At 52.3% G+C, this 68708-nt stretch overlaps 4 protein-coding genes and 1 pseudogene across 5 annotated transcripts; 3 read left to right on the top strand and 2 right to left on the bottom strand.

Annotated features, from left to right (window-relative positions):
• The first annotated feature begins 13150 nt into the window (after positions 1-13150).
• On the top strand, positions 13151-35594 carry Tmprss9 (transmembrane serine protease 9). Of its 2 annotated transcripts, XM_008837094.1 has the most exons (18): positions 13151-13307; positions 15264-15391; positions 16344-16411; positions 16588-16763; positions 18210-18251; positions 20529-20642; positions 21636-21804; positions 22972-23246; positions 24836-24972; positions 25887-26205; positions 27582-27753; positions 28737-29008; positions 30260-30396; positions 30581-30986; positions 33216-33387; positions 33887-34149; positions 34263-34399; positions 35304-35594. In XM_008837094.1, exons 1-18 carry the CDS (start codon positions 13160-13162, stop codon positions 35463-35465), a joined length of 3297 nt encoding a protein of 1098 aa, XP_008835316.1. In that variant the 5' UTR covers positions 13151-13159; the 3' UTR covers positions 35466-35594. The 2 variants fall into 2 exon arrangements, with proteins under 2 accessions (XP_008835316.1, XP_017654605.1); XM_017799116.1 differs by lacking the exon at positions 16344-16411 and having other exon boundaries at positions 13160-13307; positions 15264-15390; positions 16621-16763.
• Positions 35595-36278: 684 nt separating this feature from the next.
• On the bottom strand, positions 36279-37279 carry Timm13 (translocase of inner mitochondrial membrane 13). The gene is made up of 3 exons (XM_008837093.3): positions 37089-37279; positions 36943-37011; positions 36279-36719 (listed from the first exon to the last, which is right to left on the bottom strand). Exons 1-3 carry the CDS (start codon positions 37206-37208, stop codon positions 36621-36623), a joined length of 288 nt encoding a protein of 95 aa, XP_008835315.1. The 5' UTR covers positions 37209-37279; the 3' UTR covers positions 36279-36620.
• Positions 37280-37416: 137 nt separating this feature from the next.
• Positions 37417-54913, bottom strand: Lmnb2 (lamin B2). The gene is made up of 12 exons (XM_008837092.3): positions 54665-54913; positions 47606-47742; positions 45567-45723; positions 45302-45427; positions 42263-42433; positions 42055-42180; positions 41748-41968; positions 41189-41462; positions 40888-40995; positions 40359-40478; positions 40122-40235; positions 37417-39700 (listed from the first exon to the last, which is right to left on the bottom strand). The coding sequence occupies exons 1-12, from the start codon at positions 54911-54913 to the stop codon at positions 39659-39661; spliced, it is 1845 nt and encodes a 614-aa protein (XP_008835314.2). The 3' UTR covers positions 37417-39658.
• Positions 50936-51446, top strand: LOC103737286 (annotated as a pseudogene).
• Positions 54914-64309: 9396 nt separating the features above from the next.
• On the top strand, positions 64310-66591 carry Gadd45b (growth arrest and DNA damage inducible beta). The gene is made up of 4 exons (XM_008837090.3): positions 64310-64607; positions 64723-64824; positions 65299-65521; positions 65842-66591. Exons 1-4 carry the CDS (start codon positions 64564-64566, stop codon positions 65953-65955), a joined length of 483 nt encoding a protein of 160 aa, XP_008835312.1. The 5' UTR covers positions 64310-64563; the 3' UTR covers positions 65956-66591.
• Positions 66592-68708: the final 2117 nt, after the last annotated feature.

Genomic DNA, 68708 nt, shown 5'->3' with positions numbered 1-68708 from the left:
TTACACCCAAGAGCTGTGGGACCTGGGCACCCTGGATTGTGTGATGAGGTGACAGCTGCTGACCCAGGTCACTGTCCTAGTTACTCCCTATTGCTAAAGCACTGAAAACAACTTGGGGAGGAAAGGGTTTGTTTGGCTTACAGCACAGTCTGTCAAGAGACACCAAGGCAGGCACTCAGGACAGGAGCTGAAGTACAGACCATGGAGGAATCCTGCTTACTGTCGTTTCCCTTGGCCTGTGCTCAGTTTATTTTATTTTTTATTTTATGTGTATGAGTGTATTGCCTGCATGTATGTGAGTGCACCCATGTCGTGCAATGCTGTGGAGGTCAGAAGAGGGCTTCGGATTCCCCTGGAACTGGAGTTAAGGATGGTTTGTAGCTGCCTTGTAGGTGCTGGGAATCGAACCCGGGTCCTTTGCAAGAGCAGTCAGTGCTCTTAACCACAGAGCCATCTCTTCAGCCCCCTCAGTCTGCTTTCTTATACAACCCAGGACCACCTGCTCAGGGGTGGCACTGCTCAGTGGGCTGGGCCCTCCCACATCACTCATTAAGAAAATGCCCCACAGACATGGCCACAGGCCAACCCAATGGAGGAAATTCCTCAGTTGAGATTCTACGGGTTGTGTCAAGTTGATATCTAAAGCTATCCAGCATAGTCATTATGAGCCTAGCCCACAGTGCACAGCACACAGCACCTTATCCATCAGCTGGACCCCTCTGGAGGCTGCAGAGGAAGTGGACCCGGGGTAGGGCCAGAGCCAGGGCACGGGGCATGGCTGGGGGGGTCAGGTGGTGTGGATGGAATGCTTCTGCTCCAACACCCTGTGTGGCTCCTGCTTGCAGCACTTCTCTCAAATCAACCAGGAGAGAAGGCAAAGCTGTGACAGACCTGACCCAGTTGTTTTGGGGAAGATTATGGAAGCATTTGGAACTTTGGGTTGGAAAAGCCTTTGAGTTTAGTGAGAAGTTGCCATGGAATTTGAAATAGTTATGCTGAAAGAGGTATAGACGATGGAGGTCTGGCTTGTGAAACTTCAAATGAAAGTAAAGATTATCAGGGCTGGGGCTGGAGAGATGGCTCAGTGGTTAAGAACACTGGTTGTTCTTCCAGAAGACCCGGGTTCGAATCCCAGCACCCACATGGCAGCTAACAACTGTCTGTAACTCCAGTTCCAGGGGATCCGACAGCCTCTTCTGTCCTCCGCAGGCACTGCATGACACGGGTGCACTTACCTACATGCAGGCAATACACATGTACACAAAAAATAAAAATAATAAATAAAATTAAAAAAAAAGATTATCAGGGCTGTTTGCATGATATTTTGAATTGAGAGTCTGTGGTTTCTGGTCGGCTGGGACTAAAGAATGAGCTGTGATTTAGAAGAGACCAGCACCACTGAAGTGAAACCTTGGCTTTACTGGGACAATTGATGCTGCTTAGCTGGGGCTGAAAAAATCATCTCTCAGTAACAAGACCAGCATCATTGTGCCAAAAATTTCTGGGAAGTATTTCCTCAAGATCAGCACACAGAAGCTGGGTGGGTCTCTGTGAATTCAAGGCTGGCCTGGTCTACATAAAGAGTTCCAGGTCAGCTGGGTCTACAGAGACCCTGTCTCAAAAAATCAAAATCAGAGGCTGGAGAGATGGCTCAGCGGTTAAGAACACTGACTGTTCTTGCAGAGGACCTGAGTTCGATTCCCAGCACCCACATGGCAGCTACAAACTTTCCTTAACTCCAGGTCTAGGAGAATCTGAAGCCCTCTTCTGATCTCCATGGCACTGCATGACACGGGTGCACTCACATACATGCAGACAATGCACTCATACACACACGCGCGCGCACACACACACACACACACACAAAGACCAAAATCAAAACAAAATAAAACAAAAGCTGTGGCCCAGAGGGGGCCCAAACCTCCATCTCAAGCTGGAAGCCAGGACTTGGTACTGTGTAAGAGTCTCCTATGTGGTTCTGGTGTTGAAGGTATGAAGGGATCCTGGAGAGGAGCTGAGGCTTGGCATCATGTGCAGACAGAAAAGGCCCTGGGTGAAGGTGCAGCTTTGATTGCAATGGAGACCCCAATATATTTGAGATGCCAATACTGTGAGACGACCACCAAGGGCAGCGGCATGTGTAGAGTGGAGCTAGACAGCCTATGAGACAAGCTGTGTGTGCTGTGGATGGCAGAGCCAGAGAAGTGGAGCTGCCCAAGCCCTTTGGAGCCCAGAAGATCCTGAATGAATCCCAGATGTCCAGCCTTGAGCTACTTTGCTGGACTTTGGTTTTGCTTAAGTGTGCCCGATTCTTCCCTTTTGAAATAAGACAGCACTTGTTTTGGATTTTACAAGAGCCCACTGTTAAGAGATTTTTAAGAGACTGAACTTTTAAAGTGTTTGAATTAAAAAAAAAAAAGGCCTCGAACTCACAGAGATCTACCCACCTTTGCCTCCCAAGTGCTGGGACTTAAGGCATATGCCACCACGCCCAGCTGACTGTGGGACTTGTACTGTTTTATGTTGCAATATTAATATTAACATGAGATCTTAAGGATAAGAAATGGAAAGGCTGTGGTTTAATATTGATGTGTTTGCGTGTCAAGTTGACCAGGGGTCAATTGTCCTGGCAACTTGACACACCTGATTAGAGGGACTCTCTTCCTCCATTGGATTCACCTGTGTTCCTGTCTGTGGGGCATTTTTTGGTTGTTGAGTGATTTAGGAGGGCCCAGCTTACTGTGAGTGGTGCAGCCCCTGGACAGAGAGAGACCCTGCCTCAATGAATAAGGGGGAGAGCAATGCAGGATGATTCTTGACATCCACTTTGGACCTCCACGTGTGCCCACACACATGGACACACACACACACACACACACACACACACACACACGTGCACAGCTCAAAAATGGAAAAGAATAATTGGTTTCTCAAGTACGTTATGAAACATGAAAAGAAAAATTCACAGTACCTAGAGATGAGAAATTGGTTCTGAGGGTGCTCAAGGCCTCACCCCACAGCATAGTGCTGGAATCAATTCCTGGATGGGGGTGGGAGGTCAGATTGCAGGGGTCCAGAGGCAGCAGGCAACACAGAGGCCATCTCAGACTGACCATGAGAAAGATCCCAGGCAGCCCCTATACTGCCTTTCAAAGTGTCCAGGCCCCCGAAGGAAGGAGGAGCTGAGGGGCAGTGCCAGCCCAGATCGACCAAGAGGGGGTAACTGCTGCCCTGTGGGGTACTCATGGGGTCTTAGGGACAGGGGTCCTCTGAGGGAATCAGAGATGGAGTATTGACTATAAACAAACGCAAGTGTAAAAACTTAAGGTGGGCTAGAGTGGGGGGGTTCTATAACACTGCAAAGAAAGGGAAGGGAAAGGGAGGAAGCTGGGTGTGGGGGTGCACCCCTTTAATCCCAGGCGGCCTCACCTGCCCACAGTGCCACTCTCCCCTGGAGACCACTCAGCCTCACCAGCAAACCAGGGTTCCACCCTCCAAGTCAGGCTACCATTTGGTCCCTGGTCCCCTCCCTAAAGATGTGGACTGGGCAGTTTATGTCCTTGGATCTCAGAAAAGGGGCTCAGAAGGGGCAGGGGCGACAGAAGGTGGTGCCCCGCTCAGATAACGCCCACCTGTTGTAAGCCCCGCCCCTCTCTCCAAGCTCGCTGGGCTTTGGCTCTGCACCAGGAGCCAGGTGCAGGTGCAGCCTGGTCCCTCTTCTGCTGGAGTTTGGTGGTGAGTGAGTCGGATCCCCACTGGGCACAGCTTTCCTGGGGAAGATGGAATTTGAAAAGCTCCAGGATGAGAGGGTGCATGTGAGGGGTGCGCATGGCTGTGCCTGGGTTGGGTGAAGGACTAAAGGGCTGTGTGCCCTGTGTAGATGCCCCAGGGTGTGTAGACTGTCAAGCTTGGAGTTGTGGAGATCTAGAGTTGGGCAGATGGAGCTGAGGGTGGAGGGTGGGGTGTGTGTGTGTGTGTGTGTGTGATCTCAGAGAGCACACACATGGCTGACTGGATCTGAGACTCCCCCCGCCCCCGCCTCCCTCTCCCTGGTTTTGCAGTCTTTTCGTGTGAAGTTGGCTAGAATCAAGACATGCTGGGTAGCCTGGAGCCCTCCTGGTGGGTAGGGGCAGCGGGGAGAATATGGGCAAAGAGAAGGTGTCCTGTTCTCTCCACATTCACTTCTTCCCTGCCACCCAGTCCTGCCGATCATGATGAGGGTTCTAGGGTGATCATCTGAGCAGGGAACCTGGTTTGAGTGCCGCACACCTGTCATCTCAGCACTCTGGAGGCAGAGGCAGGCAGATCCTGGTGAGATCGAGACCAGCCTGGTCTACATAACAAGTTCCAGGCCAGCTAGTGCTACCATAGTGAGACCCTGTCTCGTAGTCACCATGTGGGTGCTGGGAATCGAACCCAGGTCCTCTGCAAGAGCAGTCAGTACTCTTAACCTCTGAGCCATCTCTCCAGCCCCTGACTATTCTTCTTAAAAATTTTATTTTTGCTGGCCGTGTGGTGCACACCTGTAGTCCCAGCACTTGGGAGGCAGAGGCAGGCGGATCTCTGTGAGTTCAAGGCCAGCCTGGTTTACATAGTGAGTTCCAGGACAGCTGGGGCTACAGGGAGACCTTGTCTCAAAAAAGACAAAAAAGTCTATTTTTATTTAATATGTATGAGTCTTTGCATATATGTATGTAAGTGTTCTAAGTATGTGTAATGCCTGCCAAGGTCAGAAGAGGGCATCAGATCCCCTGGAACTGGAGATATAGATGGTCCTTAGCCGCCATGTAGGTTCTGGGAATTGAACCCAGGTCCTCTGCAAGAGCAGCCAGTGCTCTTAACTGCTGAACATCTCTCCAGTCCTGTGTTTATGACTTTGAGCAATTGTTTAACTGCACAGTCTCATGAACTCCAATGTACCAGATCCACTTGCATGATGGGGCCAATGTGTGTGACTGTATACTCCATTGTGGCTTTGTGCATGGCTCCATGTGGAGATGTGTCTCCATGAGGACAGTATCTCTGACTGAATGGTAGGGTGCAACCATGTGGGGCTTCTGTGAGGTCACATGTGATTCTGCCTCGGGTGGCTATGGACACATCTCTTCCTGGTCTCACATCAGGCCCTTACCCCTCAGGCTGGGCTGAGGCCAGCACGGAGAGGTAGATGTCACATACAGTGCCCCAAGGATGGTACACTTGTCCCTCCAGCCCTAGTTGGACTCTGAGTGTGTCGGCTTGAGGAGCCCATGGTGTGTGAAGTTCCTGGGTTTGACTCCCAGGACTGGACGCAGGGTTAGCCTGACCCCTTCTGTTGCTTCTTTCCCTGAGAGGACTTGAGAGTTACCTTGCTGTGGTTCTGAGTGGGGGTGATGTTTCTGTAATGGGGGCCCTGTCTGGAATTAGCATGGATGGAGGTGGGAAGGAAGGAGGGGGAGAGAGAGAGGAGAAACCCAGACACAGAAACAGAGACAGAGACAGAACTAGACAGACAAGGATACAAGGCAGGTGTCATGGGGTCTGCCTTTAATCCCTGAACTCGGGAGACAGAAATAAGTGGTTCTCTGTGAGGTCAAGGCCAGCCTGGGTTATAGGCCAGCAGGGGCTACAGCAAGACCTGGTCTCAAAAAGACCAAAAAATGTGGGCTGGAGAGATGGCTCAGCTATTAAGAACAGTAGCTGCTCTTGCGGAGGACCTGTGTTCAGTTCCCAGCACCCACATCGAAGCTTACAACTGTCCTTAGCTCAAATTCCATCTGATGCTCTCTTCTGGCCTCTGTGGGCATTGCACACTGGTGGTACACTTACATACATTAAGGTGAAATACACATAAAATAAATTTTAAAATAATAAATTTTTTTGTCTTTTTTTTGAAGCAGGGTCTCCCTGTAGCCCCAACTGTCCTGGAACTCACTATGTGGACCAGGCTGGCCTTGAACTCACAGAGATCCACCTGCCTCTGCCTCCCAAGTGCTGTGACTACAGGTGTGCGCCACTATGCCAAGCTAAAATATTTTTAAAAACAAATAGACATAGACAAACACAGAGACAAAGGGAGACAAAGACTGATGGAGAGAGACAGACAGAAAGGCCCAAAGCCTGTGAATCTCTCTTTGTCCTTCTCCATCAGCGGTCCCATATTCTGACACAAAGCCCCTTGGTACGTTTAGGACCCATGTTAACTTCCGTTTCTATGGGCCATGGGTGACATAAATCCATTTTCTGCATCTGAGGTTTTCACCTCTCTCTCTGCCCTGCCCTGTGTTTCTGGGCTGCCTCTGCCTCCCACACCATCTGCCATTTCTTTATCTCCCAGGCACATTATAATATTGACAGAACTGGAAAGATGGCATCAATAGTTTTCTTACAACACCTTTTGCCTTGCGAACCTAACAAAAAGTCCAGAAACAAAGCGAAAGACAGAGAAAGAGCAGTTTATTCAGTTTCCTTTGCTCTTGCTGAGTGATTGATTTCATGATGGGGCCAGGAGGGAGGGGGGCTGAGGAGAGAGGACAGGAAGGAATTACGGACAGTGGCTGCCCAGTCTGTCAACACAACCACTCAAGAATATGAGGCAGGAGAATCGGGCATTCAGAGCTCACTTGGGTTCCAGAGACACCTATCTCAGAAAGAAAAAGAGGGCTGGGGGTATGGTTCAGCAGTAGACAGCCTAGGATCCCCAGTGAGGGACTGGGGGTATGAATTAGGCCGGTGCTCTGAGCCTGGCAGGCAGACTACAACATTGGAGCACTGGATGCTGGGATGCCTGCCTTTGGCCCCCATCAGTATCTCCTATCTTAATGACTAAGCTGCTTCCAGATTGTCCCAGGCTGCTGCCTGGCTGGCCTCCCCCGGCTCTTGGCCCCACTCCTGCCTGCAGACTTGGAGCCTCCCCTTCATTGTACTGTGCCCCGCATTGCTGACACTGCCAAGCTTTAGGGTGGTGTTAAGGACAAGCTGGCCGAAAACTGAACCCCTCTTGGCATAACCAGGAGGTTGGAAACAGACTTCATCCCCACCCCATTCATGGTCACAGCTCTATCCACACTCAACCCCTGGCTATACACCCTCCAGGAACTCCCGATTCATTCCTGACCCACAGTCACCAGTAAAGACAGGTGAAGATAGGGTCAACCAGATGTCCTGGCTTAGAGGTTCCAACTGGGACACTGGATAGCTTGTTTCCCCCAAAGGCAATGAATACTCAATGTTTCCCCATTTCTGCCAGTGAGAATTACAGTCTGATCTTTTGTTTTTCTTTTCTTTTTTTCAAAAATATTTAATTATTTATTTATTTATTTTTATTTATTTATTGATTGGTATTTTTGAGACAGGGTCTCCCTGTAGCCCCAGCTGGCCTGGAACTTACTTTGCACATTTGTTTATTTTTATTTTATATGTATGACTTTTTGCCTGCATGTATGTAAGTGCACCTGTGTCATGCAATGCCTTCAAAGGTCAGAAGAGGGCGTTGGATTCCCTAGAACTGAAGTTACGGATGGTTGTTAGCCATTATGTGGGTGCTGGGAACTGAACCTGGGTCCTATGCAGGAGCAGCCAGTGCTCTTCACTGCTGAGCGTCTCTCCAGTCTCTTTGATTTTCCTTTAGTCTCAGTCTCATGTAGCCCAGGCTGACTTTGAGCTCACTGTGTAGCTGAGGGTGACCTTGAACTCCCCAGTGCTGGGATGGCAAGTGCATGCCACCATTTTGGGATTCATCTTTTCTTTTGATACAAGGTCTCCCTGTAGCCCCAGCTGGCCTGGAACTCACTATGTAGACCAGGCTGGCCTTGAACTCACAGAGATCCACCTGCCTCTGCCTCCCGAGTGCTGGGATTAAAGTCGTGCGCCACCACACCTGGCTCATCTTTTCTTTTCGTTTTCACTTTTTTTTTTTTTTTTAATTTAGACAGGGTCTCTGTAGCACTGACTGACCTGGAATTCACTATGTAGCTCAGGCTGGCCTTTGTCTCCTGAGTACTGGGGTTAAAGGCACCAGCCATTGTACCTGACTTACTTTTGCCATCACTGTGTCTAGGTGCAAAGTCCAGATAGAGCATCAAGGAACCTCCTGGAAGCTTTTAGTGGCCATTCTTGTACTGTGGGAGAACAGGTTCTCTTCTTCCTGTTTCTCTACCCACTTGTTTATCAGCCAGTCTCAAATAACTCTGAGCTGGGTCATAACTTAGCCTTTTCTGAAGAGATGAAGAAAAAGAAAAATCACGCCATGTCTGTCCTTGTCAGGGACAGTGTCTTGAGCTCACCTCTGGACAGTCACAGCCCCACCCCCACTGCTCAGAATCACATCTTCCCGTGTCTACTGAACTCTCTTTTCTTCCACTCCAATCTATGCAAAAAATAACAATAAACCAATTCTAGAAGATAAGTTTGTAGTCTGTGATTATCTCCACAGAGGATCTTCCAGAACCTTCCACCTTGTGCCTCTTTCTGAAGTAAAACACCAGACTGTTAAGAGCAACTGTCCCCATGCAACCTGAGCAACCAGGTTGCTATCTGGTCGTAGGTGGGGTGGTGTTTGCCGTTCCCACAGCTCTGCGTTTAGCTGTAGGTGACCTTTAAAGATTTACATTTATTTTACTTGTATGTGCATCCCATGACACACATGTGCAGGTGAGAGGACAACTTGCTAGAATCAGTTCTCACCTTCTGTCATGTGGGTCCTAGGAATCAAGTTCAAGTCATCAGGATTGGTGACAAGCTCCTTTATCTACTGAGCCATCTAGCCAGCCCCCAGCATTTTTTTTTAATTTTTATTTATTTATGCCAGGTGTGGTAGTACACGCCTTTAATCCCAGAACTTGGGAGGCAGAGGCAGGTGGATCTCTGTGAGTTCGAGGCCAGCCTGGTCTACATAGTGAGTTCCAGGCCAGCTGGGGCTGCAGGGAGACTCTGTCTCAAAAAGACCAAAAAAATTTTTTTAATTTATTTTTATTTTATGTATATGAGTGTATTGCCTGCGTGTAGGTAAGTGCACCCGTGTCGTGCAATGCCCACGGAGGACAGAAGAGGTTGTCGGATCCCCTGGGACTGGAGTTACGGACAGTTGTTAGCTGCCATGTGGGTGCTGGGATTCGAACCTGGGTCTTCTGCAAGAACAGCCAGTGTTCTTAACCGCTGAGCCATCTCTCCAGCCCAGCATTGATTTTTTTTGAGACAGGGGCTCCCACTGAACATGGAGGGTACTGATTTGGCTAGACTGGTTGGTCAGTGAGCTCCAGGTGTCCTCCTGTCTCTGCCTCCCTAGCGTTAGGAGTACAGGCATGGGCCAACACACTTGGCTTTGTGTATGGGTGCTGGGGATCCAAACTCAGGTCCTCACATTTGCACAGTAGGCACCTTGCTGACGGATCTATGCCTCCAGCCCCTCAGCATGGTAAATATGCATAGCATAAAACTATTTTAAGCCAGGCATAGTAACCTATACTTGTGATCAGAGTGCTCAGAAGGCTGACTCAGGAAGATCATCAGCTCCAGGCTGTTTAGGTTTCAACACAGACTGTCTCAAAACAAAACAAAAACAAAAATAAACCCACAAGAAAACAAAACAAAATTAACATCTAGTGTTGGGATGCTGGCTCAGTGGGTAGAGTGCTTGAAGCTCAGTGGACAAAGTACTTGTGACTCAGTGGGTAGAGTGCTTATAGCTCAGTGGTAGAGTGCTTATAGCTCAGTAGGTAGAGGGCTTGTAACTCAGTGGATAGAGCGCTTATTGGTCAGTGGATAGAGTGCTTGTAGCTCAGCAGGTAGAGTGCTTGTAGCTCAGCAGGTAGAGTGCTTGTAACTCAGTAGGTAGAGTGCTTGTAGCTCAGCAGGTAGAGTGCTTGTAGCTCAGCAGGTAGAGTGCTTGTAACTCAGTAGGTAGAGTGCTTGTAGTTCAGTGGGTAGCACTCACCTAGCATGCAGGAGGCCTTGGGCTCATAAACCAGGCATGGTGGTACACACCTGTCATCCCAGCACTTGGGAGGTAAGGCAGGAGGATCAGGAGTTCAAGGGCAGCCTGGGCTATATGAGATCCTGTCTCAAAGGAAATAGAAGAGAAGAAGAGACAGAGACAGAGCTGATTATCAACCTACTGAAGCCGAGGCCTGGGAGGTTCGGCTGCCATGCCTGGCACATTGTGGTGAAACGAAGCTCTCATGTCATGTCGAGGTCCTCTTCCTACCAAGACCCTCATGCCCCAGTTCCTCTCTCTCTCCCTCCCTCTCTCTGTCTCAGAACCATGCAGTTCTGTCCACAAAGTGAACCAGGGCGCACTGTGCTCCACTCCAGGTGTGGCAGGCTGTATAGTTTTCAGCATCCCTTCTGTTGTGGCTCCTTCCTCCTTCTTCATGGTCCACAGCCCAGCATCACCCAGTCCCTCTGCCTGCCTCTGAGGACCCATGGTGATGCTGGGTGCTGGATGGTCCAGGATGGTCTACAGCTCAGGGTCCTCAGTTTGAGCCCCTCTGTAGCGTTCTTTTTTGCCAGGTGAGGTGAGGTAATTCTAGACTCTGGGGACCTGGATGTGGATATTTTTGGAGACAGTTGTTCAGCAGGTCACAGGCCCCCTTCTAGCCCCTTCTAGCTGATAGAGGCGTCCAGCTTCTCTAGTCACTGGCTTTGAAGGAAGACAGGGCCGTCTGATCTCAGTCTTCTGTCTGCCAGGTGTCCCAGTTGCTGGGGCCCAGGTTGGGTCTCCCCAGGACTGCCACACACTGGCATGCGCCTGGGACTTCCTGAGAACCTGAGGCTCAGGGTCAGCTCAGGTGGGTGGCTGCTCCAGACCTGCCTTGCTCGGCCATTGATACCCACTCCTGGCAGGACACATTTTGAATTTTTCTGGGTGGAAATAAGCCAGGTGTGTCTCAAGGTCAGGTGGTTATCAACTGCAGTGCTCCTGGGTCTTAGCGTCACCTCCTGTCACCGCTGCCACACACCTTAGTCCATCCTACCTGAGTTCCTTTTTCTTTTTCTTTTTGTTCTTTGCTTTGTGTTTGTGGACAGGGTCTCGTGTAGCCCAAGCTGCCTAAAAGGCACCATGAGGGCTGGAGAGCAGCTCAGCAGTTAAGAGCACTGGCTGCTCTTGCAGAGGACCCAGGTTCAGTTCCCAGCACCCACATGGTGGCTAACAACCATCTGTAACAACAGTTCCAGGGGATCCGATGTCCTCTTTCTGGCCTCTTCAGGCATTGCACACATGTGGTATACTTATATACATGCAGGCAAACACTCATACAGAGAAAATAATTAATTTTTTGGTCTTTTTGGGACAGGGTCTCCCTGTAGCCCAGGCTAGCCTTGAATTTACAAAGATCTGCCTGCCTCTGCCTCTGGAGTGCTGGGATTAAAGGCATGTGTCACCACGCCCAGTTAAAAATAAATAATTAAAAAAAATTAAGGCACACGCCTTTAATCCCAGCACTTGGGAGGCCGCAGCTCCAAGCTGAGATATTGGGACCTATGTGACTCTAGGCAGATCAGTGGAAGGGGCCTGTTGGTAAAAAATAAGGCCTTGAAGCCAGGTGTGGTGGCTAGGCCTTTGATCCCAGCACTTGGGAGGCAGAGGCAGGCGGATCTCTGTGAGTTCAAGGCCAGCCTGGTCTACATAGTGAGTTCCAGGACAGCTGGGGCTATAGGGAAACTCTGTTTCAAAAAGACCAAAAAAAAATAAAAATAAAAATAAATAAGGCCTTGTGCTGGGTCGAATACACAGGAAGGGTGTCATCTTCAATGTTCCTCAGAGGCTTTGTTGGCTTATTACAGGTTTAGTCCTTTACATATGTGCACCCACGTAAGCAATGCCCACAGAGGCCAAAAGAGGTTGTCGGAGCCCCTGGAACAGGACACACACACATACACTGACTCAACCTTGCACCGCGCCCCCATGGTTTCCTACAGGTGCCTGTGTTGTCCCAAGGGTCTGTTCTCAGGGAACCCTGCAGCTACTGAGCTGTGCACAAAGCAAGGCCATTCTGGAACTTCTTTTCATGTGATGATCACTCTGGGTGGATCCAGCCCAGCTTCGAGACACTGAGCCCAGAGAGCTGACACCTGAACTAGAGGAACCCACTTCACAAAAAGTTGCCCTACGTATACCATGCATGGTGCACACTTGTTATCCCAGCACTTGGGAAGCTGACGCAGGGGATGGCTGTGAGTTCAAGGACAGCCTTGGCTATATATAGTGAGGTCCAGGCTAGCCTGGGCTACATGAGGAAACTGCCTCAAAACAAAACAACCTAGACATGGTGGTGCTCTCCTATCACCCCAGTACTTGGGAGTTGGAGGCAGGAGGATCAAGGGTTCAGTCATTCTGAAATGTATAGGGCTGGAGAGCTGGCACAGTGGTTAAGAGCACTGGCTGCTCTTGCAGAGGACGTGGATTTGGTTCCAAGCACCCACATGGCAGCTAACACCCATCTATAACTCCAATTCCAGTGGATCCAATGCCCTCTTCTAGCCGAGGACTCTACACAATATGAGTGTAGTTATATATATGCAGGCAACACACACATACAACAGCCGAGCATGGAGGTGCACGCCTTTAGTTCCAGTACTCAGGAGGCAGAGACAGGTGGAGCTCTGTGAGTTCAAGGTCAGCCTGGTCAACATAGCAAGTTCAGGCCAGCTGAGACTACAGGACAGAGACCTGTCTCAAAAAGACCAAAAAAAAACTAAAACAAAAAAAGCCCCCAAAACAAAATCCCCCCCCATATAAAATAAAAATAAATATTTTAAAAAGAAAGGCAAGAGTGTTGTCACAGCTGGGCACCTGCCACCCTGTGTGCCTCCCCGCCTATGTGGTAGGGGCAAGGTGCAGAGTGGCCATTCCCAAGGAGGGAATTTCCTCCTATGGGTGGGACACTCAATTGCTCTGCAAATGTGCAAATGGAGATGTTAGAATTATCTATCCACAGCTGGGCGTGGTGGCACACTGTAGTCCCAGCACTTGGGAGGCAGAGGTAGGTGGATCTCTGTGAGTTCAAGGCCAGCCTGATCTACATGGTGAGTTCCAGGATAGCTGGGGCTATAGGGAGACCCTGTCTCAAAAAGAGGAAAAAAAAAAAAAGTAAAATCAGGGCTGTTGGCGTGGCTAAATGATGGACAATCCTTTGCCCATTTTTGAAGGAGTCTTGAGTCTGTTGCATACCTCTGAGCCATGGAGCCCACGGCACCCGACTTACAGCTCGTGCCAGAGGTAACAAAGGAAGTCCCTGTCGCTGCTCCTGATTCTGGCTGCTGTCGAGTGGCTGTCGCCGCAGCTGTGGTCACCAGCATGGTCATCCTCACTCTGGGAGTCCTTTTGGGTAAGTGTCTGGTTCTCTGAATGAGGCAACAGTGCTCGAAGACATCCTAAAGCGGCCCCGTTTGCTAAGCACCAAGCAGAATCCAAGAGCTGAGCCTGCAACCAACGAGGTTGGGGTGCGTGGAAGTGGGGTGAGTGGAAGTGGGGTAGAAATAACTCTGCTTCTCCAGTTGAAAGGGATCTGGGAGGAAGTTATCACTTACGAAAGGAGATGAGGAGAGAATGAGCTTGTTTTAAGTTTTGACAATATGTTTATTCATATTTCTTCTCCCACCATTCCAGAGACTGAGGCAGGAGGATGGTGGGTGCCAGCACAGCCTGGGCTACCCTGAGACCCTGTCACAAAAGATCAAAGGAAGGAGGCGTGGCTCAGGGTAGAGTGACAGTCTAGAATCCTCAGTGAGGGGCTGGGGGCGTGGCTCAGGGTAGAGTGACAGCCTAGAATCCCCAGTGAGGGGCTGGGGGCGTGGCTCAGGGGAGAGTGACAGCCTAGAGTCCCCAGTGAGGGATGGTGGGGAGACGTTCAGGGGTAGTGAGCTTGCTGGAGACATTCAATTGCATGGCAAAAGAATACATTGAAGGGCTGGGGAGATGGTTCAGTGGTTAAGAGCAGTGGCTGCTCTTGCAGAGGACCTGAGTTTGAATCCCAGCACCCACATTGTGGCTAACAACCATCCTTAAATCCAGTTCCAGGGTGTCTGACACCCTCCACAGACACTGCACGATATGGTGTACTTACATACATGTAGGCATAACACTTATACACTTAAAATACAAATTCAAAATAATACATTGATAATTACTGAGTTTCTACCTGTCATAATTTGTATTAAGCATTTTTTTTTTTTTTTTTTTTTTTTTTTGGTCCGCCTCGAGCCGGGAGCCCGCCCCAGTATTAAAGTATTACACTTTTTGAACTTTGATTATCTGGTCTGATATGGCTGACTGCTGCCCCCTTGTGGCTATGGTTGTGCAGTGCAATAAAATTCACATGCATTGTTCACATGTACCTGTGTGGGTGCATGTGGGTCTCCTGACAGTCTGCAGTGATTTAAAAAATGTGAGACCCAGAGCAGGCCCAGTGTGTGCAGCAACCCTCATACCATTACTTTTAGTTGTTCTTATAAGATGATTTATTAATGTGTATGAGTGTTGTTTGCACGTTATGTAAGGGGACCTGTGTTGTACAATGCCCACAGAGGCCAGAAGAGGGCGTCGGATCCCCTGGAATTGGAGTTACAGATGGTAGCTCTCATGTAGGTGCTGGGAACTGAACTCAGGTCCTCTGCAAGAGCAGCCAGTGCTCTTGACTTCTGAACATCTCTCCAGCTATTGATCTTTATTTTTTCCTACAGCCTCAAATAGCTGGGGTCCAGCCATGCTCCTCAACCTCCTTAGTAGCTGGGACCAAAGGCTTGCTACTCTTCCTTTATTTAAATTCATCTTTTTTTTTTTTGTCTTTTTTGAGACAGGGTCTTCTTGTAGCCCCAGCTGTCCTGGAACTCACTATGTAGACCAGGCTGGCCTCGAACTCACAAAGATCCTCCTGCCTCTGCTTCCCAAGTGCTGGGATTAAAGGTGTGCACCACCATGCCTGCTAAACTCATCTTTAATTTGGTTACAATGTATCTCACAGTTAGAAAGTCCGTTTTCAGTCCCCATAACCCTTGATTCCAGAATTCTGAAGGCAGGGGCAGGTGAGATTGAGGCCAGCCTGGTCTATACAGTGAGTTCTAGGCCAGCTGGGGCTACAGGGAGACCCTGTCTCAAAGAAAGAAAAGAACCCTCAAGCCATATCTGGGGGTCCCTTAGAGATGCCCCAAGAATCCATCACGGAGGGCAGACTGGCAATTGCTCTTGGGGTGTTGTGGGGGGGGCGGGTCTTGGCAGGTGTGGAGTGGGCCTGGCCCTGACCCCTCAGTACAGGTCTCTCATTCGGTGGGGTCTCGCCCCGCAGCCTTCCTCTCTGCACAGGGCGTCCACGTGGAGCACACTGCGCAACTGCAGGGCATCAGTTTCTCCAGCGCACTGCACTGGGAGAACTCAGATTACTACCGTACACTCACACCCGTGCTGCAGATGCTGGTGAGCAAAGCCGGGGCCTGGAAACCAGAGGCCCGGGGTGGAGGCTGCTGCAGGGGAGGCTGGCCTTTGGGGTGGATGATACCAGGCAGAGTAGAGTTGATTCTGAGACTCCATCTAATAAACATGTATGATCATATATTGCATGTGTGCACTTTGCTTGCTCTAGAAGTTTCCTATCCCTGGAGTCGCAAGCTGTATGACCTTTGGTGTCTGGGTCTCTCGCTGGGCAAGGTGCTTTCAAAGTTCCTCCATACTGTGGTGCGTGTCGGAGCCTTGTGGAATGTTCCAGTGTGGGAATGGACCTTGTTGTGTGTGTGTGTGTGTGTGTGTCTGTCATCCATCCACCCATCCATCCACCTATCCGCCTATCCACCCATCCATTCACCCACCCAACCATCCACCTATCCACTTATCCACCCATCCATCCACCCATCCATCCTCCCACCCATCCATTCATCCACTTATCCATCCGTCCATCCACCCATCCATCCTCCCACCCATCCATTCATCCACTTATCCATCCGTCCATCCACCCATCCATCCTCCCACCCATCCATTCATCCACTTATCCATCCGTCCATCCACCCATCCATCCTCCCACCCATCCAATCCATCCACTTAACCATCCATCCATGCATCCATCCATCCACCCATCTCTCCAGCTATGAACATTCAGGTTGCTCCTACATCTTGGCTGTTGTGAATTTTGCTGCTGTATATCTATAACTGTTTGACACTTTGCTTTCAGTTCTTTGGCAGCATAACCCAGAAGTGACATTTAATCCTTTTTATGGCTGAGTAATATTCAATTCCACATAGGAACTATATTGTTTGTTCTTTATTGACACAGCAGTATTTTCACATGAATAATTTCAAAAAGCCCCTTTCCCACCCTATTTACAACTCTGTGATCACCGTGTACTGACATCTGCTGCTGTCATTTCTTTTGCAGTTTGTAAATAGTTTCCAGAAGACAGAGTTAGAAGCCAGCTGTGTGGGCTGCACGGTGCTGGGTTACAGGTGAGTTGGGACCTCTTTAGGAGTTAAGCTATCTTGGCCTGTATGCCAAGAGGATGGAAGATTTTGGAAGATTCTAGAAGGTTCTAGAATTGTCCTGATGAACATTCTAGAAAATTCTGGAAGATTCTAGCAGATACAACCGCCCCTGACCCAAGACATCCTCCTCCTACTCTTAGGGATGGGAACACCAGTGTTCTTGTGCATTTCCGGCTACATTTTCTGCTTCGAGCCCTCCATCCACTGAGCCTGGCCCTGGAGGAGGCCATTTTGCAGGAGGGCATCCGGACAAGGCTGAGGAAACATGGTCTCCCCCTGGCTACCTATGGCACACTTGTATCAGCTGAGCTCACAGGTGAGGGGGTGTGGGCACCTATCCCTGGAGGGCTGCTGGGGAGGGGAGCATCTCCAAATGGCCATAGAAAGATTTTTAAAAGAAATCTCAGAGCTGGAGAGATGTCTCAATGGTTAAGAACACTGGTTGTTCTTGCAGAAGATCCAGGTTTGAACCCCAGCACCCACACGGCAGCTAACAACTGTTCATATCGCCAGTTCCAGGGGATCCGACAGCCTCTTCTGTGTTCACGGGCATTGCACGACACCAGTGCACTTACCTACACCCAGGCAATACATGCATACACATAAAATAAAAATAAGCTTGGTGTTGTGGCACATGCCTTTAATCCCAGCACTCAGGAGGCAGAGGCAGACAGATCTCTGTGAGTTCAAGGCCAGCCTGGTCTACCTAATGAGTTCCAGAACAGCTGTCTCAAAAAGACCAAAAAAATAAATACATAAATAAATAAAACATTTTTTTTTAAAAAAAGAAATCTCCCCCAGTCATGTAGGGAAACCACACCCACACTGCTCACGCTGAGGCCTGGCCAGCTGTATGGATGGGGCCAGGTTGTAAACACTTTCTTTGAGGCCCACAGGGTTCTGTAGCAAGTGCACTGGTCCCTTTCTAGCAGACCTATTTCCCACTACTTTCAGTCATCTTTGGTTCAGTGTGGTCCTAAAAGAAGAGGTGGAAAATTCCAGAAATAAACAGTTCATACATTTTAAATCAAATCCACTGGGAGGCCTGTGATAAAAATCTCAACCCCTCTGTCTGACTGGGATTTGAACCATTTTTGTGACCAGTTTTTCTACCCCGTATATGATACCCTCTTGTTAGTCACTTAGTAGGTGCCTGAGGTATGAGATCCACCATCCAGGTGGCGATGACTTATCTTTCCAGCTGTGCCAGGAGTTTGGCACAAGACCCTGTCTCAAAGAGTTAAAAACAAAACAAACAAACAAAAAACCCCAAAAAAACCCAGAATAAACAAAATCAGGCAAAATGCAGAATCGCATACTCCAAAACTCCAGAGCAGGATGACAGAGAACTGGAGACCAGTTCAGACCATTGTCAGTTAAACACTTGACACCTACAGATTGCAGTCTGCTGATGCCCACACGTTGGCTGTGACTGCCACTTGACATCATGTTCTAGAACTTCCCTTGGTGACAGGAGCATTCCTCATCAAACTCTGAACTTGTAGAATTTCAGTGGCCCTGCTTTGCTCCTTCAACATCTGAAGTAAGAGCTTGATGAAAGGCCAGACCTCACTCAGCTGACCTTCCTGGGAGTCCAGGACTGAGAAGGGTCTCACTGTGTAGCCCAGGCTGACCTCGAACTCGAAACCCTCCTGCCTCAGCCTCCCCAAGTGCTGAGATGATGGGACAGGGTGATGGGCATGTGCCACTGCATCTGGTTCCTGTTTGGTTTTGAGACTGTGTCTCTTCTGTTTCGCTTCAGGAATTCATAAAGGACCAATGACAGAGAAAGACTTAAAGTCAGGTAGGACCCAAGCTTCGACAGACACAACTTCCCTGGGTGCAATGGAAATTTTCTAGTTTCTTTGCAGAAAATACAAGGGATGCTGGGAATGTGGAGCTCCCTGGCCTTGTGCTCCAGACTCCTGGGCAGATAAATCTAGAATCCTGGAGAAGGGGAGAATTACAGAGGTCCCAAGCCTTGTCTACAGCCTGGCCTGGCAACAGGAAATGTTAATTGATTGATTAATTGATTGTGATAGGATATCCCTGTAAGCCCCAGCTGGCCTGGAACTTGCTACGTAGCCCAGGTTGGCCTCAATTTCGCAGAGATCTGTCTGTCTCTGCCTTCCACAGTGCTAGGGTTAAAAGTGTGCCCAGGCAGAAACTAAAATGGTAGGATCCAGGGAATTGGGAGGGGGCAGATTTAGTGTTGAATAAAGACAACTTCAGTGTGGGGAAATGGAAAGTTCTAGAGACTGATGGTAGGGCCGGTTGCACAGCCTTGTGAAGGAGCTTCATGCTGCTGAGCTGTGCACTGAAAAAGGAGCAAGGTGGTTGATTTTAGGATTTTTTTTTTTTTTTTGGTCTTTTTGAGACAGGGTCTCCCTGTAGCCCCAGCTGTCCTGGAACTCACTAGGTAGACCAGGCCGCCCTTGAACTCACAGAGATCCACTTGCCTCTGCCACCTGAGTGCTGGGATTAAAGGCATGTGCCACCACGCCCAGCTATTTTTAACTTTTAAAAGAAACTTTATTGAGAATTTAATGCATGCATATAAGGTGTTTTGACCAAATACACACCAGTCTCTCCCCTCTCAACACCTCCCATATTTTCCCATCACTTTTTCCTGACAATTTTTGTTTTTTCCTTCCTTCCTTCCTTCCTTCCTTCCTCCCTCCCTCCCTCCCTCCCTCCCCCCTGCTTTCTTTCTTCTTTCTTTTTTTCTTTTTTTCTTTCTTTCTTTCTTTCTTTCTTTCTTTCTTTCTTTCTTTCTTTCTTTCTTAATGGGGCTTTTTGCTATTCTAACCACCCCTCTGAAGAGATAACCCTAAAATCTTTTAGGGATTACATAAGAGCTCCCAAATACTTTGGTCATTTTTGGTATTTGGAACAGAGTATGTTGCTAAGAGGCCCAAGGACATTTTAATTTTTAGCCAAGAAACTGGCTACTTTTCTTTGGGGTCTTTTTACCCTAACTGCCTAGCCAATTCCTACCTCCTATTCTTATCACACCATCCTCTGAAGAGGTTACCCAAATTGCTGATAGGGAATCAGGACGCAGACTGCTCTTGCTTCTTCCATACTGAACAGGGATGCAGGATGAGGCAATTGGGGTATCCCTTCAGTCTATCTGGGGGTCTATTTGAAAGACTCCCAAATTGCATAACTCATCTGTAGGCTGAAAAGAAAGTCCTTAACTGGTGAATAGGGGGTGTGAAGGAGAAGTAAAGGCAAGTACAGTTAGCATTACAAGTTCTAGACGGAGGAAGTCAGAACAGGGCAGATTTCAAATGTTCATATCAGAGTCCATCAGGACTTCTTGACGAGCGCTTCCAAAAGCATCCCTCTGTTGGATTCTTCTGCATTTTTCTTTTGTCTGCCAAGGCTGGACACAAGAGTGATGGATTCAGGATTTGCTTTCAGGTATTTTGATAGCACCACATGGAGGCAGGATCCAGGCGCTCTCAGGCAGTCCCCTGGGTTCTCAGCCCCTGTGCCAGAGGGAGGCCAGAACCTGGCACTCCCTGGTGGTGTGCTGAGATTAGTGCTATACTAATGGAGGCTGTCTCAGGCTGGCTGCTAGGATCTCCTTTATTATTTCTGTGTTTTTGAGACAGGGTCTCCCTGTAGCCCCAGCTGGCCTGGATAATTATTTTATTTTATTTTTATTTTATTTTGTGTATGAGCTGGCTATCCAGCCCCTAATTTCACTAATTTCCTAATTTTTTATGGATTTTTCTTTTTTTAAGACAGGGTCTCCCTGTAGCTCCAGCTGGCCTGGAACTTATTATGTAGACACCAGGCTGGCCTTGAACTCACAAAGATCTGCTTATCTCTGATTCCCATGTGCTAGGATTAAATGCATGCGCCCACCTAATCCGGCTAATTTCCTACTTTTTAAAAACATGTGATGGCTATTTTTTAAAAACACATCTGTGCTGCCTGGCCCCGGCCCTGCACCCAGAGATGTGCAGATGGCTGAGAGGGCTCCCAGGCTTCAGGGTTCTGGGTGGACCCCTGCATCTCTGTTGCATCTGGGGGAAGTGGGGAGGCCTGGAACTCAGTTCTCTGTCCTCAGGTCACTGTCCAGGGAATTCTTTCTTCTGTCAGAACGGCCAGTGTGTGCGCAAAGAGAACCCGGAGTGTGACAACACGGTGGACTGTGCCGACGGCTCTGACGAGGCACTCTGTGGTCAGTCTGCCTGCCTGGCAGGGCCCAGGCTATGCCAGCTGCCGCTCTGCTCTCTGGCTGAGAGCAGAAAAGGGGGGGGGACTGTGGTGTAGACAGAGTCAGTGCAATAGCTCAGGGAACCTGGGGTCGGGGGCAAGCCTCATAGGTCAAAGTTGACAGCCAACCCGAGCTGAGCCTGGAGCTGCTGAGGACAGTAGGAAGAGGAACCAGTAAAACGCCATATGAGCTGGGCAAGGTGGTGGACCTGGAGCAGAGGCAGGCAGATCTCTGTGAGGCTGAGGCCAGCCTGGGCTACAGGGAGACCCTGTCTCAAAACAAATGCTACATGATAATATTTCTCTAGTGATCTCAGCCCAGACAGTAAGATCAGCAATCAAGGCCCTGCAGAGCACTCAGTGGGTAATAGCACTGGCTACTCTTGCAGAGGACCCAAGTTCAGTTCCCAGCACCCACGTAGTGGCTAACAGCCATCTGTAACTCCAGTTCCAGAGGATCTGATGCCCTCTTCTGGCCTCCATGGGCATTGCATGACACAGATGCAGGTACATACATGCAGGCAATACACTCATACACATAATTATAAAATAAAGCTGCCCCGTGTCGTGGTGCACATTTAATTCTAGCAATCAGGAGGCAGAGGCAGGTGGATCTCTGTGAGTTTGAGACCAGCCTGGGGTACATAGTGAAACTCTGTCTCAAAAAAAAAACAAAACAAAACATACAAATGGATACTAGGCTTTCAAGGATCATGTGACTTTCATGTCTGTGTGATACAGACTTTTCTCTGATACTGTAAGAGCTGTGTGTGACTTGGGTATCTGACTGCTGGGGCTGGGTGGGGGATGCTCGGAGATGGTCCAGGAGAAATGGGAGTCCCTGAAGAGCGAGTAGGGGGGCACCTTGAACTTGGAGTCCATTGATGAGTGATAGGACGCTGTAGCAGGACAGTCAGGCTTCCTGGGATCCTGGTTGGTGTGACATTGTGTCTTACAGACTGTGGTTTGCAGCCGGCCATCCAGGCCGACAGGATCGTGGGCGGCATGGAGGCCGCCCTGGGGGAGTTCCCCTGGCAGGTCAGCCTCCGCGAGAATGGCGAGCACTTCTGTGGGGCCACCATCATTGGGGCCAGGTGGCTGGTGTCTGCCGCCCACTGCTTCAACGAGTGAGTCCTACCCCGACCATGGTGTGTTGGTAGGCCCTGGGGCTCAGACCAAAGCCGCCTCTGCCTTTCTCCCACCTGCCCTTCCCACCCAGCCTTGCCATCTGCCTCGGAACCCCAAAAGTCTGATTCCCCGCCCCATTTTGTTCTTCTGTTTAGTTTTTTTGACACAGGGTCTCACCATGTATCCCCAGCTGGCCTAGAACTCACTATGTAGACCAGGCTGGCCTTGATCTCACAGAGATCCACTTGCCTTTGCCTCCTGAGTGCTGGGATTAAAGGCATGCCCAGCCACCCTTTATTTATTTACTTTATTATTTTATTTATGTGTAAATGTATTGCCTGCATGTAGGTAAGTACACCTGTGTCGTGCAATGCCCATGGAGGACAGAAGAGGCCATCGGATCCCCTGGAACTGGAGTTATGGACAGTTGTTAGCTGCCACGTGGATGCTGGGATTCGAACCTGGGTCTTCTGCAAGAATAACCAGTATTCTTAACCACTGAACCAGCTCTCCAGCCCCTATTTACTTGTTTTTTATTAAGTTATTTATTTTTCTTTTAAGAGTTATGAATGTTTTGCCTGCATGTAAGTGTACCATGCATGTGCAATTCCCTCAGAGGCCAGAAGAGGGCATAGGACACCCCCCCCACACCCGAACTGGAGTTAAGATGGTGGTCGTTAGCTGGGTGGTTAGATGGTAGGTGTTGGAAACTGAACCTGGGTCCTTTGCAAGAGCAGCCAATGGTCTTAACTACTGAGCCAGCTCTCCAGCCCAATATTTGCTCATTTCTTGAAACAGGGTCTCAGTATGTAGCCCAGGTTGACCTCTGCCTCCAGAGTGCTGGGGTTAAAGGAGTGCAACACCAGGCCTGGCTTTTCATTACAATTTTATGTCTGTGTGTTGACTCCTGTGCCACACCGTGTGTGTGTGTATTAGAGAACATGTAGGAGTCAGTTCTCTCCTCCCATCTGTGCAACCCGCCTTGGCGGCAAGCTCCTTAAATGAGCTGAGCCCTCTCACCAGCCCTTGAATCCTGACTTTTGTATGATCACTGCGACAGCTCCCCGTGCTACTTATCTCGCTGACCACGTTCCTGGCGCCCCTCAAACTGTACCCCCCGCCCCGCCCGCCCTGGCCGGCCCTCTGAGCTGGCTTCCTCTCAGCAGATTCCAGGACCCCGCGGACTGGACGGCCTACGCGGGCACCGTGCAACTCAGCGGCTCGGAGGCCAGCATGGTGCGCACGCGCGTGCTCCGCATCTCCAAACACCCTGCCTACGACGCGGACACTGCGGACTTCGACGTGGCGGTGCTGGAGCTGCTGCGGCCGCTGCGCTTCGGCCGCTACGTGCAGCCCGCCTGCCTCCCGGCCGCCACGCACGTCTTCCCGGCCCGTAGGAAGTGCCTCATCTCCGGGTGGGGCTACCTGAAGGAGGACTTCCGTAAGCGCTCACCTGCTGCTTTGTTTAAACCTTAATCTTAGTGCCTGCGTTGAGCACGCCTGTAGCCCCAGCACTCAGGAGGCAGAGGCAGGAGGATCTCTGTGAGGTCGAGGCCAGCCTGGGCTACATAGCGAATTCCAGGCCAGCCAGAGGTGGAATGACAGCCCAGAATCCAACGTGAGGGGCTGGGGGGCGTGGCCCCGGGTAGAGTGACAGCCCAGAATCCCCAGTGAGGAGCTGGGGGCGTGGCTCAGGGTAGAGTGACAGCCTAGAATCCCCACTGAGGGGATGGGGGCGTGGCTCAGGGTAGAGTGACAGCCTAGAATCCCCAGTGAGGGGCTGGGGGCGTGGCTCAGGGGAGAGTGACAGCCTGGAGTCCCCAGTAAGGGGCTGGGAGTGTGGCTCAATGGAGAGACAGCCTAGGTAGAGGAGCTCTTACCTAACATGTGAGGCCCTGGGTTCAATCCCCAAAACAAACAAGAAAGAAAAGAAAAAGAAAAAAAGAAATTTCTGACCACTGGTGTGGTGGTGTAACCTGCATCCTGGTACTTGAGATGTTGGGGCAGGAGGCTCAGGATTCCAAGGTCGCTGGACTACATTGTGAGTTCAGGATCAATCTTGCACTACTTGACACCCTGTCTCAGAACAAGGGGTTGAGCGGGTGTGGTAGCACATTTTAATGGGAGGCAGAAGTAGCCAGATCTCTGTGAGATGGAGGCCAGCGTCTACATAGTAAGTTCCAGGGTAGCTGGGGCTACCGGGAGCCCCTGTACATACATACATACATACATACACACATACATACATACATACATACATACAAACTTAAAAATAAATTAATTAATTAATTAATAAATAAAGGGACTGGAGAGTTGGCTCAGGGATTAAGAGCCCTGGCTGCGCTTTCAGAGGACCTGGATTTGATTCCCAGCACTCACATGGCAGCTAAAAACCATCAGTAACTCCAGTTCCAGGAGATCTGATGCCCTGTCTGGCCTCCGTGGGTACTGCACATGGTGTGTATTTACATACACATAGGCAAAACACACACTTATTAAAAAATAAGGCCAGGCGTGTGGCACATGCCTTAATCCCAGCACTTGGGAGGCAGAGGCAGGCAGATCTGTGTGAGTTCGAGCCTGGCCAAATCTACATAGCGAGTTCCAGAGCAGCTGGGGCTACAGGGAGACCCTGTCTCAAAGAGACCAAAAATAAATAAATAAATAAATAATAAATAAATAAATAATAAAACAACGCTGGGAATGCTGTTAGAAGAAGAAGCTCATACAGCACCACCTGGTGGTGGAAGGTGGTGGTGTGTGCATCTATCTGGGGCTGAGCTCTGCCTTCAAACATAGGGAGATGGGTAGAGATACCATTGGAGTCCACAGAAGCTGTGGGGAGGGAGGCACCTGTCTTGCGGTGTTACATGTGCTGTCTCTTAGTGTCCAGGTAGAGAGTGATGGGCAGAGGTGGCAGGTGTCCCCGCAGCTTGGGTCCTGAAGAGGAAATGGTTTTCAGCCTCCAGGCCCAGAGTGGCTGCTGGTCCCAGTCTCTCATCCTGCTCTTCTCTGTTTTCATCGGGACAGTGGTTAAACCAGAGGTCCTCCAGAAAGCCACCGTGGAGCTGCTGGACCAGAGCCTGTGCTCCAGCCTATATGGCCACTCGCTCACTGACAGGATGGTGTGTGCTGGCTACCTAGATGGGAAGGTGGACTCCTGCCAGGTGAGCCCCCCAGGCCTTCCCCATGTCCTCCATCGGCAGAGAAAAGCAAATACAAGGTTTTGTAGACAATGAACAACCTGCTGATGGATAGGCTCCTGTTCAAGAATGACTCTAAAATGACTTCACTGGACATGGCACACATAGTGACCCCCATCTATAATCCCAGCACTTTGGAGGCAGAGACAGGATTGTAGTCATGAGTTCAAGGGCAAGATCTTGTCTCAAAGAGCCAAAAATAAAAAGGGAGGAAAGGCGTGCTCTAGCTCAATCGGTGGAGTACTTATAGCTCAGTGTGTAGCGTGCCTGTAGCTCAGTGGGCAGAGTGCTTATATGTAAGCTCAGTAGGTAAAGTGCTTGTAGCTCAGTGGGTAGAGAGCTTTCCTAGCACACATGAAGCTCTGGGTTCATCACCAGCACCACATAAACCAGGTGTGATGGTGCACACCTGTCATCCCAGCACTCAGGAGGTGGAGGCAGGAGGATCAGGAGATTAGGGTCAGCCTTAGCTACATAGGGAGCTTGAGGTCAGCCTGGGCTACATGGGATCATGTCTCAAAAAGAAAAAAGAAAACAAAAGCCCTGACTTAACTGTGTTTATAATTGATCTTATTCTATGAACAATAAGTCATTGGTTTGACAGGACAGGCGGAATCTGTTAAGTCGTGATGTACCTCTGGCCGCCATATTGACAATTGGTGATAACAACTAACCTCTACTGGGTTAAGGAGGGGAGGGGATGTTGGTTATTTGTGTTGAGGTTCAGATTGTCAGTGGTCGAATTATTAGGAGGGTGTACTAGGGAATTATCATCCAACACATGGTCTGTGAGCTGCCATGGATAGAGCTTTCTTCTTTTGGGGTGACTACTGTCAGGGAACCGCAGTCCATGCTGAGGATATGCCTTTGCTTTCTAGGGTGACTCAGGAGGACCCCTGGTGTGTCAGGAGCTTTCTGGAAGATTCTTTTTGGCAGGCATTGTGAGCTGGGGAATTGGTTGTGCAGAAGCACGGCGGCCAGGGGTATACACACGAGTCACCAGGCTACGAGACTGGATCTTGGAGGTGACCAGCAAGGCCAGCAAGCCCATGGTGCCCACGGTGACTCCCATCCCTGCCATCCCCAGCACTTCCTGGATTACCAGCCCTGAGAGCTGGGCAGCCAGCAGCTCTGCCCAAACCACAACAGATTCCAGCACCACAGCCCTGGACTCTGTCACCACTTCCAAGCCACAAGGTATTTGCCAGGCAGATAGGTAAGGTTAGGCATCCCTCTCAGTGTGGGGTTGTTTAGACTGGTGCTGGCTAGAAATTAGTGATTCGTTACCGATGTCTGTCATGAAGCACTCAGTGGAAAAGAGATTGCCAATTGATTATCAATGTCTGTCATGAAACAAGTCAGTGAGATTTGGTGATTGATTATGAATGAAGTACTCTGAAACATTTGGTGATTGATTATTGATGTCTGCCGGAAAGCACTCAGTGGGAATTTGGTGGTTAATTATGGGTGGCTGCCAGGAACCACTCACTAGAAGACTGGCAATTGTGTGTTGATGGCTGTCTTGAAGCACTTAGTGGGAGATTGGTAACTGATTTTAAGTGTGACTCAGTGAGGATGCAGTGAGAAATTGGTGATTGACATCTGCCTTGACACTTGCAAGATTGGTAATTGGTTACTGATACTGTTTATTTACTTATTTATTTATTTATTTATTATTTTGTGTGGATGTGTATGCCAAGATACATGTATGGGGTCAGAGGACAACTTGAGGTATTTGGTTGTCTCCTTCCACTAGGAAATCAAACTCAAGCCATGAGCCCCTGACATCTGTTTGGAAGCACTTAGTGGGGCAGGGTGTAATTGAAATAGGTGATTATTGATATCTGCCTTGATGCGTGATTGGAAATCTATGATTGATTATTGATGTCTGCCATGAAAATATTCTGTGGGATATTGGTGGTTGATTATTGATGTCTGCCAGAAAGCAGACAGTAAAAAGGAGATGGACGATCAATTTTTGATGTCTGCCATAAGCACAGGTATAGGTTACAGATTGCTCATTTTTCAGACACACATTTATTAAAGGTGTAATATAGGTGCATGGGAAAGTAACAGAGCCCAGTGATCCACTCAAAGTGTCCCACATGATCAGTAAGGAACTGGTTGTAAGGATGGATGTGAGACCAAGTCTCTGGAAGGTAATTGTGTGGTCACTTAACACCCTGGAGATGGGTGCCAGATGACTGGATGTGTCTTTTTTTTTTTTTTTTTTTTTTTTTTTTTTTTTTTTTTGAGACAGAGCACTGTGTAGCTCTGGCTGACCTGGAACTTGCTACATAGACCAGGCTGGCCTCGATATCAGAGAGATCTGCCTGCCTCTGTCTCCCAAGTACTGGGACTAAAGGTGTGTGCCACCACACCTGGCTGATCTCATAACCTGAAGTTCCTATTTTACTCTTACATCCCCAGCCCTGTCACCCCCACACCCCCAGTGCCCACGTCTATTTGGCAAAGTCTTGATTGGCTGTATATAGACAGGTTCTTGGGGACCAGGACTCTGGAGTCCCCAGCACATTGAGATCCCCCGGCCCCTCTCTCTTGTCCCCTCACAGATTGCGGGGCCAGGCCCGCAATGGAGAAGCCCAATCGAATTGTGGGTGGACTTAGTGCTGTCTCTGGGGAGGTACCCTGGCAGGTCAGCCTGAAAGAAGGTTCCAGGCACTTCTGTGGAGCTACTGTGGTGGATGATCGCTGGCTGCTGTCTGCTGCTCACTGCTTCAACCAGTAAGGCCTCTGGAGAGGGCTTCGGGGACCCCCTCCTCACAAGCCCTGCCTCTCAGATCCTCAGTGTGTCCAGAAATTGCCAACTAGCTAGGCATGGTAGTGCATACCCATCATCCCAGCATTGGAGAGGCAGGAGGATTGTCAGGAGTTTGAGGACTACCTGGACTACATAATGAGTTCCAGGCTAGCCTGGGCTACAGAGCCAAGGCTGTCTCAAAAATACAAAAACAGGCCGGTGTGGTGGCGCATGCCTTTAATCCCAGCCCTTGGGAGGCAGAGGTAGGTGGATTTTTGTGAGTTCGAGGCCAGCCTGGACCACATAGTGAGTTCCAGGACAGCTGCAGCTACAGAGAGACCCTGTCTCAAAACAAACAAACAAACAAACAAACAAACAAATACAAAAACAGGAACTGGACAGCTGGCTCAGCACTGAAGAGCACTGGCTGTTCTTGCTGAGGACCTGGGTTCAGTTCCCAACACCCACATGGCAGCTAACAACCACCTGTAACTCCAGTTCCAGGGGATCCAATACCCTGTCTGGGCTCTGCAGGCATTGTACATATGTAGTACACTTACATACATGCAGGCAACACACACACATAAAATAATAAGGAAATTTTAATAGTTATTACAATGTAAATGTATAACAGCCAAGTAAGGTGGCTCACAACCACTTGTAACTACAGCTGCAGGAAATCTACTGCCCTCTTCTGGCCTCCATGGGTATGTGTACACACACACACACACACACACACACACACACACACACACACAGAGTAAAGATAAAAATACAAAAACAATTACAAATAAAAAGACCAGAAAACACCTGTTATTGAGTGCGTGTCCATATATGGGGTCAGCCAGAGCCTGCATCATCCCAAGGAGGATGGGTTTTCCTAACTTCCTGGGGAGGCAGCAGGCGGGCTCTTCTGGGATGTGGGCCCATGTGGGCAACAGCCATGCCTAAGGTCCTGTCTCGGCAGCACCAAGGTGGAGCAGGTGTATGCGCACCTGGGCACAGCGTCCCTGCTGGGTGTCGGTGGCAGTCCTGTGAAGCTGGGGCTCCGAAGGGTGGCCCTGCACCCCCGCTACAACCCAGGCATTCTGGACTTTGATGTGGCTTTGCTGGAGTTGGCCCAGCCACTGAAGTTCAACAAGTTCATCCAGCCTGTCTGCCTCCCCCTGGCCATCCACAAGTTCCCCGTGGGCCGGAAGTGCATGATCTCAGGCTGGGGCAACATGCAGGAAGGGAATGGTGAGCCTGGCTATGGTGGGGATGATGTGTTACCCCTGGGCCCAGGAGACAGCAGGGGAAGGAGGGGTTGGCTTCCCTCATCTGGACCCCAAATCACCCCTCTGTGCTGATCCCCACATCCTGTGAACCAGTCATACCTCCTTACACTAGGTGGCCACATGTGGCCCCTCACTTGTGTGCATAAAGTTTTATTGGTCCATGGCCCCCACACCTTGACAAGATGTTTATGGCTGCAACAGACTTCTTTCTGTGCTGACTCAATGGTCTTTAGCCTCACAGCTGTGAGCCACTAGTCTCTTATAGCAGAAACATGTATCCCCTTGACTATGTATAAAGTTTTTTTAAGTCTTTTTGAGATAGGCTCTCCCTGTAGCCCCAGCTGGCCTGGAACTCACGTGTAGACCAGGCTGACCTTTAACTCCTAGAGATTCCCCTGTCTTTGTGCTGGGACTAAAGGCATGCACCACCACACCCGGCTTGAATAAAGTTTTATTGGTACAAGGCCCTCATGGATCAGATGTCCATGGTTGCAAAGGATATCTGTGGTTGTTAAACCCAGGTGAGAGAATTTCAGACCACACACATAAGCCAGCTAAGGGGGGAAAGGAGTCCTTTATTGATTAGCTTGAGACTGAGATGGACAAGATGGAGGTCAGAGGGACCTTGCTGCCATAATTATTTTGGCTATACTTTAGCAGTTGTTTTAGTTAGACTTCTAGGCCATAGTCAGGGTCCTGGAAAACCCTGGATGTTTAGCTGGGGGAGGCTAGTGACTGGGAACAAATGCCCAAGGAGGCACAGACTGGAGTCAGGATGCCTAGGACAAAATGGAAGTTTTTCTACTTCATGCTGACTCATTGGCCTTTAGTCCTACAGCTGTGAGCTAGCCTCTTATTCCAGAATCCATATGTGGCCACTTGACTACGTGTCTATGAAGTTTTATTGGCATATGGCCCCACACATTCACTGACAGGATGTTCATGACTGCTTTTTTGCCACATGACTGAATAGATTGGCCTATTCCCGTCTTCCCCACACTCAGGAAGCTGAGGCAGGAGAATCATAGGTTTGAGGCCAAACTGGGTCTCATAGGCCCTCAACAACAACAACAAAAACAAACCCAAGAGATAGGGGTGTGTTCAGTGCTTGGCTGCCCTGTGCAAAGGCCTGTGGATTGGTCAGATTCTGTGCCTGGCAGCCCTGGCTGGGTGAACGGTGATGGCTAGGTGACCAATCTCTCTTTCCCAGCAGGCACCAAGCCAGATGTGCTACAGAAGGCGTCCGTGGGTATCCTAGAACAGCAGATGTGCAGTGCCTTGTACAACTTCTCCCTCACGGACAGCATGCTCTGCGCCGGCTTCCTCGAGGGCAGAGTGGACTCCTGCCAGGTGGGTGTCATTTGGGCACCCGCCTGAGGCCCTGGATTCCAAACCCAGTACTGAGTGAAGAAAAGGGGCTCAGGGAAGGGCAAGTGGTCTGCTTCAGGTCACTCAGCTCAGCCTGAGTGTGAATCTTGAGTGTGTCTGTTCCTTGGATGGGTATCCCAGAGGACCTGATGTCCTTCTCTTACAGAGTGACTCGGGTGGCCCTCTGGCTTGTGAGGAGACACCTGGTGTCTTCTATCTGGCTGGCATCGTGAGCTGGGGCATTGGCTGTGCCCAGGCCAAGAAGCCTGGCGTGTATGCGCGAATCACCTGCTTCAAGGAGTGGATCCTCCAGACCATGTCCTCTGGGCCTGGCCCCATGCCTCACCCCTCCATCTCCTCCATCCTGCCTCTCTCTAGCCATCCCTCCCAGATCACAGCCCACCCCCAAATCCCAGAGGTCACCAGCAGACCCAGACCCATCACTCTGGGGGCTACCAGCTGGGTGACCCCCAGACAGCCTAACACAACACTGTCCACTAGAGGCCCTGGCACCAGGGGACAGACGCCATCTGCTGATGCCCGAGGTACCACCACGAGTGCCCAGCTGCCAGGTACCAGTGTTGCCTGGGGTGATGTGTGCTGGTGGGGGGACCCTGCTGCATCTGGGAGGGGCAGGAGTGGCAGCAGAGTCCCTACAAGGCTGGGTGTTCTGTGTTCCATCTCCAAAAATGAAAAAAAAAAAAATTAGAGGCCTGGCATGGTGGTGCAGGCCTTTAACCCCAACATTCAGGAGGCAGAGCCTGGTCTACCTAGTAAGCTACAGGCCAGTCAGCTGAGAGCCTGTTTCAAAAAGACCAAAAAAGACCCCAAAATAAAACAAACAAAAAAACGCTATGGAAGGGACTGTGGAATAATGGCTCTCGTTAACCCCTTGCAGGGTTGGGTGTAATCCCAGCACTCCAGAGTCTGAGGCAGGATTGCTTTGAGTTTGAGGCCATACTGTTTCACATATAGCCAGCTTTTGCTTCAACACACCTCCCTCCCCATCTAGAAAAAACAAAAGCAGAGTCTGCGGAGCCAGGGGCCTCGGGAAAAGGGGCCGACTTCCACTTCGTGTGACAGTATGCCTGTTTAAGGGACCCTGTGCACCTAGGGAAACGGTGTCCCCTTCCTTGGGTCCTCCGGGCTCTCTGCAGGAGGGTGCATAAGGGGTATTTATTTTAAATAAACTTTTTTTCTATTTTTTGAGACAGGGTCTCCCTGTAGCCCCAGCTGTCCTGGAACTCACTATGTAGACCAGGCTGGCCTTGAACTCACAGAGATCTGCCTGTCTCTGGCCCCAAGTGCTGGGGTTAAAGGCATAAACCAAAGGGTTTGCTTTCTTCCTACCCCCCCCCCCCGCTTCCCAGCACCCCAGTGGTGACTCCCTGGTTCAGGGTGGTTTCTGGGAGGCCTCTTTTTTTCTGTCCTCTTTTCCCTTATCAATCCTATCCATGTCCTAGCTCCTTCTAATCTTGGGGTGCTCACAAGTTAGGGGTTGCTCATCATCCCACTGTGACAATAAGGTCTTTGGCTCTGGGCCAACAAGGATGTCCAGACTTGGGGCTGAGTGACATTGAACTGCAACTTGAATCCGGACCACATGCACGGGGTTCCCCTGGACTGCACAACAGAATGAGCCTTGCTTGACTCTTGGGGAGTTGCAGACAGGGTGTGGGTGGGTCGTTGGGGTCACAACAGAGCCTTTCTCAAAAGCCCCTAGTGAAGGTGACACTTTGGGATGGTCACCTCCCAGGGACTTGGTGAGCAGCCATGGCTCAGAGTCAGGTAGCTTGTTTGTTTGGGGTTTGTTTTTTTTTTCCCCCATCTTTTTGAGACAGGGTCTCCCTATAGCCCAAGCTGGCCTGGAACTTACTATGTAGACCACCCTGGCCTCAGAGTCAAAGATCCCCTGCTTCTGCCTCCCGAGTGTTGGGATTAAAGGTGTGCACCACCATGCCTGGGTTCGTTTTTTTGTTGTTTTTGAACAGGGTCTCCCTGTGGTCCCAGCTGGCCTGGATCTCACTATGTAGACCAGGGTGGCCTTGAACTAAGAGAGATAGGCCTGCCTCTGCCTCCCAAGTGCTTGAACTACTGGCATGCATCACCACGCCCAGCCCTGGGGTTATTTTTAACTTTTTTTTTGGTCTTTTTGAGACAGGGTCTCCCTGTAGCTCCAGCTGTCCTGGAACTCACTATGTAGACCAGGCTGGCCTTGAACTCACAGAGATCCACCTGCCTCTGCCTCCCGAGTGCTGGGATTAAAGGCGTGCACCACCACGCCTGGTTTTAACTTATTTTTTATGTGAGTTTTGCTTGCATGTATGTGTGCAATGCCCACAGAGGCCAGAAGAGGGTGTTGGATCCCCTGGAACCGGAGTTACAGATGGTTGATAGTTGCCATGTGGGTGCTGGGAAAGGAACCCAGGTCCTCTCCAAGAGCAGCTGTGCTCTTAACTGCTGAGCCAGCTCTCCACCTGTACCCGAGTTGGCTGTCTTGATACTTTCTGGGGAGTCCCAGGCAGATGAATGCTGGCCCCAAATTGGGACTTGAATCTTGGGGTGAGGTGCAGGTCCCTGGCCTGTGGACAAGAATGCACTCTTGCCCTCCCACAGGGTTTTGGGGCCAGCTTAGTGCTGGGTGTATTGAGAGGCCAGGCCTGTGGATGTGGGAAGGGTGTCAGCCCTGCAGAGAGCCAGGCTGCATCACCCAGAGCCACAGGGTCCCTGCTGGGGCCCTAGCCTGTGGGTGTGTAGAGACAGGGGACCCCCTGCCCAGCCCACCAGGCTGATCTCTGCAGACTGTGGCCTGGCGTCTCCTGGGGCACTGACCCGGATCGTGGGTGGCAGTGCGGCTGGGCGAGGTGAGTGGCCGTGGCAGGTGAGCCTGTGGCTGCGACACCGGGAGCATCGCTGTGGGGCTGTGCTGGTGGCTGAGAGGTGGCTCCTGTCGGCTGCCCACTGCTTCGATATGTGAGTCCTGCCCTAGACATTCCAGGGTCCACCTGTCAAGTCCCACACCCCAGACCGTCCTTCCTCTAGCCCATTCCTCCAATCTGGCTCCAGTGCCCAAGGTCACTGAGCAGAAAGCAGTACCCCTACATGGTGGGGCACTGGACAGGGTGGTGGTTGAGGGTGAAGGTTGCCATAGATGCCCCCCCAACACATGGTTATGTGAGGGGGCCTGTGGAGCTTAGGTTGAGGGGACTGAGGGTCCCCATGTATGCAAAGGGCCTAGGGCAGGAGGGAGGCCCTGCTCTGGGGAGGTGGGTGCTGAGCACCTGTGGCCTCAAAGCTCCAGTAGAAATGGCAATGTCTAGGTGCATTCAAGCAGGGCAGGGCCAGGCCACCCCCATTCCCAGAGTGGATGCAAACAGCACCTAGACTGGTCAAGAACCTTACTGAGGCCCCAGCTCGTGTGTGGGGCAGGAGTGGGGTGGTGACACGATGTCCATGCATGCACACCCCACAGCTATGGAGACCCCATGCAGTGGGTGGCCTTCCTGGGCACCCCATTCCTGAGTGGAGTGGAGGGCCAGCTGGAGCGGGTCTCTCGTATCTATCTCCATCCATTCTACAACCTCTACACGCTGGACTATGACGTGGCACTGCTGAAGCTGGCGGTGCCTGTGGGAAGTAGCCGCCTGGTGCGCCCCATCTGCCTGCCTGGCCCTGCCCGGCCCCCGGACGGCGCGCGCTGCGTCATCACCGGCTGGGGATCCCTTCGTGAGGGAGGTAGTGGTGCTGGGGGTGCATGGGGACCGTGGTGGTGAACTTCGGGAGCATGCTGCAAGTGTCTAGCCTGGTGCATCCTGGACCATGGTATGAGGAGTGTTTGTCTCCCACAGGATCCATGGCCCAGCAGCTACAGAAGGCAGCCGTGCACGTCCTGAGTGAACACACATGTCGTCACTTCTACCCGGTGCAGATCAGCAGCCGCATGTTGTGCGCAGGCTTCCCGCAGGGCGGTGTGGACAGCTGCTCGGTGAGGCCACTAGGCCACCAGACACCGAGGCCAAGGGCAACCACATGTGTGCATGTGCAATGGAAACTTAAAAGAGTTCAGCCTGGGGTGACCTCAACTGCTCTCCACCTTATTTTTGTTTTTTTTCAGACAGGGTCTCCCTGTGGCTCAGGTTGGCCTCAATTTCACAAAGATCCGCCTGCCTCTGCCCCAGACTGCCTGAGACTGAATTAAAGGCTTGAGCCTCCATGCCCAGCTCCTCCACCTAGGTTTTGAGCAGTGTCTCTCACTCAACTATTAAGCTAGCCTGGCCAACCGCCACAGGACCCTCCTGATCTCGGTTGACTATTTGCCACATCTGGCTCTTACCTGGGCTCTGGAATGGAACTCACCCTTATGCAGGGAGCTGGCACATCTGGCTCTTACCTGTGCTCTGGGATGGAACTCATCCTTATGCAGGGACCATCTCTCCAGCCCATGCCATTTTTGGCTTTGGTGAATCTCACATCTTGGCTGTTTATTAGGTGACCCACCACAAGGCAGTTTTCCATCCCAACCTCCTATCACGAGGTCCAGGCAGGCTGGGGCTCTTGCTTTTAACCCCAGCAGAGGCAGGAGGATCTCTCTAAGATGGAGGTCAGCCAGGGCTACCAGAAGACCCTGATGGCTCAGTGTGTAAACATGAGGATGAGTTCAAATCCCCACAGCTCACATAGAAAGCCAGGCTGCTTTGCCTAAAGGGAACAAATGAAGGGTGCCAGAGCAGGTTAGAGACACACAGACACACACAGACATATGGTCTTGGGGATAAGGTCCAGGCAGAGGCCATAGCGTCATTAACACCATAAACTTGGGGCCATTCACTTTGTGCCCAGTAGAGGGGTATAGTAACCCAGGACTGAGAACCTTTCTTCTCCCCGCTCAGGGCGATGCTGGGGGACCCCTGGCCTGCAGGGAGCCATCTGGCCGGTGGGTGCTTACCGGGGTCACCAGCTGGGGCTACGGCTGTGGCCGGCCCCACTTCCCGGGTGTCTATACTCGTGTGGCGGCTGTTCGAGGATGGATAAACCAGAACATCCAAGAGTGACTTGGGGTCATGTGGGCCCTGGCCTACAGACAGTAGCATGGCCAGGGAGGGAAGTCCGGCTGGAAGGCTCCAGGCCTGGTGCAACATGCTGTGGGTGACTGTCCATGTATTTTGTTCCAATAAACAGTCCCTTCCCCCAGCTTGCTGGCTCCTGGTTTATTTGGTGCTGGAGATGAACCCAGGGCATCCTGCATGCTAGGTGAGCTCTACCCACGGAGCAATAGCTACAGCCAATCCTTTTTCTTGTAGCTCCAGGTGCCAGGAACTTGTTATACATAGCCTCCACCTCAGAGATCCACCTGCCTCTGCCTCCCCAGGGCCAGGATTAAAAGCATGCATCACTGTGTCTGGTTAGGTATGTAAGATGCCCAGAGAGGGATAGTGGTTTTGAGACACCATGTGGATACTGGGAACTGAACCCAGGTTCTTCAAGGGCTCAGGCATCTTTCCAGCCCCCTCCCCAGCCTCTTTAAAGGCAGATTCATAAGCCAGACTGGTGCACTCACCTTTAATCCCAACACTGGGAAGGCAAAAGCAGGTGGATCTCTGTGAGATCCAGGCCAGCTTGGTCTACATGGCAAGTTCCAGGCATGCTGTGGCTATAGGGAGACCCTGTCTCAAAAACAAGAGTCTTGCACATAGCCCAGGCTGGCCTCCAACTGCCGATGCTGGAGTCCAGGCACCTTTGTCCTGTGACGGACAAACGCAGCCCAGCAGCCCGAGATCAACAAAGGAAAAAGATACTGTCCCGGAGGCTTAGGCCCACTCAGGCTAGGGGGACCCAGGACCCACGAGACTCAGAAAACATACCAGTTTCTCTGCCCTCATCAGTGATTTATTGGCCTGCTGCCATGAGGTCATATTTTGGGTGGGCGAAGCCAGGTTCCCGCATCCCAACAGGCCCATACTCTTTTGAGGCTGAGCCGGGCCCAGCAACCCAGGGGAAGACACCCCGAACTCCCAAGCTTCGGGGCTCCGGGGGCCTCAGTCCCCCCAGTCCCCTGCTGCCTTTGCAGGCGTGTGTGAGGTGCACATCCCGACTGTCCCCCACATGCGGAAGGGCACCCCCACGAAGTCCCAGATCCCGGGTGGACAGTTCAGCGTGCTGGCCCGTCCCGGGGCTCAGTCACGCAGCTGCCCCGCATCGCATCGCGGTCACATGTTGGCTCGTTCCCGCTGCAGTCGCGAGTTGTAGGCGCGGGACACGGTATTCCAGGCGTCCATGTAGCGATCCATGCACATGGCGATGCATTTCTGCAGAGCGTAGAGGAACCCGGGTCTCAGTTTGAGTTCCTGTGACCCCAGGAGCGCTCTCTAGAGCGCCGCTTAGCGCTCGTAGCGACTGCGCAAGCGCACAACCCATCATTGGCCCACCAGAATGGCGGGGCAACGCTCCAAAACTGCGTAAGCGCAGGAGCTACGGCGACTGTCCCGGACCCCAGCAGAACCTCCAGCAGCTTCCCCAGCGGAGTCTCACCTGCTCCGAGTTGTCCAAGGAGCCCCCCGGCTTCCCGATGCACTTTCGGAAACACTTGTCGGTCATCCTCTGTGGATACACGCGAAGTCTCAGCCGCGGCTCCCAGGTTGGAGCGGCCCCGCCGCCGCCCGCCGCGCGCGCCTCACCTGCAGCAGTTCCTGCGCGTTGGCCACGGCGATCTGCACCTTCACCTGCTCCATGATGAGCCCCGGGTCCAGCTTCCCGCCGCCCGAACCCCCGAAATCCGAGCCGAAACTGCTCTCCATAGCTACGCAGGGTCAACCCGGCTGCGGCCGCCGGAAGCCAGGCCGCCCGGAGCAGCACGGGAAACGGAGTTTGGTACCTAAGTAACTCCAACTCCCACAAGGCCGCGCGCCTCCCAAACGTGAGCGGGAGGGTACGCCTGGAGCATCACGGGAAACGGATTTCGCGTCCAACTCCCACAAAGCTTTGTGCGCCGTCCCAGCGCCGCAGGGGGCGGGGACGCCCGGGGTACCACGGGAAACGGATTGCTTTGTCCAACGCCCATAAAGATTCGCGCGCTGTCTCAAGCCTCAGGGGGAGGGGACGCCCGGGGCACCACGGGAAATGGTATGCCGCTTCAAACGCCCACAAAGCTGCGCTGTGTGGTTGTAAATCAGGCACGGAGCTTCATAGCCAGGTCCTTAGGGAAACAACGCAGCCTGCATCTGCCACAAGGTGGCATAGGGCATCTCAACTCTTGACAGGAAGCTGAGCTACTAGGCCGAACCAGAACCGAAAGTAAAATTCCCAGAAAGACAAGCGCACTGTCCTCCGTCTGTGTGAAGGCCAGATCACCATTATCCAGACTAATGCCCAGAGTGCTAGTCCCAACCTGAGGCGTTAGCGACCCATCGGCAATTCGATGGGCAATATTCAGACTACAACTCCCATAAGACTGCGCGACTTGTACGTATGCACATGATTCACTCGCGCTCTGGATCTCTGCCTTGGAGCGTGCGCAATGGCCTAAGGCACGCCTACAGCTGTACTAAACTCAAAGTAGGCGGGTGTTGGCTGCTGCCCCGGCTGGAGAATCAACCTGGAAGCGCCTGTTTAAATCAAAGTGTTTATTGGAGTGTTGTACAAAAATTTCCAGTCGTAAAATGTATTTTACAAATCACAGGAGAAAAAAAAAAGGCGGAACACACGTTTGGCATGCATCTTAAAAAAAAAAAAAATCAGCAAAGCCGAGTAGTACACGCAGTGCAGGCTGCTCCTCGGCCGCAGCGACACTCGCCTACGTGCCCCCTCAGCCTGGACCCCCAAAAGCAGCTCGGACGAAGCCGGTCTGGCAGGTGCACCCAAAGAAAGGGGAAGGCGATAGGGCTAAGTGGTAGCCCACCTGGACACCCCAGCTACCACTGGAGACACGACCCAAGACCCACCCCATCGCTTCGGAATCCAGAGGCGTCTGGAAGCAAAGGGGTGGCTAGTGTGTCCCGGGCGATGTTGGTGGCATCCTGTGGCTGTGTATGAGCCCTTGCCTTTTAGGGGCTGGGCTTGAAACCCTCCTGCTCCCCCAACTCTAAGTGGGTAGGGCAGTGCGCCATCCCCAATGGCTCAGTAGTGACGTGAGACTCAAGCTGCACTTTCTGAAGGAAGCTACCAGTCACCGGTGTCCCCCACCTTTGAGTCACCCCTCTGGGGACAGTTGCCCTGTCTCAGTTGGTGGTCGTGGGTCTTAAACCCCTAGAGCAGGGTCTTAGTGACCTGCGTTACTAACCGATGTAGAAAAATAAATATCCGTTAAAAAAATAACGTGTGTCTGTGCGGGTGAGGTAACTGTGACAGGCCAAGGGCCGGCTGGCACCTGCAGGCCTGAGAGACAGTTCCAGCGCAGGCCACAGCGGTGGTGGACACAGGTGGGGCGACATAGCAGTGTGTGCATGGCCTCCCCACCCTGAGCAGTCACCAGTAGGAAACTCACAACCCCCATCTGTTCCCTCCTGTCTCCAGGGGTGACGTTCTTAAAGATGTCTCATGTGTGACATCTTCCTTCCTGCCTTCTTGGTCCTCCGCAATAGAAGGGACTAGAAGGTTCTAGAATCTAGGCTCAGTAAAGCCTCCTACTGCCCTCATGTTGAGGACTGTCACAGACCCCCTGGAGTCGGGACACTGCTGGGGTGGCCCTAGGCCCAGGTCCATCCCTGTCTGCAGAGCCACCAAACTATGACTGGTGATTCCTGAACCCTGCTATAACCTGATTCTGTTTGCCTGAATTTGTTTTGTTTGAGACAGGGTCTCCCTGTAGCCCTGGAACTCACTGTGTAACTCAGGCTGGCCTGGATCTCATAGAGGTCCATTAAAGGCGTGCCCCACCACACCCCAGTGAATTTGGTTTTTAAAAAGCATTAAAGAAAAAAACTCTCAACTAGTGACTCACTAGGTAGTGTGCACTTATCCACCCAGGCTCTGCAGCCACCCTGACCCCCAGGTCCACCTTTGAATGGAGGGAGGCAAATACCTGCCGTCCTCCACCCTTAGGCTGGAGACCCTCAGCCTGCAGGGTCCCAGCCCAGGATGACAGGAGGTGACCAGGGTAGGCGAAAGACATCCACCCAGAGAGCCACCTGGGTTCTCAAAGTTGCTTAAGAATCACCTAGAAATATACCAAAGGCTAGGGGGGAGCCAACCATAGAAAAATTATTTCAGTGACTCTGGTGGCCGCAGAGTAGGGGTTTTCACTGCAGGTTCACATCAGCTGGCAGCCCCTTGAAGTGGTCCTGGGGTCTCCCTGAAAGGAGCAAAGGGGACGGGGAATCAGACAGCAGGCTAGAGCCCAGCTTCTCCTAGGGGTGACCTGAGCTTCCTGGGATGCCAAATCCCACCCAGGGTAGCAGTGTCCCCTAGTCCCTGTCCCCCCCTTGCTTTGAGAGGGGCAGGACACACAGACCCAGTATTCGGGGTGGGGGGCAACTCTGCAGATATGGCTTGAGGCCATGGAGCTGGGTGGCATCATGGAACCCACAAAAAGAGTGACCAGGGATCTCCAGTGTGTAGGGGCCCTAGGGTTTAGCATACTATAAGGAACTAGGGTTTAGCATACTGTAAGGGACTAGCCAGCACTGCTGAGCACCCCGAAATCCTTCAAGGGACCAGCTAGCGCTGCTGAGCACCCTGATACCATGCTGCATGGGGTTGTCACAGCCCCTCACCTGCTGGTGGAAGAGATCCTCTTCGCCGAATTCAGCCTCCTCCTCATCCTCCTCCCCATTCTCGCTCCTCTGCACTGCGGGTGAGGACTGCCTTATATCCTGCACGGCCACTTCCTGTGAGACATCATCAATACCAGTGGGCTAAGCTCCCCAGTGTGGGCCCCAGACCTATGCTGGAGGCTCCACACTCTGCTACTGATTTACCCAAGAGTTCAGCTCAGACCCTCCAGTACCCACCTCTCCATCCGAGTTGACCAGCACAGTTCGGAAACTCTCGCCTGAACCCCAGGTGCTCTGGTTCCTCCACACGAGAGTTGATGGAGGGCTGTGGGCCACCCCTGCACCAGCTGCCCACACCTAAGAATCCAAGATGGTCCCCCATCAGTCACCTCAGGGCCCTGGAGATGTCCACCCACTACATGGTTCTTCACTGGGCTTGTCACCAGGATGTAGATGAAGAGACAGAGGGTACAGAGGCTCACACTGGCCCCAGGCCTCAGCTATCCAGACAGGCTGGGACCAGAAGCCTCGACGGAGTCCAGGCTCCACATCCAGAGCTCTGACCCTCCACTAGGTCTCAAATAGGTAGAGGGCTGGGCAAGTTACTTTGGCAACAGGGACCCCGCCCCCCAAGGGTAGTCATCCTAAAAAATGCTGGATCCCTGAAGTGCCTTATGGGCACCTGGCTACTTTCCCCAGACAACCTCCCAGCAGCCACCTCTTTTTCGCTGAGCCCTGTTCACCAGTCTGTCCTGCTACCACCTACCGTGACTGTCTGGCCAGCTCGCAGGACATACTTGGGCGTAAACTTGTATGAGATCTCCTCACCCTCCAGGACCTGCCTCCTGATCCTCCAGTTCCCCAGGGACTGGTCCTGAAATGAGGGCACATATGACCCCACTGTGGGTGCAGGAGGTGCAGCACTTCCCCCCATCATTTCCCTTCCGACATCCCCCCACCCCCCACTGTCCCCATCCTGCCTACTCAATGTCGCCAAACCTGTCTGTGACCCTGTCCTCCATATCCCCCACATCACTCCCTTCCCCCGACATCCTGCCCCATCTCACCTTGTCGGAGCTGTTCTTGAGCCGCACGAACCTGCCGTCCACATCCACCTCCTCGATGTTCACCCCACTGGAGGCAGTGACCTGCTGGGTCAGGCGGAAGCTGCTGCTGCTTCCCGAGGCGAAGCCGCTGGAGCTGCTGCCTGGGGAGTCCTGGGCTTCCAGGCGCCGACGCTTGCCCCGGCCCCGGCCTGGGGTGGATGCGCTGCTGCCGCTGCTGCTGGATGTAGTCCGTGACACAGTGAGCCGGGAGGACGGGCTGGGAGACAGCTTCAGCCTGCAGGGGGACGGGTCAGATGGATGGTCAGATGGATGGATGTCCCAGAGCACGCCAGTCCCCAGGTCCCACCCACCTGCCAGGCGCAGAAACACCTCAGAACTCCATCCTCTTACCACACCCCCTCTTTCCTTCTGGAGCACTCCACCTGTCCTGCCAGGCTCCACCTGTTTCCTCCTGTGACCCAACTCCTGCCTCCCCAACTGTCCTCCCCAGGCTTTCCTCCCACACCCCCTCCCCTCCCCCTGCCTTGCCCTGTCCCTCAGGCCCGCAGGCCCTGCCCACCTGTCCTCTTCTCCCTCCAGCAGCTTTCGGTAGGCCGCGATCTCCACGTCCAGCCCCAGCTTCACGTCCAGCAGCTCCTGGTACTCAGCCAGCTGCCGTTGCATGGCGTCACGCGCTTGAATCATCTCCTGCTCCCTCGCGTCCAGCGTCTGGCGGAACCTGTCACGCTCAGCCTGGAGGGCCTCCTCCAGCTCGCGGGCACGGTCCTCAGCTGCGCTGGCCTGGGTGGTCACGCGTGGGTGTGTCAGGCGTGGGCTCGGGTCAGGGGGAACTGCGGGGGTCCCGGGTGGAGAACAGGGGTCCTCACCTGCTTCTGGAGGCCCGAGAGCTGGTAGCTCATTGACTCCATGCGCATGCGCGCCTCCTTGAGCTCCTCGCGAGCTGCACTGGCTGCCTTGTCGTTCTGGTCAGAACTGAGCTTGGCATTGTCCAGCTGGGGGGGTCAGGATGATGAGCACCAGAAGACCGTGTGGCCCCTCCCAGCCTCTCTCCCCTCCTTGTCCTTCCCCGCCCACCTTGGCCTGGTAGGTCTGCTCCAGCTCCAGCCGGTACAGCTGCACTTGCTCATCGTGTTGGCTGCGTAGCTCCTCCAGGGCCTGCGCCATTTTGAGGTCATATTCCTGCTGCCGGCTGCTGTCCGCCTCCACCAGATGCCGCTCGTGCTGCCGCCGCGTCTCTCGCACCTCCTGCAAGGGGACAGTGCAGTGACCCCACTGCGTGGGGGCTGAACCTCTACGCACCTTGTATCCAGGATGGACACAGTATGGGCCATAAACACATTGGAGCACTACTCCGGGCAGGTCAGACACACACCACAGTGGGGACTTGGCTCTCACGAAGAGACCAGACACCAAAGGCCAACACGTGTCAGACTCCACTAATACAAAATACCCAGGCCAAGATGAGCCCAGCACTCGGGAGGCAGAGGCAGGAAGATGGCTGTTAGCTCAAGGCCAGCCTGGTCTACACAGTGAGACCTTGTCTCAAAAAAACAACAAAAAAAGATCAGCACAGGAATCTAAGCTGTGGCTGCTTTGTCTGGACAGAGCCACATCTGTGCACACCTTCCTGATGCCCCACATGGCTACTTGGGGCGTTCCCCGTTGTGCATCCCGCACCAGTTCCTTCCGAGAGCTCCTAGGTCCAAGGCGGCTCTTCTGGGAGCCTGTCCCCAGCACCCTTGTGGGTCCCATGGCAGGAGACTTCCTGGTCGTCTTTCTGGGTCCCTTCAGGGGTCTCCCCATGGCTGCTGGCTGGGGTCTCTTGCAGAGTCGTCCCACGGATCCCTTCGGGGATCCCGTCCCAGATGCCTGCACAGACGCCCCCAGGAGACTCTTCATGGACTCCCTTGTGGGTGGCTTCGTGGGAGACCCCACTGCACCCTTCACGAGGGTCTTCCTAAGTCCACTGAGGCATCGCCTCACACATTCCCTCAGGGGTCTCTTGGTGGATGCTCCAACCTCTCCCTCCACATGCTCCTCCAGGGGGGTGTCCTCCATCGGGAACAATCTTGTCCCCTCCACGATGTCATGCTCCATTGTAAATTCTGTCTGAGGACCCTCCACATGTTCCCTCACAAGTTTTGATTTCTTTGGGGGTTCCCCGAGGACTTGGGGTCCTCCCTGAGGCATGACCAGAGCCTTCATGGGTTCATGTTGGCACATAGGTCTGTTCATGGGCTCCTCTGCCAGGTCTGGTTCACTCACATAATTGGGGCCCTTCATAGGTTTAGGGTTCCCTGCAGAGGCCCACACCAAAGCCCTAGTGGTGTCCTGGGCTCCCTGGGTGTCATCCCCTGTGGCCGGGCTTGGCTGCATCAGGATGCTGGTGCTGGGCTGCACACTCATCCTGCCCGCTGCTCTTTCCCTGCAGTGACTGGGCCTGGCTGCTGAGGGGTGCAGTGCCCTGGCTGTGACAGCACAATGAGCTCTGTGACTGCTGAGGTCACCAAGGGGCGGAGCTGCACATGACCCCGTCATTCCCATGGTGCCTGGCACCCTAAGGGGCCAGAGGGGTGCAGGAGCAGGTGGCTGAGGTAGGAAGGCAGCAGAAGCCAGCCAGGCTGACCCTGTCTTCCCTTTGAGGGGAGACCCTATGGTTGGCTGAACAGAGACCCCCCCCAAAAGACAGGGCTACATCCTGATCCCCAGAACCTCCTGTGCAAACAGGATCTCTTAGGATGAGATAAGGCTGTGGGTTCTTTGGGAAAAATATTTTTCTAGCCAGGGCGTGGTCGTTCACACCTTTAATCCTAGTACTTGGGAGGCAGAGGCAGGCCACTCTCTGTGAGATTAAGGCCAGCATGGGCTACACAGTGAGTTCCAGGCCAGCTAGGGATACAGGGAGACCCTGCCTCAAAAATAAATAAAATAGCTGGGCACAGTGGCGCTCACCTGTAGTCCCAGCACTTGAGAGGCAGAGGCAGGCGGACCTCTGTGAGTTCAAGGCCAGCCTGGTCTACATAGTGAGTTCCAGGACAACTGGGGCTACAGGAAGACCCTGTCTCAAAAAGACCAAAAAAATAAAAATAAAAATAAAAAAATAAATAAATTAAATAAATAAAAATTTCTACATTTTAAAATTTATTTGTGAGGGATACTGTGCTATGGTGCACACAGAAGTCAGAAGAGAGCTTGGGGAGTCTGTTTTTCCCTCCTTGTGTGCCCCAGGGACTGTGCTTGGGTTGTCCGGCATGGTGGCAAGCCCTTACATGCTGAGCAGTCTCAATGGCCCAAGTTAAGGCTCTTTTTTTCCCTTTTCAAAAAAATTTTTTTTTGTCTTTTTGAGACAGGGTCTCCCTGTAGCCCCAGCTGTCCTGGAACTCACTACATAGACCTGCCTCTGCCTCCTAAGTGCTGGGATTAAAGGCATGAGCTACCATGCCGAGCCCGCCATGCCGAGCCTGCTCAAGATTTTTATTTGTAACTATGTGTCTATGTCTGTGTGTATATAAGAGCAGACAAGTGCAGTACCCACAGAGGCCAGAAGAGGGCATAAGATCCCCTGGAATCAGAGTTATGGATGGTTGTTAGCCACCATGTGGGCACTGGGAATAGAGCCTGGGCCCTCTGCAAAAGCAACCAGTGTTTTTACTACTTGTAAACATGGTTTTGGGGTTTTTTTCTTTTTGTTTTGGAGGGTTTTTTTTGAGACAGAGTCTTCCTGTAGCCCCAGTTGGCCTGGAATTCAACTATGTAGCCCAGGATGGCCTTCATCTCATAGAGATCTCTAAGGGATGGCCAACGACCCACGAGGAAAGGGAGAGACCCCACAGAGATCTGCCTGCCTCTGCCTCCCCAGTGCTGGTACTAATGATGTGCATTGCCCTACCCTTGAGTTCTTGATGTGAGATTCCCCATGACTTGAGTGGACACAAAATCCAGTGACAAGTGTCCTGAGAGACACAGGGGGCTGGCAAGAGGGCTCAGTGGATAAAGGTGCTGGTGGCCAAGCCTGTCCACCTGAGTTCAACCCTCTAGGCCGACACGGAAGCCATATACAGATGGGAGACAGACAGGAACCACAAACCCAGGGTCTGCGGAGAGTCCCCTCACCTCTTCAAAGACATTTTTGCGGAAGTCCAACTCCTCCCGCAGGCTCTGGCAGCGGTTTTCCAGGTCCACACGTGTCAGTGTCTCCTTTTCCAGCTGCTTCTTGGCCACAGCGTGGGCATCCTCTGCCTGGGAGACATAGGGTTGGGATCAGGGGATCCCAGGAGATGTGGGGCAGGGGGAGGGGACCCTGAAAGACTTGGGGTGGTGGAAGGAAACCCCCGGCTGGTCTGGGTGAACCCCAGGCACCAGCAGCCCCTGGACCTACCTTGGCTAGCTGGGTCCGGAGCTCTGCCACATCACTCTCCAGGCCCCGCTTGTCACTGAGGGCTGCTGCCAGCTCAGCCTCGCTCCGATGGAACAGGGACTCTAGATCCTTCACTCGGCCCTGTGCCACTGTGAGCTCGCCTTCCCGCTTCTTCGTGCTAAAAAGCCAGAAGATGAGTCATCAGACGGCACCAGGGAGGCCACGGTACGCTCATGGCGTCCCTTGTCAGTGATGAGCTTAACTGCCTGTCATGCTGGCACTAGGGCAGCTGAGGCAGGAGGATTGTTGTTAGTTTGAAACTGCCTGAATTATAGAGGAGGCCTCAAAAACAACAAAACAAAACAAAACAAAACAAAACCCTAGAAAAACCAAAACAAGCCTGGTATAGTGGCACACACCTTTAGTCTCAACACTTAGGAGGCAGAGGCAGGCAGATCTCTATGAGATCAGGGCCAGCCTGGGCTACATAGTTGAGTTCCAGGATAGCTGGGGCTGCAATGAGACCCTGTGTCAAAAAAGAGAACAACAAGCCCGGCGTGGTGGTGCACGCCTTTAATCCCAGCACTTGGAAGGCAGAGGCAGACGGATCTTTGTGAGTTCGAGGCCAGCCTGGTCTACATAGTGAGTTCCAGGATAGCTGGGGCTGCAATGAGACCCTGTGTCAAAAAAGAGAACAACAAGCCCGGCGTGGTGGTGCACGCCTTTAATCCCAGCACTTGGAAGGCAGAGGCAGACGGATCTTTGTGAGTTCGAGGCCAGCCTGGTCTACATAGTGAGTTCCAGGACAGCTGGGGCTACAGGAAGACCCTGTCTCAAAAAAAAGACGAAAAAAAAAAAAAAAAAAAAAGAACAACAAAAAAACCCAAACCAAAACTCAACAGGCTGGGCATGGTGACCCATACCTGTCATCCCAGCACTCTGGAAGCTGAGCCAGGAGGATCTGGAGTTCGCGTTCCTCCTCAACTACTTAATGAGCTCAAGGCTAGCCTGGGCTACATGAAACGCTGTGCCAGAAAAAAAAATCTAAGTGCAGTTCCTAGAGTGTGAAACTATTTTTGGGATGCTCATTGGACAGATCCAGACAGGAGTCTCTAGCGCCAAAGCCTCAACTTGCTGAGGTAGCTGGAAAGCAGAGGTGGCACTGGCTCCTTTGATGTGGCCTGGCACCTACCCTCGGCCCTGGGACTCCCACACAGCAGCTTATTAAGCCTGAGGCAGGGGCTAGGGGCAGACAGCCTGGTGTCCAGGTGCTGGCAGAGGCCAGGCCAGGCCTAGGGCCACCATGAAAGTCAGACGGTCCCTGGGGGCCCAGACAGAGGAGGGTCTGAGGAAGAGACACAGGCAGGAAAGCTGTGGGAACAGGGCTCCCCAACAGCCTTTCCTAGGAGTGGTAGATAGACCAAGGCACAGGGAGAGGAGGGTTACTAATGAAGGAGGTGCTGGGACTGCATGGGACAGAAACCCAGGCAGCTGAGGTGGACTGAACATGTCTAGGTGGCACATGATCCAGGGATCTTGCTGCTGTCCCCAGGCACACACGTGGGTTTGAACATATGTGTATGTGAGCACATGAGCCTGAGGCCAGCAGTTCCAGGCTGGGGTGCTCAGGGTTCCATTTCAACCCCACAGTCTCTGGGAATACCTGCCTGATCCTCCTGCCTCCACATCACCAGTGCTGGGGTTACAGATGTACACTACCACACCTGGTTTATGTGGTGCTGGGAATGAACTCAGGGTCTTGTGCATGCTACATGAGCACTCTACTCACTGAGTTACAAGCATTTTACCCACTGAGCTATAAGCACTATTCCCCACAGAGCTCCAGCACTTTATACACCTAGCAACAAGTACTGTATCCTACAGTGCCCGAGCACTCTGCACACTGAGCCAGATGCTCTACCCACTGAGCCCCAGCACAGAAAGAGCCTGGTCCACTGAGAGCTGTGTCCCTTGAGGTCAGCGCCTGTCTACCATGCGTGGGTGCTGGGGAGCCACACTGCAGTTCTGCTGCATTATGACCCTGTGTGCGTGACCCCTACCTCTTTTTGGCCTCGTCCAGCTCGGTCTGCGCCTTCCCAATCTCGATCTGCAGCCGTGCACGTTCCCGGGCCGTCTCGTCCAGCACCCGCCGGGCGTCAGCCAGCTCTGACTCGTAGAGGGACTTGATGCCACTCACCTGGGGATGCAGGATGGTGAGCAGGAGCTGGGGTCACCCTGGCTGGCCCTGCCCTCAGGCCAGTACATGACAGGAGATGACAGTGGGGACAGAGCCACCCTATGTCTCCATCTCAGATATGCCAGAGGAGACTGGGCTGTCTCTGGAAGGTCCCATCTCTCCTCCGTAAGCCTCAACTGGCACAGAGCAGTGCCAGACTGCAATTCAACCTGTGACCCCTGAGTACCAACACCTGGCCAACCCGTCCCCCACTGTGGCTCAGCCTGGCCTCTCAGGACAGCAGGAACTGCCCACAGGAAAGGTCTTGTGAAATTTCTATGTAGGCCGCTTCTGACATCAGAACCTGGGTGGGAACAACTATCCACCCAGGTAGCCCACTTGGTACCACGGACACTCAGGGTGTCCCAAACCATCCTGGGCCAAGCAGCACCCCTGGCCTTCACCCACTGCATGCCAGGGGCCTCCCCAGTCACAGAGGCCACACATGTCCCCCGATACCCAGTATCCCATTGCCTGGTTTAGAACCCCTCATCTCATGTGACATTTCCTTCCTCCAATAGACAGTGTCTCATGTAGCCCAAGCTGGCCTCCAACTCCCTATGTAGCCAAAGATGACCCTGAACTCCTGATCCTCCCAAGTGCTGGGATGACAGGCATATGACACTGTGCCAGGTTTATGTGGTGCTGGGGATGAACCCAGGGACATGTGCATGCTAGGCAAGCTCTGCCCACTGAACTACAAGCACTCCACCCACTGAGCCACTGTCCCACCCCAAAGCTGAAATCCCTACAGTGTTGACACATCTCATGATGCAGGCTGGGTAACACTCTGAGTTTGGGGGACAGTCTTCCCTGCTGCTTTGCCTGGGTCACTTCTACTCCCTTAAGGACAAACCTGGGAGCCCTTCCCGAGTCTGCCCTTTCTGAGTGTGCCCTCAGGGTCTTCCACAGCTGAGCAGAATCAGTGGGGGTAGGGGCTGGGTGGGAGGGTTGGGTCCCCTGGCCGAGGTTAAGCCATGAGCTTTGGGGCTGTCAGAGCCAGGCCTCCCCCACCACCTCTTGCCAGGGGCCTCAGGGGACACTTAGACGCACACAGCATTATGTCTCTGTTGGCCCACTGTGACCACAGCTGCCACCTGCTTCTCCCATATGCTGCCTGTCTGCACAGACTGCAAAGGCCAGCTGGGCCAGGGACTCGGATTTCACCTGGCCCATGTGCAGGGCATCAAGCTTAATGTGTTTAAAGACAAGTGAGGACAGACTGCAGGGAGCCAGCACTTCACACCCAGGGATGCCAATCAGGAAGATGGGCAGGCGCAGCCGTGGACGCAGCAAGGCCTCTGTGGATGCAAGTCTATAGGGTGCTCCCACCAAAGGGATACAGGGAGACACTGCCTGGCCCAGCTTAGCACTCCAAAAATCAAGCTAGGACACCTGCCCAGACACCTGCACACACAGGACCACTGCAGCACCATCCCTGACACCAAAGGAGTATGATCCAGCACCACCCACCCACAGGCAGATGGTGTCATGCACTATCCTCCACCCATGTGCTGGAGTACTACTCAGCCCTGAACAGGAGCCAGGCTCCAGCACATGCTGCAGGGAACTTTAGGGCTGCCAAGGGCATGTCACCTGGGGGAGAGACCCTGGGGGGGGTCCCTCCACCCGTCCAGTCTTAGGTGGCTTCTGTCTATTTAAACAGCTGGGACAGGGCTGGGGAGAGTCTGTGCCACTGGCTAATCACAGGAAGCTCCCATTTGGGAATGATCAATAAAGTTTTATTGGCACTTCACAATGCTGGGGTGCCATCTAAGGTGGCTTTGGCCCCACCACAATGCAAAGCTGGATTTAGCCACACAACCTGCAGAGTGGGAAACATCAGCTCCCTGTGAGGAACATGGCGTGGGAGGAGTGGCTCCTGGCAGGACGTCCACACTGGGCACTGGCCGTGTTTTCTGCTTTGTCCTCCATGGCTCGGGGCATGACTGACCCATATCAGTGTCAGAGCCTGGGGATCCAGATGGCCTGGGGCACCCTTTCCTTAAGTCACAGACATTCAGGGTGCCTTTGGTTAGAAATCTTTGCCCCCCCCCCCAGCAACAGGACACCAGGGACAGTAAAGGGCACCTCCCTTTACTCCCAGCTCCCCCTCGGGGAACCCTCCATCCTGTTCCCTACCACCCGTGACCACCTTGGACAGCCACCTCAGCCTTGTGCAAACCCCTTGGCACCAGCCCAAGGCACCCTCTCAACGGATCCCAAAGCCATATGTGGACGGCCCCAATTCCAGGTCAGAGTGAGTGAAAGGCGAGAGAGCTGGTACACAGGCAGCCTGCCTGGGGCAGGAGGGCGGGGAAACCTTGACGTGTGCCCAGGGGACAGAAGCACTGTCAAAGCAGTCCTCTATGGCCCCATCCCACTCTACTCGTGACCCGTACTTGGTGATTCCTTGTGGCTGGCTACACCCTGCCAGGCTCTGCCCACTCTGTGCCAATGGAGGCTCCCTCCATCTGTGATAGCCTCACCTGTCCCCTCAATTGACCAAGCTGTCTTGGGAGGAGTATGTGTTGCCTGTGTGGCACCCCAGGTCCTTTGTGGCCACCCCTCCCCCACTTCCTGTGCCCCTGAAAATCCAGCCAGGGCTGAGGACATGGTTGAGAGGGTTAAGTGCTAGCCACCTAAGCACGAGAACCTTAGTCTGAATCCCCCAGACCCCAGAAAAAAAGCAAGATATGCAGAAACCACAAATAAAAAGCCAGATATGGTGGCATGGGCTTGTAAGCCCAGCACTGGGGAAGCAGAAACAGGAGAGTCCCTGGACTCACTGGCCACACAGCCTGGCTAAATTAGTGAGACCCTGCCTCCAAAAGCAAGGGCAGTCAGCTCCTTGACCACAGAAGGCAGAGGCAGGCAGATTTCTGACATCGAGGCCAGCCTGAGCTACATAGTAAGTTTCAGGCCAGCTGGGGCTACAAGAGGCCCTGTCTCAAAACAACAATAAAAAATCCCAAGGGGTAGGAGGACTGGAGAGGAGGGTCCACTCAGTGGTTAGAACTTGCTGTCCTTCCAGAGGACCTGAGTTCTGTTCCTGTCACTGCAGCCCCAGGGGGTGGGCAAATACCTGTGCACAGACATAAACCAAAGTAAAATAAAACTTTAAGAGTATTAAGGGTCCTGAATCTGGGTTCACCTGACACCAGTCACCTCCATCATGCCACCCCAGTTCGACATCGAGATCAAAGTCGTCTACCTGAGGTGCACTGGAGGTGAGGTTGGCACCATGTCTGCCTTGACCCAAGATCAGGCCCCTGGGTCTGTCTCCAAAAAAAGTTGGTGATGACATTGCCAAGGCAACCGGGGATTGGAAAGATCTGAGGGTTACAGTGAAGCTGACTGTTTGGAACAGATAGGCCCAGACTGAGGCTGTGCCTTCTGCCTCTGCCCTGGTCATCAAAGCCCTCAGGAGCCACCAAGAGATGGAGAGAAGCAGAAAAGCATGAAGCACCAGGGAAATATCACTTTTGATGAGATTATCAACACTGCTCTACAGATGCGGCACTGGTCCTTAGCCAGAGAACTTTTTGGAACTATTAAAGAGATCCTGAGGACTGCACAGTCTGTAGGCTGCAAGGTGGATGGCCATCACCCTCATGACATCAGATGATATCAACAGTGGTGCAGTGGAATGCCCAGCTAGTTAAGCAAGAGACACTATTTCAATAAAAGATGATCTGACAGGGCCAGGCATGGTGGCACACGCCTTTGATCCCAGCACTCAGGAGGCAGAGGCAGCCTGGTCTGCCTGGTCTACATAGCTCCAGAGTTCAAGGCCAGCCTGGTCTACATAGTGAGTTCCAGGACAGCTGGGGCTACAGGGAGACCCTGTCTCAAGAGGACCAAAATAAAAAAGTATTAAGAAAAAAAAAAAAAGAATATTGAGGAGCCAGGTGAGGTGATGCATGCCTTTAATCCCTGCACCTGAGAGGCAGAGGCCAGCCTGGTCTATAAAGTGAGTTCCAAGCAAGCTGTGGCTACAGGGAGACCCTCTTTCAAAAAAGAAAGAAAGAAAGAAAAAGGATGGCAACTGAGGAAGACACCCAAGGCTGACCTCTGGCTTCCATGGACAGGACAGTGTGCATGCAGCATGGGGACAGGGCCAAGCTCCCCACCCCACACAAGGCCATACCAGACTGCAAGGGGTTGGCCTGCTTGTCTAAAGTCACTGAGGCAGGGGACTGGGGATCCTAGGCTGTCACTCTACCCCTGAGCCACGCCCCCATTCCTCACTGGCGATCCTAGGCTGTCACTCTACCTCTGAGCCACGCCCCCAACCCTCACTCCGGGTTCAAGGCCATCATTCTACCCCTGAACCACACCCCCAGTTCTTCACTGGGGGCCTCTAGGCTGTCACTTGACCTCTGAGCCACACCCTAGCCCTGTTCATGACTTTTGTTAAACCCTTTACTTGTTACTGTGTTGCTCATTTCACAGAGAACTCAGACTCAGGTGGTATTAGGGTCTGAACCAAAAGTCCCCCAGGAACGCTCACTACTGCTTCACATCTTCTCCTGGGAACCTGTCCCTTCTCTCAAGCCCTACTTTGGTACATGGCTCTGGAATGAGATCGTGGGACCCACACCCTACTGAGGTATAATGCTGGGGGCTGTGCTTCCTCATACTGTGGAGAGCAGCCCTTCCCTGGATGTCACCCTGTCAGGAACCTTGGAGCCCCTGGCCAGACCCCACCCAGCACCCCTAATGCCATAGCCTCCTGTCCCCTGAGGGGTGACCACACAGAATCCCACAATGCTCTCTGGATCTAACAGCATGCCTGCCATGCCTCTAGGGTCCTCTGTGATTAAGACCCTGACAGGCCAACAGTGCTAAGGCCCCAGGACCCCTGGTTGCCTGGCAACACCAGAGGCACCTGATCTCCTCCTCAGACCCTCACCCACTGCAGGCCCTGGTAGGACACAGTGCCTGCTGACCCCCTGCTGACCCCATCCCACCCCAGGTTCAGCTCTGTCAGCTTTGGACCTGTCCAAAGACCACGTGATTAATATGACAGACCCCCCCCAAGACCCTTCACCCCTTTCTGTGGACTCACTTACAGACCCTGAGTTCTCTGACCCTATTCATGGGTGAGCACCCCCCAATGTCTCCTAAGAAAGTGGAGAGCAAACATCTCCCAGACCCCCATGAGTAGGACAAAATCCCCCTCAACTCATTCCCCCTCACCCAGGGGGTCCCCAAGTCTCAAAATCCTAAGGGAGATAAAATACAACCAAATCATGGCTGTGTGTGGTGGGGCCACACCTTTGATCCCAGCAGAGGTAGGTGAATCTCTGTGAGATCCAGGCCAGCCTGGGCTACAAAGAGTTCCAGGCTAGCCCAGGCTATATGGGCCAATCCTGTCTAAAACCCCACCAAACTGGGGCTGGAGAGATGGCTCAGTGGTTAAGAGTACCAACTGCTCTTGCAGAGGACCCGGGTTCGATTCTCAGCACCCACATGGTGGCTACAAACCGTCCTTAACTCCAGTTCCAGGGGAAACTGAAGCCCTCTTCTGACCCCTGTGGCATTGCACGACACGGGTGCACTCACAGACATGCAGGCAATACACTCATACACATAAGATAAAAATAATAAATTAAAATAAATTTTTTTTGGTCTTTTTAAGACAGGGTCTCTCTGTAGCCCCAGCTGGTCTGGAACTCACTTTGTAGACCAGGTTGGCCTTGAACTCACAGAGATCCGCCTGCCTCTGTCTCCCGAGTGCTGGGATTAAAGGCATGCGCCACCATGCTCAGCTATAAATAAAATATTAAAAAAAAAAAACAACCCACCAAACTAAGACCAGTGTTCTACCCAGAGTGATCCCTGGATGGGTGTGGTGGCCCACTCTGTGTATTCCTTCTGAGAACCCAGAAATCCTTTCTTTGACTCCTCTCTCTGCACATTTGACCAGAAGCACTCCCAAAATTTCCCCTGAAGTATGTGAGCTGACCAGCCTACAGTTGTCCTTTGGTGACTCGGGAACAGTCCCCACTCACTGAAGCCCTAGAACCTGAGGGTCCCCCCAGCACAGACTCTAACCTGCACTCTCACTTAGGGGGTCCCCAGATCCTGTGGAAGGCTAGCCCCCTGTCCAATATCATCTGTTTAGGATCCCCGATTCCAAAAACATGCTTGTAGCCCCTAAGATCACAGAACCCACCTGCTCTGCACCCCATTTCAGAGGACCCAAAGATCTCATCACACCCCTAATGCAGGTAGCATTGCCCAGTGTGTACCTGTCTGTCTCTCAAGGGTAGGAGTCCCTGTGATCTCTGAAGCCCTCACGGCTGGGGCTTTGCCAGCCTATCTCTGTCTCAGAGGTCTCCGAAGCTGAAGGGACCTTAGGACAGACCCCCAGCACCTATTCAGGGTCCCCAAGACTCTCATGAACCCCTACTTAGGGAGGTCTAGCTCAGTCTCTACACATATCACTGCTGTTTTCCAAGAATCACCCACTGTTCTTTAAACCGACGACCCCTGGATGGGCGGGGCTTAGCTCTGTGTGCGCCTGTCCAGGGTGGGCAGAGCTTGGCTCGATCCGCACACTTCTGGGTGGGCTCGACTTAACTTTGGCTGTGTCACCTCCCGGGGTCCTCGTGAAGGAGGGGCTTAGCCTCTTGTGCACCTGTCCTTGGGGGATCCACCTATCTCAGCACCCTGTACACCTGTCCGAGGCATCCTGGGTGGGTGGGGTTAGTCCCCTGTGCAACAGTCCGAGGCATCGTGGGCGGGGCTTAGCCCCCGGTGCACCTGTCCGAGGCATCCTGGGTGGGTCGGGCTACGCCCCCAGTGCACCTGTCCGAGGTGTCCCCGGGTGGGCGAGGCTGCTCTACACCTTCCCGGGTCCTGAGGTCCCCCATACCTCGCGCGTGGTGACCTCCTCCTTCTCGGAGATGCGGAGTAGCAGCCGATCGTTCTCCAGCTCGAGAGCGCGGACGCGGTCGATGTAGTGAGCCAGGCGGTCGTTGAGCTCGCGCAGCTCCTCCTTCTCCTGCAGCCGCGACAGGCGCGTGGGTGACAACGGCGTGGCGGGGCCCACGCGGCCCGGCGTAGACGCCATGGCGGCGGCGGCGCGCAGCTCCAGTTTGTTGCCCCGGCGCGGCGCGCTCATTCAATCCGCGCCGCGGAAGATGGCGCCGCCGCCTGCCTCACGGGGCACGCCGGGACTTGTAGTTCGCCCGCCAGCGCAAAGCACGCAGGGAGCGGTCGTCATGGCGGGTGGGGGGGTGTTGCCGCACGGAGCACCTCGGGAGATGTAGTTTGAAGCTCCTGAGGGGGAGGCGGGTCCTGTTGTTTCTTACTTAAGAACATGGCAAGGGCCGGCGAAAGGGTTCATCTGGTAAAGTCACTTGTGGCCAAGTTTGAAGACCTGAGCTCGATTCCCGGGTCCCACAAAGGGAAAGGTGGAAACCAACTCCAGCAAATTGTCTCCCGACTTCTTCATGTATGTGCTCCCCCACCCCACAAGCGCAAACACAAAAATTAATAAATGTAAGAACAATTTTAAAAAGTGGCATTGCAGGTGGCCAACACCGTCTTTCCAGCACTGTAGAGGCTGAGGCCAGGAGGATGGTGAGTTTCAGGCCAAACTAGGATGAATAAAAAGATCATGTCTCAGACAGTAGAATAATGAAAAAATTTAAAAATAAGAGGGATGGAGGAAGCTGGGGAGTGCTCATAGCTCAGTGGGCAGAGTACATTGCAGGAGGTCCTGGGTTTATCCCTACCACCATGGTGCTAGGTGATGCATGGCTGTCATCCCAGCACTCTGGATTGAGAAGCAGAAGGATCAGGAGTTTAAGGTCATCCCCACCTGCATAGGGAATCTGAGGCCAGCTGTCCTACAAGAGTCTATCTATCTATCATCTATCTATCTATCTATCTATCTATCTATCTATCTATCTATCTATCTATCTATCATCTATCTATCTATCATCTATCTATCATCTATCTATCATCTATCTATCTATCTATCTATCATCTATCTATCTATCATCTATCTATCTATCATCTATCTATCTATCATCTATCTATCTATCATCTATCTATCTATCATCTATCTATCTATCATCTATCTATCTATCATCTATCTATCTATCATCTATCTATCTATCATCTATCTATCTATCATCTATCTATCTATCATCCATCTATCTATCATCTATCTATCTATCATCTATCTATCTATCATCTATCTATCATCTATCTATCATCTATCTATCTATCTATCTATCATCTATCTATCTATCATCTATCTATCTATCTATCTATCTATCATCTATCTATCTGAGGGGATGTTCAGGGGAGGTGGCTCAGTGGACACATCCCTTCCTGGGCAAGCATGAAGACCGTTCAAATCCCAGAACCAACATAAAGCCAGATTGGTCACAGCAAGCTTGTAATGCCAGCCCTGCATGGGGAGACAGAGACTTGAGGAGCCCATAAAACTCCTGGCCAGCTGGCCTGGTGTACAGAGCAGAAAACAAGAAGGGCGGTCCTCTGACTCCACATATGTGCACTCTTACACACATGTAAATGCAACTTGATTTGATTTGGTTGTGTACAGTTAAATGAAGGGACAGTAGTGCTCATTTAACATGGGCAGCCTAGGGAGTAGGTTTCTGATTTTGTATTATATGCTTCTGGGAGGGTTGTTCTTTATGGTCGATCTGGGAGGGGGCAGCACCCACTCTACATGGAATACTCCTCCCCACTCAGACACCATAAACAGCACCAAGCAAAGTCACTGTCATTGTCTCCATCAAGACCCTAGTTATCAGTCCATTCACCATAGCCTAGAATCCCCCAGTGACAGTCTAGGGGCGTGGCTCAGGGGTAGAGTGACAGCCTAGAATTCCCAGTGAAGGGCTGGGGCATGTCTCAGAGGTAGAGGACTTCTGTAATATTCCGAAGGCCTTAGGTTCCATTTCTAGAATTAAATATCTGATTCCCATTGGCCTGCTTGCGTTTCCCCCTTAGCCTCTGACACCCTCTGTGCCTTCTGGTTTATCCAAGCAGTTCCCCCAGGCATGCCCTTCCTTGCCTGCCCGGAATCCAGATTGCCGGCTGTGCCACTCCAGGATTGTAATAAACTTCCTCCCTGTCCTCTGGGCGCTGGGCGGGGTTCCTGGTGCACCTCACCCCCGCACTCCAGGGCTGGACTCTCAGTCCCAGAATACCCTGCGGTGTCCTGGGTGGGGCCCCCTTACACTTTGAGAGGCATCCTGTGATTTTCAAATTTTGGCGCCTATTGTTGGGTGACAGCGGCAGCCCAGTGTCCCCTCCCTACCCTGGGCCTCTCGGGTCTTCCTCATGGAGGAGACTGGGGAATTGGAGGACTGCTTTCCAGGAGTGGAAACTGAGGCACAGGTTGATCAAGGATCTGCCAGGTTGGCCTTGAATTTACAGAGATCCACCTACCTCTGCCTCCCAAGTGCTGGGACTAAAGGCTTGCGCCACCACGCCCAGCTTAGGGGAGACATTTTAAAGCCTTAATTTAGGAACTCAATCCCAGAGTTTAAAGACTAAGTTAAATCATAATTCAAGAACTTGGGACTCCAACTCGAAAGTTCCCATTGAAATTGGGGGATTGTCAGCTGTCTTTCAACATGTAACTGGACTGATTCAATTAAAGATGTGGAAGGCAAGCCCTTAACCCCAGCACTCAGGAGGCAGAGGCAGGTGGAAGTCTGTGAGTTTGAGTCCAGCCTGGTCTACATAGTGAGTTCCAGGCCAGTTGGAGCTACAGGGAGACCCTGTCTCAAAAAACAAAAAGCAGACAAAAAGCAAACAAATAAACAAACAAAAAACACCAAAATATATGTGTATATAGTAGTCCCCTACTTCCCAACTAGAAAAGATATTTTGAGACAGATCACATTCATAAATTTAGTAAATTATTTAAGCCCCGCATGGTAGTGCACACCTTTAGTCCCAGCACTTCGGAATCAGAGGCAGGCAGATCTCTGTGAGTTCAAGGCCAGCCTGGTCTGCATAGCAAGTTCCAGGTCAGCTGGGGCTGCAGGGAGACTGTCTCAAAAAGCAAAAAAGAAAAAAAAAAATTTAGTGAATTATTTCTGGGTATTTATAATCTCTTGTATTCCTCAATAATAAATTAAACTTTAAATTGTATTACTCTTTTGTGTGTGTATATGTGTGGGTGTACATGGGCCACCACCTGCTACCTTCTGTGGGTCCCAGGGATTGAATTCTGGCCCTTAGGCTTGGTAGTAAGCCCCTTTTATCCTCTGAGTCATCTTGCTGATCCTAGATATAAAATTTTATCAAAGGTGTGTGTATAGGAGAGGCATAGTATATAGAGGAGATCACTATGATGTGCCATTTTGGATCCCCGCTAGGGGATCTAAGGATGTAGTTCCCTTGAGTAGGGGAGGAGACTGTCACACTTTAATTGACATTTTGTTTGATTTTGTTTTACTAAGTGTTATGTGTGTGCATGCTGTCTGAGGGAGCACTTGTCACCTGGTTCCTGTAGAGGTCAGATGATAGCTCTGAAGAATCATTGTTCTTCCACCTTTACATAGGGTCTTGGTGTCCAACTTCTTCATTTCCCAGGCTTGCACTGCAAGCCCCTTTAACCACTCAGCTGTCTGGACGCCATGTTTTATCCCAGCGACCCTGGCTAACCATGAAGTAACTTTGTAATCCAGGCAGTCCTGGCACACAGAATGCTGAAGTATTAAGACAAGTTTTTTAAAAAAATATTTTATGATGCCAGGCGTGGTGGCACACACCTTTAATCCCAGCACTCGGGAGGCAGAGGCAGGCGGATCTCTGAGAGTTCGAGGCCAGCCTGGTCTACATAGTGAGTTCCAGGACAGCTGGGGCTACAGGGAGACCCTGTCTCAAAAAGACCAAAAAAAAATTATTTATTATTTTTATTTTTATGTGTATGAGTGCATTGCCTGCATGTGTGTGAGTGCACCCATGTCGTGCAATGCCAAGGTCAGCAGAGGGCTTTGGGTTCCCTTGGAACTGGAGTTAAGGGTGGTTCGTAGCTGCCATGTGGGTGCTGGGAATTGAACCTTGGTCCTCTGCAAGAGCAGTCTTAACCACTGAATCATCTCTCCAGCCCCTAAGATGATAAGTTTTTTTTTTTTTTTTTTTTTTGTCTTTTTGAGACAGGGTCTCCCTGTAGCCCCAGCTGTCCTGGAACTCACTATGTAGACCGGGCTGGCCTTGAACTCACAGAGATCCTCCTGCCTCTGCCTCCCGAGTGCTGGGATTAAAGGCGTGCGCCACCACACCCAGCAAGATGATAAGTCTTAACCAACATTGGACATTTTACCAAGTTTCTATCTCAAAAAAAAAAAAAAAAAAAAAAAAAAAGAAGAAGTGGAAAGTGAGGGGAGGCAGGCGATGGTGTGGAGTCTCCCAGGGTAAGTGTGAGGAACACTTTCGTGCCAAGCCTAGAATGTCATTTTGAGTTGCCCTTTCCACAATTTGATTTTTCCCATGGAAAAAGGACTTAAACTGGTCCTGGTGGACCAGTGCTAGGGAGGCAGAGGCAGGCTGATCTCTATAAGGTCAAGGACAACCTCATCTACATGGTGAATTCCAGGCCAGCTGGGGCTACAGGAAGACCCTTCTAAAACATTTTTTTCAAAATATTTTATTTTTTTATTTTATTATTATTATTTTTTGGTCTTTTTGAGACAGGGTCTCAGCATAGCCCCAACTGGCCTGAATTCGCTATGGAGACCAGGCTGGCCTCGAATTCACAAAGATCTGTCTTCTTCTGCTTCCCAAGTGCTGGGATTAAAGGCATGTGCCACCACACTCGGCTATATGTTTTTTATTTATTATTTTTATTTTTTTATGTGTATGTGTGTATTGCCTGCATGTAGGTGAGTGCACCCGTGTAGTGCAATGCCCTCGGAGGACAGAAGAGGCTGTCGGATCTCCTGGAATTGGAGTTATGGACAGTTGTTAGCTGCCATGTGGGTGCTGAGATTTGAACCTGGGTCTTCTGTAAGAACAGTCAGTGTTTTTAACTGCTGAGCCATGTCTCTAGCCGTTATTATTATTATTTTCTAACAGAGCATATGTTGGGGGTTTATTTACAGAAGAGTGGGTGCCCCACATTTGCAGCTGTGCCGTAATGAGTGTGTATTTAAGTCCACGCTCCAATACAGATCCCGTGACCTCCCGACAGCTTCATAAAATGGTGAGAGGTGCCTCTTGGTGTTCTCAGCTATATATCCTTTGCCCTCCCCCCTAAAAAAGGCTTAAAGAGAACTTTCAGAGAGGTTAAGGCACTAACTCAAGGATCCACAGCAGTGGAAGGCTTCCAGCATTTTGAACCCAGAGACCTTGACCTTGAGTGGAGCTGCCATGCTCGGTTCCTCCCTACCCCTGTCTCTGCCCCTCAGAGTGTCTCTGTCCCCCAAGCCTGTGCTGTGCCTACCTCCTCCTCACGAGTTCCTGTCTTACAAATGTCTCGGAGTGCAAAGGATGAGATGGGGTGACTCACTGCACGTGGAAACCTGTCCTCAGGGACAGGAATGGAGTCCTGTTCCACTGTGGAAAGAAAACATGATGTCACAGCCCCGCCCTTCCCTGGCTTCATGCATTCCAGCAACTTCCTGGTGACAGGAGGGGGCCATCCAGCCCCCTCCCTGCAGCTACATGGCTGGTCTCCCTGACTCCTGTCCTCCCATGTTGCCTCTGCCCACTGCCCTCCATGGCTCCCAACTCCTTCAAGATCAAAGCCCAAGTCCTCCCTGCCTCCTTCATCCCTGCCTTCTCTTCCAACAGGCCAGGCTCAGTCCTGCCCAGGACCTTTGCAAAGCTGTGTCCTCTGCCCTGGGACTTTTGCATGGTCTTGCCCTCTGCCCCAGGGCCTTTGCACTCCCGTTTTCTTGGAGCTTCTCATGTCTGTTCTTTTCAGGTCTTTCAAGTGCAGATGCCAACCCCATGGAGGAAGCCCCCTTCTGACACTCCATCTGAGACAACCAGGACCTGCTCACAACCACCAGCATCCAACCAGCATGTGGCAAGTCTGTAGTGAATAGGCCCAGTCTGTCCTCAAACTCCCAGAAGCCCAAATGGCGCAGCCTCCTGAGTGCTGGGATAACAGGCCTGTGTCCCAGGCCCTGTTCTTCCATTCTGCCTTAAGGAAAAATGGGGTCTACAGTCCTTACTGGGTTTTCTTTTCTGGTCATTCATTTTAATTTAAAAGATCCTATTCAGAGACCAGTCAGACATTGAAGCATTGTCTAGGGGCTGGAGAGATGCTCAGCAGTTAGGAGCACTGGCTGCTCTTGCAGAGGATCTGAGTTTGGTTCCCAGCACCCACATGGCAGCTAACTATCTGTGACTCCAGTTCCAGAGAATCTGATGCCCTCTTCTGGCCTCCATGGGCACATACATATACACAGACACCCACAATTTCCATGTTCAGATGGCATTTATCTCCTGAATTGGGGGTGATGTCTGCATAAATACAGTAGGCTGAAAGCTAGCTAAATTAGGTACTGTGGAAAGTGAATGTGGTAGCCACATCTGTCATCCCAGCAGTCAGTAGGTTGAGACAGGATTACTGTGAGTTTCAGACCAACCTGGCTATAGGTGGAATGAGTTCTATCTCAAACAGAAAGAGTGCTTACAACTCAGTGGGCAGAGTGCTTGTGGCACAGTGGGCTTAGTGCTTGTAGCTCAGTGGGCAGAGTGCTTATAGCTCAGTCAGTGGACAGAGTGCTTATAGTTCAGTGGATGGAGTGCTTGTGTCTCACTGGGTAGAATACTCCCCCACCTAGTATGCATGCCAGGCATCCCAGCATTGGGGAGGTAAAGGCAGGAGGATCAGGAGTTCAAGTTCAATCTTGGTTCCCTGAGACCCTGTCTCCAAAAATGCTTAGGAAAAAAAAAAAAAAAAAAAAAAAAAAAAAAAAAAAAAAAAAGAAGAGAAAAGGTCAAATGGGCTCACCAGGTGATGTTTCCACAGTCCAGCCCTTCCTGGTGGCCTCCCAACAGCAGCCAAAACACCCTGCTCCCTGGAGCCCCAGCCTTTGTCCTGGCAGTTTCCACAGCCCAGATGACATTTCCGGTCCGCATAGGAAAGCCTGCTTCTCCCTCAGTGCTTTGTCTGCCAGACCCACAGGGTCGTTACTGGCTCTCTCTACACCCCAAACACCGGCTCAGTGCTGTGCAGCTCTGACTCAACGTGTCTCCCTGTACACTGATTTTTTGTTTGTTTGGTCTGAGACTTAGTCTCATGTAGCCCAGGTTGGCCTGGATCTCACTGTGTAGCTGAGGATGTTTTGAACTCTTGACCCTTCAGCCTCCTCAGTACTGGGATGACACGTGTGTACCACCCACCTGACCTGGTTTATGTGTGCTGGGGATGAAGCCAGGGCCTCTAGAGCGTGCTGGGCCAACACTCTGTCCACTGAGCTACAAGCACTCTACCCCCTGGGCTACAAGCATTATCTACCCGTTGTGCTACAAGCACTGGGACACAATCACAGGCCCAGCTGTCAGTTAAGCTTATTAAAACATTGTATCTGGCCAGGCATGGTGGCACATGCCTTTTATCCCAGCACTTGGGAGGGTTTGGGGGCGGCAGGCTTGTTGGGAAGTGCCCTTATCTACTGAGTCTGCCTGCCAGTCCCTCACATTGTATATTTAAAATATTACATTACTGTGTAGTATATTCCGCGTTGGGATATAGGTCAGTGGTGGGTGGTGGGTGCTTGCCTCACATCCATGACGGCCGGTTTCAGTTCCAGCATCGCAAGAAAGATTTTTTTTTTTAAAGGTCTTTTTGTAGCCCCAGCTGTACTGGAGCTCACTATGTAGACCAGGCTGGCCTGAACTCACATAAATCCGCCTGCCTCTGCCTCCCAAGTGCTTGGATTAAAGTCGTGCGCCACCACGCTCGGCCCAATAATTTGTTTTTTAACTACAAAAAATAGAAAATTTTTTTATTGAACTGTGCTCTCTCGCTCCTTTTCCGGAAGCTGTGCGCGCAGTGACCTCGTATGGTCACCAGGTGGCGCCGCAGCGCCTCGCACGCTTCGGGACATTTCGCGCTCTGGGTGGGCAGTGAGGAGGAGGTGCGATGCGTCACCGGACCTGGGGACCGGGGTTGGGGGGACCCAAGCTGTGAGTCATCGGGAGCCCCCGTGCACCGTGGGAGACAGTCCCACGCGGGGCCTACACGTCCACCTGGTGTTCTGAGCTGCTGTCTACGCAAGGCTGTGTTTGGCTCCTCCACCCGAGACCCACGCAATGGCTGCGATCAGAACCGGCTCTCCAGCCTCAGTTTCCCCTTCTGCTTAATGCAGATAATCAAAACTCTGCTTGCCAAAAATCTTGGATGAAATAAATTACGCACTCCGCAGGGGAGAGGGACGGTGGTTCAGATTGTGCACTGCAAAAATACGAAGTCCACGTTAGACCCCGGAGCAGCCAAACAGAAGTGTCCGTCATCTCCTGCCAGCTCTGGCCTCAGTTTGCCCTCCGGGGTCAGGTGCTGGGATGCAACTGAGGCTGGCTCTCCAGGCAGCCGGCAGGGGGCGAGGCCGCTCAGCAGAGAGCTGGCAGACCTATGCACCTGCGCCTCCCACGCACACCCCACCCTGATACCCTGAAACTCGCAGGGTGCAGGGAGGGAGAGGGGGTGCCTCGCCTCTTCCCCAAGATTCCCTTAGGTCTCTGCAGCCCTTGTATCTGGGGGAAACTCTAACCTCTAAGGCATCTCCTGAGACCACCTGGCAACTTTTATTGGGCGCTTCCTGTTTACCTTATTTTAGTTCATCCCCCCCCCCCGTCCCTCCGTAAGGACGGTGTGCGTCCTCAAAGCACGGTGCTGGGGACCTTATCTTCGTGGTCCTTACTTTTGGAGGGATCCTCCGACGCCTCAAACTTATTGAGCGCTTACTGTATCCCCCTGACGTAGTTTAATGCGCTCACCGACCCTACAAAGCTGGGGCTGTTGACTGCATAAGTCAACTAAGGTCTGGGGTCGCCAGAGATGGGAAAGATACACCCGCCCCCAAATAAACCACGACAGCCTACTGGGGATCAAGCTGCAAACGAAGCTCCCTTTTTCCGTGCACCCTTTTTTCTTGCAGAACCTGGGAATGGCTGGAGTTGGGGACTCTCCGGGGACAGGGAGGGGAATCCAGACATCCCACCCCGAAAGTCCAGACCAGCCTCGCGCGCTGGAAACCCCGCGCGCGCCCTGCGTGGCGCGGCTGCCGGGAAATCAGGACAAAAACTTCTGTTTTTTTGTCTCCGTGTGTGGTTTTTTTCTTCTCTGGCAGTCGCCAGTGCCCCAGTTCCCTCCTCCCAGCTCGCACCCCCACGTGGGGCTCGCAGCCCTCCGCGCCCCGTCCCTGCCCAACGTTTCACCAATCACAGCGCGGACTTCTCTGGCCTTTGTGTGTCTACCAATGGGAGGGGAGCTCCGTCCTCGCTATGCAAATGTAACCACGCCCCTCAACGTGCAACTAGATATAATCCGGCTCCAGGGCTGACCCGCCGCTCATTCTGCAGAAATCTTGGACGCGGTCGCTTCTCTGGAATCCTTGGATTAATTTGCTGAGGACATTTTGCAAACTTACTTGTCCTGCCTTTTTCTTGGGAAAGGACATCCAGTCGCTTTCTGAAGATCTTGGACGGCTCCCATTGAGTGGGAAGGTTTATTTCATTTTTTGCTTCTCTGGGTTGGATTTATTATCACAATTTTTTGCATACTTTTTCCTTGTGGGGTCCGTTGTGGAGTATAATTACGTCATGACTCTGGAGGAGCTAGTGGCGTGCGATAACGCGGCTCAGAAGTGAGTAGAACCGGGGACCGAGGTCTCCCCTGCCTCCTGGGGACGGCAGGGCTGCCACCGATGGGATTGGGCCTTGCTCCGGACTAAAATCACCTCCTCTCCTTCGACCTTTTAGGATGCAGACAGTGACGGCCGCTGTGGAGGGGCTGCTGGTGGCGGCGCAGCGTCAGGATCGCCTCACGGTGGGGGTGTACGAGTCGGCCAAACTGATGAATGTGTGAGTCAGCAACCCCTTCTCCCCCCCTTTTTTTCCCGGGCGTGGGTGGGGGCGTCCCTCGGATGCACGCAGGGTTTTGCACCGACCTTAGGGGACTTTCCCACAAAACGCTCCGTGTCAGTGGAGGTCAACATTTCTCTGGGATGTCTGGGGGTGTCCTACAGAACCCTGACATTGCGAGCTATTGATTTTAATATTTACTTTTACAAGGCAAAATCCCATTAACTTTGAGCTGTGGGTCCTCCCCTCCCCCACGACCCCCAGCATTTGCGCAGTCCACCTCCCTAGCAACCCGGCTGCTGCCAGCGGTGGGAGGGTGGGAGTTTTGCTCACTCGGGGTGCACCGTGGGTCTTGTTACCACCTAAACCACCCCCATGACATTGTATGCCTCCTCAGTATGCTCTCTCTCGGACACTCCCCCCACCCCCAATAACCAGGTCTAATGCACACCCCACTGTTTCTCTCGCCCGCAGGGACCCGGACTGCGTGGTCTTGTGCCTCTTGGCGATGGACGAGCAGGAGGAAGAGGACATCGCGTTGCAGATCCACTTCACTCTCATCCAGTCCTTCTGCTGTGACAACGAGATTGACATCCTCCGCGTGTCTGGCATGCAGAGGTTGGCCCAGCTGCTGGGGGAACCTGTCGAGACGCTGGGCACCACCGAGGCCCGGGACCTGCACTGCCTGCTGGTCACGGTGAGCCTGCCTCTCGCTCTTTCTCTCCCGCCTCTGCCCCAGGGTACCGCAGTCCCGTGTTTGTCAACATAGCTGAGCTGGCCCATCCTGCACCAGCTCACAGCCCAACCACGCTTGGCATGTTCCGTGGGCAGCCTGGTCACATGTGCAGCCTGGTTGGTCACCCGGGCAGCTATTTTGAGCCTGCATGTTTGTCCCCTCCACCTGTCCACCCGAGTGAGAAATTCTTCACTGACCCCCTAGATCACCCACTAAACCCCATTTCCCCCCTCACCGAACTCCTACATCACCCGCTAAATCCTCCCCATTTTTCCCCACAGAACTACCACACAGATTCTTGGAAAAGCGAAGGCCTGGTGGAAGTTGCCAGTTACTGCCAAGAAAGTCGAGGCAATAACCAGTGGGTCCCCTATATATCCCTGGAGGAACGCTGAGGCCTTTCCACACACCCCCAACAAAGTCTAAGGCAACTGTTGAGTTGCTGACACCCTTAAAAATTTAAATAAAATTCATATTTGGCTCCCTCCCTCCCCTGGAGGAAAACCCTGGCAAAGCCATAAACCGCCCTTGACCGTGGGGAGGGACAGAGTCAGAGAGGAGGAGAGGGGAATGCGAAGCTTCCCACGCACACACTCTGGGCTGCTTGAGGCTCCTGGCCGCCATGGAGAGAAGAGGAAGAAGCAGGAAATGGGGAACCCACGCCTGCAGAGCCCGGGCCTTGTGACCCCTGCGACCCCTGTACAGAGGCTGGAGATGTGGGAGCAGTTGCCTCCCTCCCACCAGCGTGGAGAGTCTGGACTCCAAAACTACGTCAGGAGTGGGGCGAGACCCAGCGGCCCCTACCCTGTCTGAGGTATTTGAACAGTGCGCTACCTGGTCAACAGAGGGTATCCACCCTCAGGACTCGGGGGTCCGGAACCCGAACCCCGGAACTTGCAAACTGCGGATTCTTATAGACGACTATTTTGTTACTTGTGACGGACAAGATGCTTGCAGACTGATACATAGATGTATTTTTTTTTTTCAATTCTACTACAGAGAGATTGTAATAAAGTGGTGAAGCCTCCTGACTGGGCAGATTTTGGCCCCCCCTCAACCACCCAAGCCGTCCATCCCACCCGGTTTCCACACTCTCGCCAGAAAGCCTTTACGGGGGGGGCGGGGGGGACACCTAAACACTGTCGCTCTTTACTTTTTTTCTCACCGCTCCATAGCAATTAAGACCTGGGTTTATTGCGGGGCGCCTGCTGGAGCCTCTGGCTGGACCCACCTCAGGTCCGCGCCGCAATCCCCGCCGCCCCGTGCCCCCCGCCCGTAACCCCTACAGCCGGGCACACACTACCCACAGCACACGCGGTGCACTTGGCTCTGTGCCAGAGGGACCTTTGGGGAAACTTCCACCTCCCTTGGAGGCACTCCCATTTTTCACGCTCTCAAACTCCTTCCCTGGTCCAGTCTTTTATTTTCCCAAGCTAACATCAATTAGGAAGACACCCCGGGTTTCTTGGGGCGTCCCCTTCTCCCCGGTCTCCCAGCCCCACTGGACTCAGTTTACCCTTCTGCAGGGTGGGTGAGCTCCGGATCAGCGGCCTCGACCTTTCTACAGAACCCCACGTGGGTGGAAGACGCCCGCTTCCCCCCCCCCCGGGAAGCCCCGGAATCGCGCGGGGGGGGTGCCACAAAAAGGGGATCGCCAGGGGTGCAAGGTGTGGGGGAGGGGAGGAGGGGTCGGGGTGATAGGGTGCAAGGTGTCGGGGAGGCGAGAGTGGTTGGGTCGACAGATGTGCACACACAAGTGGGGCACCCCAGGCTCCTCCCAGCTGGCTGTGGTCCCCAGGCAGTTTCCAGCCTGCTCTGCCCTGGGCTTGTAACCTGCTGTTGCCCCTTTTCTGAACTGGCCTGTACTGGACTAATCGCTGGCCTCTGGGTCCCCTACCCAGTGCACATCACACTGAAAGCTTCCAGAAACAGTTGGACCCCTTGAGCCAGGAGGACCTTAGACTTTCATGCCTTGCCTCAGTTTCCCCCTCTGATAAATGTCATCCATACCAAGGTATGAATCTTCCTGAGTAAATCATTTCGAATACCTGGATTTCTGACTCAACAAGCGTCCAGCGTCTTCATTCCACAATTAAACTGATCCAGCCCCTTTTTCACCCCAAAGGAAGGCTGAGGGTCAGCTTGCAGAAGCTACAGTGGTTTGGAGTCCAGAATTCTGGGTGGATGGCTGAGCAGGAGCATGGTGGGGTTATGGGAAAACCCAGGCTGCTGAGGGGAGGCTGGGCCACCCCAGTCACCTGGGAGAATGGGTCACAAATCCCAACTTTCATCCTGTCCTGGGCTCCCCTGAGGGACACTAGCTGGTGCCAGGCAACTTGGGTGTGTTCCCAGGACACTGAGGAGGAAAAACTTGGCGATCCCAACTGCAGGTCACAGGCAGATGGGCAAGACATGCATGCATGTGCACATATGCACACAAGTCCCCCAGAACGCCAAATCCCTGGAACTAGGTACTTCCGGGTTTTATTCTTGGTCAAATCGCTCCACCTCTCTGAGCTGGAGTTTCCAGCAGGACACACACAGCACCCTTGAGCACGCACAAGTGCTCCACCTCTGAGTCCCGCCCCCGTCCCAATAAGTTGGGAATCCAGGCCAACTTACTGTTCTCACAGGTGTGTCCTCCCTCAGATGTCCCTGAGGATGGATGGTCTCCCCTTCTGTGCATCTGCCTGTGGTTTCTTGCTCCTTTGCTCCTGTGCTAGACCTAAGACTAACAGAGGTATGGTATGCTCCATCGCCTCAAGAATTTGGCATACAATCAATGCTATATAAATGCAGGTGACACAAGAATCAAGTCCCATCAAAAGAGAGTTTGACACATTGGTGACTTTCTGTGACCCAGCCTGAGGACAGAAGGCTTTGTTCCTCAGGTAGTCATGTGTTCTAGAATGTTGAATCCTAGTCAAGTCTGGTGACACCACTCAGCTCAGGGAACCCTGTTCTGGAGAGGTGGCCAGTCATGGGACCTTGGGCAGATGGTTCCACCTCCCTGGAATGAGTTTATCTATGCCACAGGGATTACATAGCCTGGTGTCTATCTCCTGGGGATATCCTGGGCCAGTCACTGAATTACAGTAGTTGAGGACTGGGGGATTACTCAGAGGTAGAATGACAGCCTAGAATCCCA

Source organism: Nannospalax galili, unplaced genomic scaffold (assembly GCF_000622305.1).
Source record: "Nannospalax galili isolate Female #2095 unplaced genomic scaffold, S.galili_v1.0 scaffold77, whole genome shotgun sequence".
In the NCBI taxonomy this organism is placed as follows: Eukaryota; Metazoa; Chordata; class Mammalia; order Rodentia; family Spalacidae; genus Nannospalax; species Nannospalax galili.
This window is presented reverse-complemented; position numbering and strand designations above follow the sequence as displayed.

Bases quoted from the DNA above. Each gene is read 5' to 3' on its own strand.
- Tmprss9 (XM_008837094.1), top strand. From the start codon at position 13,160: ATGGAGCCCACGGCACCCGACTTACAGCTCGTGCCAGAGGTAACAAAG. The intron at 15,392-16,343 runs GTGAGCAAAGCC...TTTCTTTTGCAG, and splicing joins CACCCGTGCTGCAGATGCTG to TTTGTAAATAGTTTCCAGAA. The intron at 26,206-27,581 runs GTATTTGCCAGG...GTCCCCTCACAG, and splicing joins CACCACTTCCAAGCCACAAG to ATTGCGGGGCCAGGCCCGCA.
- Timm13 (XM_008837093.3), bottom strand. From the start codon at position 37,208: ATGGAGAGCAGTTTCGGCTCGGATTTCGGGGGTTCGGGCGGCGGGAAG. The intron at 37,012-37,088 runs GTGAGGCGCGCG...GTGTATCCACAG, and splicing joins ACGCGCAGGAACTGCTGCAG to AGGATGACCGACAAGTGTTT. The intron at 36,720-36,942 runs GTGAGACTCCGC...TACGCTCTGCAG, and splicing joins CCTTGGACAACTCGGAGCAG to AAATGCATCGCCATGTGCAT.
- Lmnb2 (XM_008837092.3), bottom strand. From the start codon at position 54,913: ATGAGCGCGCCGCGCCGGGGCAACAAACTGGAGCTGCGCGCCGCCGCC. The intron at 42,434-45,301 runs GTGAGGGGACTC...GTCCCCTTGCAG, and splicing joins GCAAAAATGTCTTTGAAGAG to GAGGTGCGAGAGACGCGGCG. The intron at 40,996-41,188 runs GTGAGATGGGGC...CCCTCATTTCAG, and splicing joins TCAAGAACAGCTCCGACAAG to GACCAGTCCCTGGGGAACTG.
- Gadd45b (XM_008837090.3), top strand. From the start codon at position 64,564: ATGACTCTGGAGGAGCTAGTGGCGTGCGATAACGCGGCTCAGAA. The intron at 64,608-64,722 runs GTGAGTAGAACC...TCGACCTTTTAG, and splicing joins TGCGATAACGCGGCTCAGAA to GATGCAGACAGTGACGGCCG. The intron at 64,825-65,298 runs GTGAGTCAGCAA...TCTCGCCCGCAG, and splicing joins TCGGCCAAACTGATGAATGT to GGACCCGGACTGCGTGGTCT.